Source organism: Zootoca vivipara, chromosome 6 (genome assembly GCF_965207765.1).
Source record: "Zootoca vivipara chromosome 6, rZooViv2.hap1.1, whole genome shotgun sequence".
Lineage (NCBI taxonomy): Eukaryota > Metazoa > Chordata > Lepidosauria > Squamata > Lacertidae > Zootoca > Zootoca vivipara.
The window spans coordinates 61973648-62045276 of NC_142589.1; the positions used below are offsets into that span (position 1 = coordinate 61973648).

At 44.7% G+C, this 71629-nt stretch overlaps 1 protein-coding gene across 1 annotated transcript; it reads right to left on the bottom strand.

Moving 5' to 3' along the window:
* Nucleotides 1-23517: 23517 nt before the first annotated feature.
* TENT5B (terminal nucleotidyltransferase 5B) lies at nucleotides 23518-41133 on the bottom strand. The gene is made up of 2 exons (XM_035118434.3): nucleotides 40596-41133; nucleotides 23518-26949 (listed from the first exon to the last, which is right to left on the bottom strand). Exons 1-2 carry the CDS (start codon nucleotides 40815-40817, stop codon nucleotides 25930-25932), a joined length of 1242 nt encoding a protein of 413 aa, XP_034974325.1. The 5' UTR covers nucleotides 40818-41133; the 3' UTR covers nucleotides 23518-25929.
* Nucleotides 41134-71629: the final 30496 nt, after the last annotated feature.

Below are 71629 nucleotides of genomic sequence, written 5' to 3' on the forward strand. Positions count from 1 at the left end.
GAGGATCACATGTCGGTTTACAAACAGGCAAAAAACGAAGACATTATACCGGGGGAAAAAAACTAAACAAAGCTCACTCAGATGGGAAAGAGATGCCTCCCTTCTCCCCAGCCAATCAAAAGCCAGGAATCGCATGGCCATTTGGTTGCGATAACCACTGATTTGCCATTTAACCCAAGTTGTTTGCTTTGGTTGAGGCATTGGAATGGGACTGGTTGTTTGCACACCTGACAACTTTGGGTTGTCGGGCCCATTCATCTGGTGTCATAATTGCCCTGAATAAACTCAGGGCTTTTAAAATGGATATCACATAATGCTGATAACCTTCCCAGCTATGTAGATAAACGAAGCCTACACACAGCCCTTTCTCAAGCTTTGCACAAAGGTGGACCACGATCTTGAAATACGGGAAGAACAGGGTTCTTCCACGGTGGCTTTGAGTGATGCTAAAGAAGGCAAGGGAGCAGCACGTGGACCTCAGAGTCACAAAGCGTGTTAAATAGCTTAATGGTAGAGTCATTTTTTAAAAATTGTTTATAAAATCCGACTGCCATATGCTTGCATTCTGATGACTGCTGAAATATTTAGGGCTTGTTGGAGAGCACATTGAGCCCCTTTTGCTGCACAGACCTTCTTTCTATCATCTCTCAAAAGGGGTGCCTCACCGATAACAGGACTCCACCACTAATCTATTCCATGTTATGGGAGGCTTAAACACCACTCAGTAAGTAATGCTGGAATATTATTGGGCTGGTTCACAGATAATGTGGCTTAGCTTTATGTGTGAACCGAACCCAGCAGGGGCGGAGCAAGCGGGGGGTGGGGGGCAGTCCGCCCCAGGTACCGCCCTGGAGGGGGTGTCACTCGGGGCCGCGCCCCCACCCCTTGCCTCTGCACGACAGCCTTGAAAAAAAAACAAAAACAAAGCTGCAGGTGCACCGGCCGAGCAATTGGGCGTCGTGCGAGTGCCTGCTGGAGGGGGATGGCACTCAGGGCCGCGCCCCCGCCATCAGCACCTGAGCCTGGACGCTCCGTTTAGAAGTCCCGGGTGACGTGATTCCTCCTCTACCTAGCATGCATGTTCTAAATGGAGCCTAAACGGAGTGTCCAGGCTCCAGGTAGATAGCCCACTGGTGCGGTGGGCGCGCTGCGCCAGTGGGATGTCTATCTGGAGCCTGGACACTCCATTTAGGCTCCATTTTGAATTCACAGGGGGGTTGTGATCCCCCTCTACGTAGCAACGCATGCCTGGGGGCATGGCAATTTGCCACCCCAGGTGTAGTGGTGCCTCGCTATGTCCCTGCAACCCAGCAGCTTAACTATGGTTTATTACTGTGGTTAAAACTTGCCTGCTAACTGAGCTGTGAGTAAAGAGCGGCAAAAACTTCAAACTGCTCTCAAGACTACTCTCGATGGTGCTTGTGACTATTCTGTGACACAATAAACCAAGGTTTAAGTGATCATCTGCTAGATGCCTCATCTTTAGCTATGGTTTATTAACTATGGTCAGCTTCAATTATAGTTAATGGTATTCATGAATTAGCGTCATTTACAAACCACTGTTCTCTTAAACAAGGGCACCACAGACACAGTAAATGCCTCACCCTGCCCTCAGTCCCAGTTCAATTCAGCCTTTGCGTGTTCATTGGAATTTGTATTGGGCTATGTGTATGGACCCCTTACCATAATAAAGGACAAAAGTGGTAAGGACCTAACAGAAGCAGAAGACATCAAGAAGAGGTGGCAAGAATACACAGAGGAATTATACCAGAAAGATATGGAGGTCTCGTACACCCCAAGTAGTGTGGTTGCTGACCTTGAGCCAGACATCCTGCAGAGTGAAGTCAAATGGGCCTTAGAAAGCACTGCTAATAACAAGGCCAGTGGAAGTGATGGTATTCCAGCTGAACTATTTAAAAATTTAAAAGATGATGCTGTTAAGGTGCTACACTCAATATGCCAGCAAGTTTGGAAAACTCAGCAATGGCCAGAGGATTGGAGAAGAGCAGTCTACATCCCAACCCCAAAGAAGGGCAGTGCCAAAGAATGTTCCAACTACTGCACAATTGCGCTCATTTCACACGCTAGCAAGGTTATGCTTAAAATTCTACAAGGCAGGCTTAGGCAGTATGTGGACCAAGAACTCCCAGAAGTGCAAGCTGGATTTCGAAGGGGCAGAGGAACCAGAGACCAAATAGCAAACATGTGCTGGATTATGGAGAAAGCTAGAGAGTTCCAGAAAAACGTCTACTTCTGCTTCATTGACTATGCAAAAGCCTTTGACTGTGTTGACCACAGCAAACTACCGGTATGGCAAGTTCTTAAAGAAATGGGAGTGCCTGATCACCTCATCTGTCTCCTGAGAAATCTCTATGTGGGACAAGAAACTACAGTTAGAACTGGATATGGAACAACTGATTGGTTCAAAATTGGGAAAGGAGTACGACAAGGTTGTATATTGTCTCCCTGCTTATTTAACTTATATGCAGAATTCTTTATGCGAAAGGCTGGACTAGATGAATCCCAAACCGGAATTAAGATTGCCGGAAGAAATATCAACAACCTCAGATATGCAGATGACACAACCTTGATGGCAGAAAGTGAGGGGGAATTAAATAACCTTTTAATGAGGGTGAAAAAGGAGAGCGCAAAATATGGTCTGAAGCACAACATCAAAAAAACCAAGATCATGGCCACTGGTCCCATCACCTCCTGGCAAATAGAAGGGGAAGAAATGGAGGCAGTGAGAGATTTTACTTTCTTGGGCTCCTTGATCACTGGAGATGGTGACGGCAGTCACAAAATTAAAAGATGTCTGCTTCTTGGGAGAAAAGCAATGACAAACCTAAACAGCATTTAAAAAGCAGAGACATCATCTTGCCTACAAAGGTCCGTATAGTTAAAGCTATGGTTTTTCCAGTAGTGATGTATGGAAGTGAGAGCTGGACCATAAAGAAGGCTGATCGCCGAAGAATTGATGCTTTTGAATTATGGTACTGGAGGAGACTCTTGAGAGTCCCATGGACTGCAAGAAGATCAAACCTATCCATTCTGAAGGAAATAAGCCCTGAGTGCTCAGTGGAAGGACAGATCCTGAAGCTGAGGCTCCAATACTTTGGCCATCTCATGAGAAGAGAAGACTCCCTGGAAAAGACCCTGATTTTGGGAAAGATGGAGGGCACTAGGAGAAGGGGACAGCAGAGGACGAGATGGTTGGACAGTGTTCTCGAAGCTACGAACATGAGTTTGACCAAACTGCGGGAGGCAGTGGAAGACAGGAATGCCTGGTGTCACAAAGAGTCGGACACGACTAAGCGACTAAACAACAACAACGTGTATGGATGCAGGTGGCGCTGTGGGTTAAACCACAGAGCCTAGGGCTTGCTGATCAGAAGGTCAGCAGTTTGAATCCCTGCAATGGAGTGAGCTCCTGTTGCTCGGTCCCAGCTCCTGCCAACCTAGCAGTTTGAAAGCACGTCAAAGTGCAAGTAAATACGGTAGGTACCACTCCGGCGGAAAGGTGAATGGCATTTCTGTGCATTGCTCTGGTTCGCCAGAAGCAGCTTAGTCATGCTGGCCACATGACCTGGAAGCTGTACACCGGCTCCCTCAGCCAGTAAAGCGAGATGAGTGCCGCAACCCCAGATTCGTCTGCGATTGGTCAGGGGTCCCTTTACCTTTACCTATACCTATGTGTAGCTTTAACAATGAGCTTGAGGAAGAACAGAGAAGGGGCACCATTTGACTGCAGCTAAAGTACTTCAGAGAACTTGAAAGCTTGCACAGTATTTTGTGACATTTTGGTTGGCTTAATATTGTTCTAAATGTGGATTTTGGAACTATCCACAAAGTTGCTGAAGAGGACTTTTCATCCTGGGCTCCATGGTTTTGCTTCTATTTCCTCTTGCTAGACCTGCAGGAAATTGAGGTCACTCACACTTCCCTGCTTCTATCTAATGCTCCTCCTCCTCAGGAAGGCAATTGCCTGGCCCCTCCCCAGCGAAGTTCCTGCTAAGGTTGCCTTGGGAGAAAATTCTTTCCCAGCGCATTCCATTCCTTGATTGATCCAGCCCAAGACATATGAGCAATAGGAGAAATACTTTGGGCTTCCACTTTACATGTCTTTGCCTTTGGCTGGTATGAAGCAATTGGGCTCCCCCGTTGGGATCAAATGGATAGCAAAGGGGCATTGCCAACCAGCTGGCGGGGGCATGCTCTTCCATTGTATTTCACATAGAACAGGAGTGGGGAGCCTGTGGCCCTCCAGGTGTCATTAAACTCCAATTCCCATCAGCCCCAGCCAGCATGGTCAAATTGTCAGGGACCATGGGAATTTGTTTATTTTTAATTCATAAAATTTATATACCGCTTGATTGTAGCGGGGGTGGGCACCTCAAAGTGGTTTACAAAAAGGTAAAACAATAAGATTGTCACTAAATATTTAAAACCACAATTTAAAACATATGGAGAATTAAAACCATAATACAGTAGACTAGGATTGCCATATATTCAGAGGTAAAAATACAGATAAAAAAAGTTGAGCTTAAAATTTGCTTAAAATTGTTTTTTTAAAAAAAAAAAAAGCTGATGGGCATGTAGCCCCCCCCCCCAAGAGGACATGTCCAGGGTTTTCTGGACGTATGGCAACCCTAGCTAAATGAAAATAAAACTCATATAAACTTTCCAAAGATCTGGGTAGGTTTGTCTAAATAATAATGCAGTGGAGGTACCTGCAGTGGAGGTAAATAGACAGGGAGTTCCAAAGTGTCTGCGCCGCCACACCAAACAATTGGATTCTTACAGACGTGGTGTGGGCATCATGGGGCACCTGTAAAAGTGATAGTCCAAAGCCGTTTGGAGGGTCACAGGTTTCCCCCCCCCCCCTGATATGGATGGAAAATTTCAACTGAACACCATTGAACTTCCTAGCAGTATGGAAAGAGCTATGTCACTGGATTTAAACGGTTTCTTAAAGAGCCATTCCCTCTCCACCCTGGTATCCTGGCAAACATAGTTCTGCAAGGAAGTGAGTGGGCTAGGGACCTCTAATACAGAATTCTTATCCAAAAAAAGCAAGCGTGTGGTTGACTGCCATTAATCGTTGAATAAAACAGAGATGTGGACCCCAGTTGCCATCAACCAACAGCACTTGGAGGGTCATAGTTTGCTTAGCCCCAAATAAAGTGTTGCACTTGATGACGCTGTTGCAGCTGACCAAACTATGCTGCCAGCAACCCCACAGGGCCTGAAGAGAAGTCTCTCAGTAGAGGAAGAAGACACCCACGTGTACACAACTCTCCGTTTGCTTGTTGCCTGCACTGGAATGTCACGCTGAGGATTCCCTCCTAGGTTATTGCTGTTATTATCGTTTGTGCAGACGCGACACACGCCCTTTGGACAATTACACACTCTCTGACTTCCCCAGCGTACCTACCTGTGCACTGTCTCATCACAAAAGGAATGTTGTAGCACCAAGGTAGGTGAAGCACCCAGGCCCAGAAGCAGGAATTAGAAACTGCATTGGAATCTTGGAAAACCCCAGGCTCCTAATTTAGAACCCTGGGGCTGATGCCTTCCCCCAGGCTTCCATACCCTCCAACATTTCTCTGATGAAAATAGGGACATAAATAAATAATAATAATAATAATAATAATAATAATAATAATAATACCCTGCCCATCTGACTGGGTTGCCCCAGCCACACTGGGCAGCTTCCAACATGTACAAAAACATTATAAAACATTAAACATTTAAAGAAAACTGATTTCAGATGGCTCAGGGGGTATCGGATAACCATAGCTGCCAAGTCTCCCGTATTCCCCGGGAAATCCCTGTTTTTCCAGCTGTTCCTAGCTGAAAAAACTGATTTTTTTGTTTTCCCCTGGTTTATTCTGCCGTGGTGGCCATTTTGGAACTGGGCGGAGCATGCTCAGAAGCGACTTTTGATGCTGCTCTGCCCAGTTCCAAAATGGCTGCAGTGTGACTTCTGGCGCGGCAGCCATTTTGGAACTGGGTAAAGCAGCATCAAAAGTCACTTCTGAGCATGCTCCGCCCAGTTCCAAAATGGTGGCAGCGCTACTTCCGGTCTGCTACTTCCACCCGGTCCCTTATTTCTCCGACAGCAACTTGGCAGGTATGCGGATAACTCCATACCCTCTAACATTTCTCCGATGAAATAGGGGCATCCTAAGGAAAAGCGGGACATTCTGGGCTCAAATCGAAAACTGGGACGGCTTCTGTAAATCCAGGACCGTCCCTAGAAAACACTTGGAGAGTGTGGGCTTTGCAGGCCCCATTGATCACTTCTTCTTTTAATATTCATTCAAATGGTGGCATCTTGAGCACGTTCCTTGAGAGATGTGCTGGGCCCCGAGGAAGATGGGAGTGATCAGCCCTCAGCATATTTCTCTTTGTCGGAGCATGTGTGTTTATGAGTCAACACTTGCAAAGCCAAATGCAATTAACTCTAAACGGAGATCTCAATTAAATGGTGATCATCTGCTGAAGCACCTTGGATGTCTGTTTTAGGTCTCCCATTGTGAGCAGCACGAGCAGAATTACTAAAGGTCTGTGACGCATTTCCCAGCTAGGAGTGAGTCTCTGCTACATTTGGGCACGTTTTATGCGAAGAGTGGCAATCACGAGAGACCGTGGAAACAACAAGTGGCTCGTAAGAGGGGTTGCTTTGCTATACTGTGGCCCTTGGGTCTGAACAAATTACCCAATTCTGACACATTTCAAACCAGCCAGGATGAACACAGCGGGGCAACAAAAAAAAACCAACAACAACACTCTTGATGAAAATACCAGAGCTCTTCTTTCCACCTTCTGGAAATGCTTCCTGTCACGCATTTGCTTGTTTTCTACCCCAAGCACCTGCACCTGCCATGAAAAGCCTCAGCTGAGAAGAATAAGAAGTAAAAGAGACCCTGTCACCCAAAGCCCTCTTTCTTACTCTTCCCCTTTCTCCCTTGCTGCCCCCTTGAATGCCTCTGGGGCGCCACCTCCTTTCTTTCCTTCAACACCCCCTTCTAAATCCACCTTTTTTTTAAAGGCTTTGGGACACCCCCTAACTCCAGATAGCTGTACAGTGGTGAGAGCCAGTGTGGTGTAGTGGTTAAGAGCAGTAATCTGGTGAACCGGGTTCGATTTCCCGCTCCTCCACATGCAGCTGCTGGGTGACCTTGGGCTAGTCACACTTCTCTGAAGTTTCTCAGCCCCACTCACCTCACAGAGTGTTTGTTGTGGGGGAGGAGGGGAAAGGAGAATGTTAGCCGCTTTGAGACTCCTTAGAGTAGTGATAAAGCGGGATATCAAATCCAAACTCCTACTCCTACTCCTCTTCTTCTACTACTACCTTGGTTTACAACCATAATCCGTTCCAGAGGTCCGGTTGTAAACCAAAACAGGTTGTAACCCAAAGTGCACTTTCGCCAATGGGGCCTCCCCCCTCCAAAAAATGGGTTGTAATCCAAAAAAAGGGACACACACTTCTGGGTTTGACATGGTTGTAGTCCAAAACAGTTGCAAACCAAGGTACGTACCCATAGCTGCCAAGTCCCCCGTTTTCCCCAGGAAAACCCCTTTTTTACTTACCTTTCCCCGGTGGTCCCCCGTATCACTTCATCTCCCGTTTTTCTCCGTTATTTTCTCCTGCTGGCGGCCATTTTTTTCTTTCCGATTTGCCCTTCTATGGGCACCAAAAATGGCCGCCGCCAGCTTCAAAAGCCGCATGTACGCATGTCCGGAATTGCATAGACGTCACTTCCGGTGTTGACGGCGGCCATTTTGGTGCCCATAGATGGGCGGAGCGTCACCGGAAGTTGCGTCGGAGCACTTCCTGACATGCGCACAAGCGATTTTCGAAGCCGGCGGCAGCCATTTTGGGTGCCCATAGAAGGGCAAAGCGACACCGGAAGTTACATCGACGCAACTTCCGGTGTCAAATGGCTGCCGGTCCCGGATTCTGCAGTCCGGAACTTGGAAGGTAAGCGTACCACTGTATGGTAACCAAATTAAGCATTGTAATTCAACTTCCCACATTATCTACCCTGCCTCTTTTTCCTTTGTCATTTTCATGTGTCAAATTTTAGGTTGTACGCCTGTGAAGGATGTTATTTGCAGAGCGTCATGTACTGTACATCTGGGGTGTGGAGTTTCCCCCAAATCACACCCACCAGCCCCACACCTGATGTGGGCCCGGTCTTCCTTGGGACTTCCTGTGTGGCTAGTTCCTACACAGATGGAACGTGCCATCCCGACTCTCCTGTGAAACTGCAAGCAGAAGAAATTGTTGATTGCTCTTCATTCATGGAAGTAGCCGGCCATACCGACAGCAGCATGAAGGATTAGATTTTGATGCTGCTTATGACAAAGTGAGTACCCCAGTTTTATGTTTTGCTGCTCTAGGCAGAGGCCTTACACCATCTATGTATGATAGCGCCAGCCCTACCTGGACAACCACAGCCCCAAAGAGATGGCCTAAGGAACATACTTTTTGTTCTTCACTAGATATTTATCCATTCATCCGTCCTATTTTTTCAAATAGTGTCTAGAAGGGGTGTGTGTGTGTGTGTGTGTGTGTGTGTTTTCACACTTATATAAATTTACATATACAGTACAGTACAATCATCAATGGCAAAATCACTCAATTACAATCCAAATGTCTGAATCATATATATATCCATTTACAACCCTTACTTTAAATTAACTACAATTATCTTGTCTTCTAACAATGAAATAATTTAGGATGCAATCCTAAAAGCAGGGTGTGGAGGAAGAACTAGTGGTGAGTGAACTACCACAGTGAGGAGGCTCTTTTGCACAGATGTCTTCACTGATCCACCTACTTTGCTGTCTGTTAGTGTTAAAGTTCAGGCATTGGTGAGGCTAAGGCTGCAGAGGTTTCTGCAGTGGCAATACAGGGGCCTATGGCAAGGTCAGGTCTCTCTCTCTCCCCCTCCCTTCAAATAAGAAGATTCACTTGATCAGGGCTCCCCCCCCCCCAAGCTGGAACACACCAGAACTCAGTTCCAGCACCTCTCAGGTGGGCACCATTGCCATTCTAAGAGAACGAGGGAGGTGTTCGTGGTGCGTTCCAGCACCTCTTTTTCTAGAAAAATAGCCCTGCCCTTGACCCTATGGCTTTGGGGGAGCCCTTCTGGGGCCAAAGGATGGTGGGATCCAATAATTAAAAAATGAAACTTTCTAAAGAAAGGGCGATCAAAGAAAGAAGCATACCTTCTAATTTAGAACCTGGGATAGTGTGGTCTATTGTTTTTTAGGTGGTGGGTCAAGACCCACTCCTGGGTTGCGTCTTGATCCAAGGTGGGTCACTGCCACCATCCATGTGCCCCAAAGAGCTACTGCAAAGATCTTGTCATCATGGTTCACCCAGTGAGACCCGGTGAGTGTATGCATTTTTGTACGCATTGCTTGACTGGAGAACTGCACTGCAAAACTCACAAATTTTGAAGGGTGGCTGCATCTTAGTTCACAAAGTCTGAATTAGGTAGGTTCACCTTTAAGTGTGAACCTGAATCAAATTTCTCCCTCATCCCTAACTAGGGACAAGGAGGTCTTCCTTCAAGCCCTAGGAATTTATCATATGAGGAAACGGTAACTGGCTGGTTACTGAAGGCTTCAATAGTCAAACATTAAACCTGACAAGTTGGCACTTCTCTCCAAAAGTAAACAAGGGGATCACAAACAGTTCGAGAGCAGCTGCCTAGTGCCATGTTATTCCCTGCTCCCTTTGTCCACTGTGGATGACCCCAGATGCTCTCCCCGAAGGCCCGCAGCGACCAGTGCCCCAGTGTTCCTGTCAAACGAAGAACAAGAAGAAATTGCCAGGTCACCTCCCCTGGTTTGTGTTCACTGAGACAAACCAAACTGTGATTGTTTTGGTCTCTGCATTCAGAACTTCTTGAGATTCACTAGAAGTCCTGGGTTAAGGCAGGAAGTTATAGGAGGTGCACAGATCAGAGATGAAACAGGGTGTCCAGCCTGAAATTTTCACAGTGGCAAACAGCATTGAAAGCAAGAGCCTGCTGGATCGGGCCAATGGCCCACTTAGAGCCCAGCTTCCTGTTCTCACAGTGGCTGACCAGATGCCTGTGGGAAGCCCACAAGCAGGAACCAAGCACGAGACCACTCTCCCCTCCTGTGCTTTCCATCAACTGGCATTTAGCACAGCCTCTGTCTGTGGAGGCAGAGCATAGCCATCATGGCTAGTAGCCAACGAGAGCCAAACACGATATGTAACTGCCCAGATAAAATCATGAACATAAATAATCTTGAATGCACAGTAATAAAGGCTGTCTAGCCTTAAGTTCTACTCAGACCCACTTAAATGAATGAACTCAAGGGAGTCATTAATTTCAGAGGGTTGTCTCCAAAGTAAGTCCTATTTAGAGTTTATTCTCTGAAATAATGGGCACAACTAACTTAGGTCCATTGATTTCAATGGATCTACTCTGAGTAGGGCTATCATTGGCTGATCATACAGGGAGAGTGCAGGGCTCCTTGCCCAGTCCAAATGTGGCACCTTTTGGGAGTGTCTGTCTCAGATATTTAGATTTTTGAATCTTCGGATCAGCATGGGTTGGGATTCATTTGTTCATCTCAATTCTTAAAAGTATTAAAAATTATGTCTTTATATTAATACTTCTAGACCCTCTCTCTACCCATAGACACCCCTCCCCCAGAGTTTGCAAAGTTTGACCAGCCCAAAGTTTAAAAGAAAGTCAAAAGCTTAAAAATATATAACCTAACAACAGAACTATGAACTCATGGGTGGGGGACATAAGGCCCAGGAGCCAATGCAGCTCTCCAGCGATAGCAAATTGGCCCTTGAGACTCTCTCAAGGCCATTCCCTTCCCCAGGCTGCACCCCTCACTGGCACTCTCCTCCAGAACTTTTGCCTGGCTGGAAGATTTCCTAAACTCCTGTAATGACTCTTGCTTACTCGGATGGAGAATAGAGAAGGGTGTGAAAATCTAGCCTACTGTACAAAGAGAAATTCTCTCTCTCCACTCAGCATTGGCCCCCAGAAGGGAATGCACTCCCCCCCCCCCGCAAGGGCTAATATGATAATCAATCCATTGTGGAAGGAAGCAAAGAGGGAGGAAGAAATAATGGTTTTTTTTTCTTTTAATAGAGTCCTCTGCTTCCTCCCAGTTAATTGTGGCCTGTCTCTTGTTTTATCTAATTGTGTGCATAGGGGTGGGATAAATTTGATGGAAGTGGTGAAGAATGCACCTCCAAAACCCACACCAGTCCTTTTCAAAGATTATGAAATGCCCCTTAACTTTCTAATTCTGCAAATGAGGGTGCTGGAACTGTCACCTGATGGCCTCTGCTTTTGTCTCATTCTTGGCCGTGCAAGCTTTAGAGTTGGCCTCTCTCCATTTCTCATTACCGGCAATACATGAGGAAGGAGCAGCCCAGGGGAGTCATAGGAGGCGATAGTCCTAGGCAAAACCAGCAGCGCCTGCAAACGCAGCTCCTGCTCTCTTTGCTGACCCTTCATGGCTCGTTCCGGTGCAACCGCTATGCTGGCTGCTGGCGATGGGCAGAACCCCAGCTCCAAATCCCAGCTGTGTGGGACGATGACGTCTCTTTTCATGGATCATTTGTCAAAGGGCTTAGCAGCACTTTGTAGGGCTGGAGGGATCCAGTTTCCTGCTGCTGGGGCTTCAGGCCCTGCCTGAGACTGGTTAACTGAGCATGGAGGTGGGGGTGGAAGGAACTTTCCAGTCGAGCCTTAAATTCAGTTCCCCACATTTCTTCAGCAATTTGTGACTTTTTTTTAATCCTCATGAGAATTCATCAGCAGTTTAGTGCAAATTTCCCCTAACAGAACACATTTTTGCATGCACTTTTGATTGATGTACACATTTTTTGCAAGCATTTTCTCCTAACAGGATGCATTTTTGTATGTTAATTTCACTGATACATTGATTTTTATGCATGCTTTCCCCCAATATATGCATTTTTGTAAACATTGGTTGGAGAACAGCATCGCAAAATTAGGATAAGTGTGAATTTCAAAGGATAGCTGCAGTTTTGGTTTGCATATTGTTTCAGAAAGTGTGGATTGGATCAATTTGCCTTTAAATGAGAACTGAATCCAATTCCCCCCTCATCTGTAGCTGGGTGTCTGCTCACAGCAGTCACAGAAAGGCTAAAAGGCTGTACAGATGACAGGAGGGTTGGTCAGACAGCTGGATTAAAGGTCATGGAATAAAGGACACTAAGCTTGAATGAATGGTGGGGAGTCTTTTTTGACCTGGACTCAACCGAGCAGAGAAGCAGTTGCAGAGCATTTCCTAGTTTTGAAAAAAGAAACCATTATGTGCAAGACAGTATGATAAGGAATGAATGATTTACTTCTATAGGAGCCAGGCATTTGTGATGGTAATAATCATTCTAACCAATGTAGGTTTTTATGTCCTTTTACTAACCTTTAAAAAACCCAAACCTTCATTTTTAAACATACTCTTCTACAGCATCTATTATACCACCTTGAAAGCAGGCACACCTGTAAAAGCTGGATGATTCTGGCAACACAAGTCTGAACGTAGGCAGACAGAAGATCAGCTGGAGCAGATCAGTGGTTCCTCAGTGGTCCAGCATCCTTTTCCCTAGAGTATTCTTACCAGATGCCTTTAGGAAGGCCAAAGGCAGGGCACAAAGGCAACAGCCCTCTCCTATTGTTGCTTCCAGGAGTTTCTATTTAGCTATCATAGTTGTTAATGCCTGTTGATGGATCTGTCCTCCATACATTTGTCTAATCCAGTGGTGTCCAAAATTTTTTCAAAGAGGGCCAGATTTGATGAAGTGAACATGCATGAGGGCTGGCCAAAGTTGTTGAGCTTCTTCTAGGATTAAAGGCAGGTGGCCGGAAGAGCGAGACAAACGGGAGAGTGAGCCGCACACTGAGCGCACAGCGGCCACGATAGAGAGCTGCACACAAGGTGCCTGCACGAGCCGGCGGGTGGGTGGTTCCAAGGGTCGATGCTGGAGAGCTGCAGCTCTCAGTCAATGTGTTGGCTCCTGGGCAGAACAAGCCGAGCAGCAGGCACTCGGGGGCCGCAACAGATTCATTTCTCAGAATTGCTTGGTGGATTAAATCTACCAGGGGGCCGGATTTGGCACCCGGGCCAGACTTTGGACATGCCTGGTCTAATCCCTATCTAACAAGATTGTGATGGCCAGAAATGATGGGAGTTGTAGTCCAAAAACATTTGTAGAACACCACATTGCCTACCTCTGGTCTAAGCCCATTTTAACCAACTATGCCAGTGGCCTGGACGCGGGTGTCACTGTGGGTTAAACCACAGAGCCTAGGGCTTGCCGATCAGAAGGTCAGCGATTCGAATCCCCGTGATGGGGTGAGCTCCTGTTGCTCGGTCCCAGCTCCTGCCAAACTAGCAGTTCGAAAGCACGTCAAAGTGCAAGTAGATAAATAGGTACCGCTACAGCGGGAAGGTAAACGGCGTTTCTGTGTGCTGCTCTGGTTTGCCAAAAGCGGCTTTGTCATGCTGGCCACATGACCTGGAAGCTGTACGCCGGCTCCCTCGGCCAATAACGCAAGATGAGTGCCGCAACCCCAGAGTCGGTCACGACTGGACCTAATGGTCGGGGTCCCTTTACCTTTACCTTTTAACAGTAAATTACAAGGTTTTCTTTCTCCCCCCCCCCCGCCCTTGCATTTTGTGCTTACAACATCTCTGTGAGGTAGGCCTAGCTAACTAGCCCATTACTAGTCACCCAGTGAACATCATGGCTGAGTGGGGAATGTCTTGTTTTTCTTGGTCTTTTGCAAGTCACACTGGAAGCATTTTGGGCTAAAGAGTGGAGTAAAAATACTTCCAACCAATACTTCTAGTATTAATAACCATGATAAATACATGGCATTGTAGGAACCTCAGGGGAAACTCTGCCTCAGCTTCGCCGCAGGATGAACAAGACACTTGGCAGTCGGGAAGGAGGAAACTCCTTTGCTGAGACTTAATTATACCCTTTGCGATGCAGTTTACGATTTCTGGGTTAGTAGTATATGGGAATTTTTGCTGTATGAACCATCGATTGCTGTTGATATGGAAAAACTGGCTCAGCTTGTAGATTAGAAGAAGAGAGTGGAGAGATGAATGCATGTTAACATTCTGTCCAGCTGCTAATGAATTTAGTCCACATTCGTTAGCAGAGCAGTAGTTACATGAATCACCCTATAGCCTTGCAGAGTGAGCACCTAATTCAAACAACCTCTAATTGTGTACCGAGCAGGGAGAGATGCTTTAAAGTAATCAGATGTTCCAAACTTCCACCGCCTTTGAGTGTAAAGGAAGGAGAGATGGCTGACTCCTCCTCGCATTTGGGAGCCAAATGTAGGACAAGCTATAAACATCCCTCAGAACGAACTGAAGTTGCTTGCCTTTGCTTTGAAGGCATGGTGACATTGTTCTCACTGAAACTGCCTTTTGATAGTGGGCAGAGATAAGGAGGGTAAATATGCATTGGTGCCAGCATGGAAGCAAGGATCAATGTCTGATTTGGGGTCAGAGGGACCCTGCCAGGAACATCACGGAGGTGAATTCCCTATCAGTGGCTTGAAAAGGGATTGATTTTGATGAAACAGCTGTAGTTTGAGGTAGAAAGAAAGGCTGGACACAACAGACTCTTTTGTAAAGAATCCAGGACTTTGGTCACAACACCACCACCACCACCCCACCGCATACTTTTAAGTCACACAGATTCCCCCAAAGAATCCTGGGAACTGTAGTTTATCCCTCACAAAGCTTCAGTTCCCAGTAACCTCATCAAGCTACAGTTCCCAGGATTCTTTGATGGAAGCCATGCATTTTAAATGGGCTTCAAGCGTTATGGTCTGGGTATAGCCATAATTTAATGTTCCACAAGCAGAATATATAGGAACAAAATGTTATGGAATCCTCTGACATGCAGGTGTTGTGCAGGTAGAATAAGACATTCCCTTTCTCCCTGGAAAACACACCACCACCACTTTCACCTGCCACATCTCTCGCCTCACCTCTGCACAGAAAGCCTTCACCAGTTTGATAGGTCAAAGCCGAGCCATCAATCTCTGTGGCATGTCAGAAAAGTCCTGTTGTTTCATTACGACTGTGGCTCCTTTTGGGGACGCGAGAGAGATGGAAGAAAGGGAGATCCCAGTTGTTTCCAGGGCGTCAATATTTTGTGGTAGGTCTTCCACTGCACACTGGCAAATGTAGGAAGGATAGTAACAGGGAAAACCACTAGAAAGTGTGGGGTCCATTCGAAGGAAGTTGCCCAACCTCTGCTCAAACCAGTCAGGATAGATGCTCATTAAACAGGCGAGCTCTGTGAAAGAGAGGAATCTAGGGCTTTGGATAGGGTCTGCCCCAGTGTAGAGACAAAGGGATGTGGAGGTAATGTCCTTGGGAGTGAGGTGAGGGGACGAGCCGTGATAGCCAGTGTGGTGTGGAGCGTTGGACTAGGACCTAGGAGACCCAAGTTCAAATCCACAACCCATCATTAAGCTTACTGGGTGACTTTGGGCCAACCACACTATCCCAACCTGCCTACCTTGCAGGGTTGTTGTGAGGATAAAACGGAGAGGAAGAGAACTATGTGTAGCTCCTTGCAGGAAGGTGGGATAAAAATGCAGTAATTAGAACAGAACCAACAGAACAGATAGCTATGGTCTACTTCCACTGCTGGAGTCAGCATGCCTTTTCTGGGAATTGCAGGTGGCCAGAGTGCTTGCTGGCTTCCCATGGGTATCTGGTTGAGTACAGAGTGCCAGACTAGATGGGTCTTTGACCTGATCTGGCAGAGCTCTTCTTCTGTTCTAATAACTGGAAGGGAAGATCAGTCTTGGGTAGTTTCTACAGGTTTTTTGTTTGTTTGGGGGGGTGGTCTTATTGATTTGCACTTTGTAAAACTGTGAAGCATGGTAAATGCTTCATGTCGGCAGGATGGAATGGGGAGAACTGTTGTCAAAGTGTAAACTGTCCTCAGTCTTTGGAACAGGGTGGAACTTATTAAAAAAATAAAAATCTAAGTAGAATATTATAGTAGAGGCGAGCCTCAAGCACCCTCATTACAGACAGTAGTTCACTAACCCACATCAGAACCTCAAAGATAAGTAAAAAGCTTCCAGGGTTCCTAGCAAGCTCTCTTCACACCCCCTCACATGCCCCTCTGATTTTCTTTCTTTTTATGCACAGACTTTAAAGGCCCAACCTTAGTTTGGGGGATGGGGATCTTTCCCAAATGGTTCTCTCATTCCAGGGATGATCTATGCATCTAGAAACCATATTTTTTAAAAAAAATCAGCTCCCATGAAAGGGCACCCACTGAACATCCCTGGGCCATTGACATGAAATTTGCCCTAACATAGGATATAGCTGGCAAATAAACAGTGGGTATGTGTTTGCAGCACAAAGAGAGTTTGGGGATATTGGCTTTTAGCCCTCCAGAGCAGGGCCAGATTTAAGTTTGATGAGGCCCTAAGCTCCTGAAGGTAATGGGGCCCTTTATATGTCCAGCTGTCCTTTGTCAACAACAAATTGTCACTGTTTTTTGTGTTGAATATATGCTATATGGTAATTTATGGACCTAATAGGTATCTAAAGCCATAATGGGATCAAAATAAATAAATTATGTATCACATGAAATCAATCAGTAGGCATAAGACTCATACCCTTAGTCTACACTGCCTGATCATCAATCTACAAGCACTCTTTAATATTAGAAAACAGGCACAACAGCTTGACCTACATTCAACTGTGCTGCACTGCAGTCTGCAGCTGCATGCTGCCCTGCAACCGGTCCATGCAGAATGTAGGCACCCTATATATAGAAATGAGCAAACCAGTGATATTTTAGGGAGCAGGCTAGCAGGTGGGGCCCATTACTTACATCATAGGAGCCTACACAACACAAAACACTGTTGCTGTATGTAGGCTTTATTTTATTTGTTTTTTTATCTTATATTTTGCAAATGTACATCTTTTCTTTTTGTACACAGTTTTTTCTTTCTTTTCTTCATCTTTTCTTTTCTTTTCTTCTTTGTTTCTGCTGTAAATGATCTTTTATGTTTATGTTTGTATCTTAAACCAATAAAGATTATTTTTTTAAAAAAGGAACTGTACATCCAGTTGTTTTTTTCATTAATCCCCCCCCCCAAGAGAGTGGGGCCCTAAGCTATAGCTTGTTTAGCTTATACGTAAATCCGGCACTGCTCCAGAGATCTGCATAGCCTGAGATGGCCGTATATCCTACTAAAAAGAGGACAGTCCTTTATTTGAAGGGTTGTCAAAGGACAGTTCTCTGTTTCAAGGATAGGGAACCTCTGGCCCCCGAGGGGCGAAATAGACCTCCTCATTCAGCTGGCTGTGCCATTTCCTCCAAACCACATCCACCTGCTCCATACCTCACATCATATGTGATGTCAGGTATGGGGCAGGTAGAGAAGTACCAGTAGTTGGATTGGCTGCTGGGGAGTCCCCAAGCAGGATTAAACTCCCCACTCATCAGCTGTTGGGTGGGGAGTCATTATCCTCACCCTCACTGGCCAGCTGCAACAAGGGGGCAGCACTATCGACCTGCCAATCACTTAAACTCCCTATGATACCAGATGATTGACAGGTGGGTTGTCCCACTCACCCATCAAAGTTTAAACAAAGGGATAGGTAAAGATCTGGCCTGCTAGGCCAAAAAGCTTTCCCGCTCATGCTCTGTTTGAAGGAGTTCGCTATTTGAAAGACTGTCTGATCCAAGTCTGATTTGAAGGCAAAGAATATTAACAAGGAACAGAGCAGAAGGGATCTTAAAATTGCCAATCAACAGTTAACAGCAAATAGGCAGCAGACATAGGGACACGGGTGGCGCTGTGGGTTAAACCACTGAGCCTAGGGCTTGCCGATGGAAGGTTGGCGGTTCGAATCCCTGAGATGGGGTGAGCTCCCGTTGCTCGGTCCCAGCTCCTGCCAACCTAGCAGTTCAAAGCACATCAAAGTCCAAGTAGATAAATAGGTACTGCTCCGGCGGGAAGGTAAATGGCGTTCCATGACCTGGAAGCCGTACGCCGGCTCCCTTGGCCAATAAAGCGAGATGAATGCCACAACCCCAGAGTCGTCCGTGACTGGACCTAATGGTCAGGGGTCCCATTACCTTTTAGGCAGCAGACAGAGCAGGCACATGCAGCTCACCTGGGGACAGTCTTCCTCGCTATTGTGACATGGATTGCATTTCAATTTAAATTATAGCAATTATTTCCCAAAATTTATACCTATCTGTATAAATTTGCACATGCATTCTTAATGCAAATCTGTAACTTTGTCCTTTTTGGGGTGATGTTTAAACAGCCATCCTAGTGTCCCTTGCCAAGCAAGTCAAATTGCCAAAAAAATTCCATCTGTAGGGAAATAATTAGGGTTTTGTTTTTGTTTTGTTTTGAAATGGATCTCCCCTCCCCATGTGTTTGCATGCTTTTGTCATTGGGGTATTAAAATATTGGTTCAATATCCACCCTACCCCACACCCCCAAAAAGGTATTTTAGATGGGGTTGTTTTCCCCTCAAAAGTTCCAGACTCTGCAAAGGAAGCAGAGAAATGATGAGCGTTAATAAGATAACAAAGACATTTCAGCAAAGCAGGAAAACACATAATGAGATTTTATCTAACTGCTGACTGGAGCTATTTGGCTGGGACAAGCCTATTTAACAAGGAAAGTGGATCTCTCAGATTTCACTGGTGCCCTGACATTTGAAAATCACCTTGTGAATGTTTTAAGAGCAAGTCCTTTTAAAGCATTGCAGCTGGATGACACACCAGGCAAGCACAATGGGGCTGTTGCTCACTGGGTGTGGGTCCACTAGGCAGTGACTTGTCTCATTGCCATTTGTGGCGTCCCACCCTCTCCACTCCTGTCTGCATAACAGACTGGCACGATGGCAGCAGTGGCGGGAGTTGCATTGTCAGCACCAGCTCTACCCACACTGCACTGGTCTCGGCTTGAGGTGCTGCAATCTGTCTCGCAGCCGTTTCGCCCACGTGGGGCCCATCGGAATCGATAGTGGAAACCCTGCCCAAGCTATGGTTTTCGAGTGAGCATCACATGTGACTCGTCTGATCACCCATGTGCCCCGCCCTCTCCGCCTGTCATGACAGCAGCAGCCGTGATTGCATTGTGAGAAGGAACGGTGTCAACAGAGGCCAGTGTTTCCCTCCAGGTAGCATTGAACTACAGCCCCCACATTATCCCTGGCCATTGGCTGTGCTAACTGGGGTGGGATGGGAGTTGGGAGTCCAACATCAACAGGAGAGCCGCAGGCCTGCTATATTTGCTGCAGCTTTGTGGGTTTTATTCCTTGGCAATGTTGTTATTTAAAGCTGTCTTGACATGTATTGATTAAACATGGACAGCTGCTTTTAAATGGATGGGGAAAATAAGATTGAAAATGTGCCACCTGTAGGTTGACATATTTTGAAGAACAAAAAAAGAGGACTCGTTTGCTGACTTCTACTTTTAACTTTGGATCGCTGGGACGCATGAAAAAGAGAACGTGCCCCAGAAAAGGAGGACATATGGCAACCCTAATTATTTGACTATGATCCTCAGGGTCCCTTCCAACTCAAAAATTCTATGATTCTATGGCGAGCATGATGAATTATTTTTCTTTTCTGGACTCTAGGTCCCTACAAAATTGTATTAACTACCGTAGTACAAAACCTTTGCTCACTTTATTAAGTTGCACTTTGCATCGAGCCTGAAAATGATTGGGCAACCGACACCACTGGACAGAACTGGTGCAACATGATCTGAATGCCAGGCCTCCTCGAGCAACCTGCCAGCTACATGCTGTGCCGGCTGAAGCACCTCGGCTCTTTAAGGGAGCGCATTACAGCAGCCTAGTTTAACACTTGAGAGCATGTTACAAGAGCCCTTGTTTGGAGTATATCTGGTCCTTGCAGCCCAGTCCACACTGCTTCTCTCACCCTGGCGGCACACAAAGTGATGGATGGGGGTGACTACAGGATGGGTCCAGCTTGTTCAGTCTGTATGCAGTCCCCATGGGCCCCAGAAGGAAGAGCTGTGGCTCAGTGGCAGAACACCTGCTTCCCCTGTGAAATGTTTTGCGTTCAGCCTGGGTAGGGCAGAGAAAGAGTCAGACACCCCTGTCTGAAATGTGGGAGAGCCACAGCCAGACAATGTAGACCAGGTCTTCTTGCTGGACTCCGATTCCCATCAGCATCAGCCAATATGGCCACTGGTAAAAGATGGCATGAGTTGTAGTCCATGAGCATTTGGTGGGCTACAGGTTCCCCATTCTCAGTGTAAATAAAACTGAGCTAGATTTATACCGAGTCAAAGCAAGCCTCCAATAAGAGCTAAGTGTTCTTACAGAGTAGTGGGGTACCTGCCATTCCCAGGCCAGAACTTGTGATCCAAAAATGCCAAGAGGTATGGGCAGAACTAGCCTTTTTGCTGCCACAGGCCAAGTCACGCTGCCTATGTCATAGTGCTCCAGACCAACCTCCCTATGAACCATGTCCTCAGTGACCCTGCCTAATATATCATCCTGGAGGAATTTTCTGCTCTGCTGTTACTGTGCCCATCAAGAAAGGGTAGAGCCAGGGAAGTTTAAATCCCCAGGGCTTTCTATTTTGGCAGGGACAGATCCCATCTCTGTGTCATTAAGATCAGCAGAAGTCCTCATGAGAAAGACGAATTATAAATGTAGTTGAATCTCTCTCCTGACAGTCCATGATCCTCCAGATATTCATGGTTTCCCAACCCCTGGTACCGTAGCTCCAGGCAGCATGGCCGAGCCAAGGGAGCTGTAGTCTAACTACATCTGAAGATGCAGAGATTCCACATTCCTTTAAAAAAAGGGGGGAGAACCAAGCCGAGAGACTTGAGAGGGGGAAATAGGTACTGTTTTATTCAATTCTATGTTAATGCATTATAATTCTCCTTTCTTCCAGGGAGCTCAGAGTGACACACATCATAGAATCTTAGAGCTGGAAGGTACCCAAGGGTCATCTAGTCCAACCCCCTGCAATGCAGGAATCCCTGTTAAAACATCCATGACAGATGGCCATCCAATCTCCAAGGAAGGTTTGCCCTTGCCTTTTACTCCCACAACACCCCTGTGTGGTAGGCTGAGCTGAGAAGTCCAAAGGTAAGCTTCAATGAAGTAAACCAGCTCAAACATAGCTATTCCTGCTCCAAGTCCACATCCTGGCTCACATGAAGATAGCTTCACAGCAGGCAGGCCAAACAATTTTGTTTATGAACCACTTCTGGAAGCAGATACTAGGAAACCCTGAATTGCCAATTGTGATATCAACCCTGACCTGAAATTCCAAGTGGATAGCAGCAGGCAATGAGCTGCTACATATCAAAGGGCAAAATATGGGGCTTATCCATACTTACTTTTCCTCTGCTCTGACCATGCAGAGTTCATGCTTTAAAGTTCTGTGTATGAGCACCGTTTTTTCCCCTCCAGAGCTTTCCCCACAAAACCCACTCTTTAATGTTGCAATGGAGCAAATGGCAACCCACAGGAAACCCAAATTGCTGTTTGCTCTGATTGAGAGCTAAAGAACAGGTTTTCATGAGGGCAAAAAAGGGTGTTCAGACAGTTTTGAAACGTGGACAAAAGGTAAGTGTGGATAAATCCAAAGTTGTGTTTGTCCAAAAGTCCTACTTAAGATGCACTTTGCCCAACAGACTTATTTATTCATTGCATTTATATCCCACATTTTCCCCTAAAAGGAGCTTAAGGTGGCACACATGGTTCGCCTCCCCCCCTCATTTAATCCCCACAACAACCCTATGAGGTAGGTTAGGCTGAGGCAGTGACTAACCCAAGGTCTCCCAGAGAGCTCCATGGCCGAGTGGGGATTCGAACCCTGGTCTTCCAGGTCTTAGTCCAAAGCTAAGTGCTACCTTACACTGGCTCTCTACTGAAAGCAGAAAGTCTAAAAAAAACCTCATCTGACTCCCCATTCCCCAAGGATGTATGTACTGTATGTATTAAAAACAGTGCTATCAACTCAAGAGTTCATTGCTTCTCTGAAATATGTTGCCATTATATTTGCTGGAGATCTAGTGAGGTATCTCAGCTTTGATTGTTAAGAAGACAAACCGACAGGCCAGTAATGAGCTTATAGGGCATAGGCGTTGATAAACCATTGCCTTTTAGCATTTTTGTATTCTGCTTATCCAAGAAATGACAGACCACCTTCTGAGAAAATATATATTTTTATTTCTTTTCTTTTTTTTTAAAGATCAGACACTAAAAATAATTGAAAGCCTCTTTTCAGATCAAACCTAGTGTTTTCTACCAGCATCCTTTTGTTCAAACAGATCAGGCTAAACAATGGAAAAAGCCAACCAGGTCAGGTGTTTTGTGCTGCTCTAGTCAGATTGAAAGAGACAACTGCCAACTGCAGAAAATAATGGACAGGAAAGATCATGCAACTGGAATAGCAAAAGAGAAAAACTTGGTAGGGAGAAACCGAAGGCACACTATGCATAAGGGTAATGTGTCCTAACACAAGGAAGTCTTAGTTCTGCCTTGAATTCTCCCAGTGAGATGCACATTGATTGCTGACAGAGAACTAGGGCAGTACATGAAGGTTGCTTAATTTGACGTTGCCTGCGCCCATGTATCCACCCCCCTCTAATTCTGGGATTAGACTGCAATTTCCAGCCAAAGAAACATTTTTTTCCTTATAATCCAGCTGTTTTCATTAACCTGGTTCCTTACAGTATTTGACAATGCTCATATACTCCTGACCATATATTGCTCAGCTACAACTCTCATGATCCCAGCAATCAGCTATGGTTGCTGGGGCTGATGGGAGCTGTAGTTCAACACCACTAGGTGGGACAACGGTTCCTAAATCCAGCTGAGTTTAATGGCTTGCTTATGCAACGCTTAGCCTCAAGCTAATTTGGCCTTCATCTCGTGGATCAAGGTTTCTCAATGAATTGCTCCTGCCACAATTAAGTCCGCTTTCTCCAGCTTGTTGCCCTCCAGATGATGCAGAACATCTATCCTCAGAGGCTGATGGGAGTTGGAGCCTGACAGCCTTCAGAGGGACCCAGGCTGGGGGAAAAGCTCCTTTAAACTCTGCTTCCACCCTGACCAATCACTCTCTCCAGGAACAGACTTTAAAAAGCCTTCATTACAAGCAGTATGCCTGGCAGTTAACAGAGCATAGGTAGAAGCATTCATTCCAACTTTAGTTAAAAGGCGGGGGGCTATATGTGCACTGAGTGCTTGTAATTACTCTCTGCCTTCTTCGTTAAGGTGGCTGGGAAGATATTTGGAAGGAGAGGGGGTAGCAATTTGAAAGCTCAGGGGACAGGACTGCTCACAACCTCTTTTCCCCCAATTCCGCCTTGTTTCAGATGAGTCATCTCAAAGGGCAGAAGGGTGGCAAGTAGTCATGGCACCATTGTGCAATCAAGTAAGAAGAATAACCCAAAAGAGTTCAATACATTGTATTTATTTATGGTGACAGATTCTAAAGAATCTAGCAAGTTACGTCAGGCCTACTGCATGACAGGTTTGGTAGCTGCAGAACACATTCAAACGCAAGACTGGAAGTGCCAAAGTGTTACACTCTTCGAATCTTTCAGATACCCCCATGCATACAAAGAAACAGCAGGATCACAGCATTTGTCTGATGCAGCCATTTGTGAGAATTTCACCACGCATCCACCCGCACGCCACAATAAGTGCAATTTTCTTTAAATTTCTCCAGCAAGCCCTTGGATTGGAGGGGAAAGTTCGTTTGCTGAAACGAGGCAGGTCTATCACTTAGGCTTCTCATTCACAATTCTGCCACAAAGTGCTGCTAGTCAGCTGTGCTCCTTTAGTGCGAAACCACTTCTCCCCTTTTAAATGTGAAGTACTGAAAGCTGTCAAAAAGGAGATAATCAAGAAGAAGCCTTTTCCTCAAGTGAAAGAGGAATAACCTGGCTAAGCCGGTTTCATTAGACACTGCAGCCACACACATCTTGGAGCATGGAAGGATTTACTGTACATAAAGGAAATGTCTTTGAGAGCCGTTTATTTTTCATGGGAACTCTTCACTTACATAGTATTGGACCTCTTAAAAGATGAGCAATTGTGCCTTCTCAGTCAGTAAGAGCTGTGACAAGACAGAAGCAAACAACATGGCAGCAGACCTTTAAAACAAACAGCCCAGCTTGGTCTTGCCAGACTAGCTCATGTTTCCCAGGAAGAGGCAGAATTTTACCTAGACACAATCCAAGTATGTTATTTTATTTCAATTTTTTCCAGCCTGCCCAAATGTGGTACAGCTTTACTGCAAAGAAACAGATTAGTAAGCCAGTCGACCTTCAAGGATACACCATGAAGCATCTTCTTGTAGCCCTTTAAAACAAAACAAAACAGGTCTACCCAAAAAGCTAGCATTCTTTGCCTCAGCTTCCTAAAAAAGCATAAAAGAAAACCAACCTGAACTGACACATTGCACAAGGAACTGGCAGGCAAGCCAAAAAAGTCAGTAAAAAGAACTATTGTGCTGTGCAAGTAACTACTTCAAAAGCTTGTGTATTTCAGGTGTAGGCAACACGGTGCTTTCTAGATGTTGCTGGACCAACTCCCATCATTACTCTGTCGATAAGCCATGCTAGCTGGAGCTAATGGGAGTTGTGGTCCAACATCTGGGGGCCTCCGTATCAACTCTTCCTATTGCATTTGAACAAGACACCAAGAGCCTCTTGGGTTCAGAAATTTGGCTACCAACAGCTCTCTCCCACCTCCTTTCCACTGTTAACACCAAAGTACCAGAACTTGGGAATCTTTTCCACATGGCCTCCAGAAGAGCAGCTTTCAGAGCCTATGGATGATGTTGGCAGCTGCTGTCCTTCATTAAGAGGACCAGGGCATCTGGATCAAGACTGAACCTTAGCTCTGCAACTACTAAAATGAACAGACTTCTCTGCCCATGTCGGCGCACTGTGTGCAGCTCATTTAAACTCCTAATAAAAGTTAGCCAGCCATTTTAATATCACACTGAACTCCCACACCTGCTCATTCCCCTGATGTTACTGATACAGCAAACACTAATCTAGATCCTTTCCTTCAGGAAGTCACATCTTAGGGTTTTTTTGGCACGGCACATTTAGTAAGAGTAATACTCAGGGGGCAGGTTCTCATTCTTTTAGTGTTCATGATCATCTGTCAAAACATCTGCTGCTGTGAATCCAACCCCATTCTCTTGCCCCACCCCCCACCCCACCCCACAACTCTCCTCTGAGAATAAATACAGCTGGTCCATCGGGGCAGCAAGCCATGGTACACTGGCTCCTTCTACAAGCCCCCGGCCCACTTCGGTTCCCTCAACAGAAATGATCAAGCGACTCCAAACTCCCCCAAAATTCATCGCAGACACACATCCCAAACTGAACTACCAACAGGGAGTTCTACCCCCTACAAAAAAAATAAAATAAGGTACAGTGCTCTTTTTTTTTGGCTTTTTTCTTTTTTCTTTTTTTGGTTGCAGGCACTTGAATAGGATTTCTTTGGTCCCCTAAAAGGAATTGGCCACTCTGGCATATCTTCAAAAACAGAGTCTGCACAGCCCTTAATGCTTCGTGTACTAAAGAAAGAAAGAAAATCAGCTTGCATCTCAGGTAGTGCAGCTCTGCTTCTTAACCTAATCCTATCCATCCACCTCATACATAAACTCAATCATTTTCTTACTGTAAACATTTCTGGTAACTACTCATAACACTGCACAATTGCCCACAATATACAGCAGACTTTTGTTCCTATGTAGGAGGAAGACACTTTTGAGCAAGAGACCCATTTTTCTTCTGAATTGTACAGCCTCTGCTTCCCAGAGAACAAGGACTGGAGCGGTGTCAGTGGTTAGTTGCAGGGAAGCCAAGTTGGATAGGAGTGACTGCAAGGCAGCAGAGGCTGCATGTGGGTTACATAGTAGTTTACGTTTACTTCGCTGGCGTAAGGGGCTGGCTGATAATAGCAGGTCACGTTCGTGACAGTCGGAATTATGTTCTGCTCAGCCAGGACCCTCACAGCCAACATGGCAATGAGGTTCAGGGTCTGCCTCCTCTCGTGTCCCATCAGGCACACCGTACTCTCATTCACCACCCTGTGAAGGGTCATCAGGCAATCGTACCGCTTGCTCTCCATCCCAACAAAGTGGCTCTGAAGGTAAGACTCCAGCTTCCGCTGCTGCTCCCCAATGTCAGGAAAGTCTATAAAAAACCTGGAGCACATGTATCTCTGTAGCGCCTTCATGTCTACTTCCGATCTGGGCTTAAATCCCCTCACCAGGAGGTTGCAGTACTTCAGAAGCCCACCACCTCTGATCTCCTCCGGATTCCTGGTGGCAATGATCCGGTTCCTCAGGTGGTCCAGTGCCTCCTCAAAGTCCCCGTACATGCTCTCCCCGGTGACTGTAGGGTGGAAGTTTGCAGACATCGGGTTCTCTGAGCACTCTCCAAAAAGCAACAGTGAGTCCAATATTATCTGGAAAGAATCTACACTGAACTCAAACTGCCGCCGGAGAGTGTCTACAAATTTGAGCTCCACATTCTTCCCACTGTTGTTTGAAAGTGAAATAAGGCTCCAGCGGTCTGTTTCATTGCACACTTTCACTAGCTTCTGCACATAGGCCTCCTTTAGCGTCATGGGAGTGATCTTATCTTTGTTTACCCCTTCCGGGAGGAAGTCCAACAGACAGTCCATCACTACATCTTTCACTAGCTGGAAGACGTCCTCACTCTTCAAGTCTACACCAAAAATGAGGTCCAGATCTTTATATCCCAGACCGCTGTCCTGATGGAGCACGTGGCTTGCGGCCGAGCCATTCAACCTCACGTTGTGGACCGCAATTCCTTGCTTCTCCAGACGGCTACGGACCACCTACAACACGGGGGGAAAGCACATTGCTGTAAGTAAGGGAGGAAACTTTAAATGGCCTAAGCAAACATCAGCTGGTGTGTTTAAATAGGTGACCTGTGTGAGTATCTTAACACACTCATAAGGGCTAAATGCAAGACTTGGGGCATATCCAACACATCCCATCAGTACAAGAATTTCTGCTCATGCAATGCAAGTTCCTTCCTCTCAGCCCTCTGCACATGGACCAACATACTCCCCAAATCTTCCCAAAGGGTGGCCGTGGTGGGGAACTCCTAAAACACATTCAAGGGGCACTGGGGGGGGGGGGAAGGCATCCATCGTGCAAGGAGAAATCCATGTACTGATTAAATGAGTTGCTTAATGCTACTTAGGATACAACCTTTAGTTTCCATGGATGCAACTAGATCAGGAGATCAGCGATCAGATCTTTTGGTTTTAAAAGTAGTCCACCAGCAACAGCAGGGGCCACAGGTCTGATGGTAACCATGCTGCTTCTACTAGCCATTCGGCCTTTTCTAATGTGCCAGCACCTCCACAAAACTGCTATGTGACTCAGAGGCATAGCTGCCAAGTTTTCCCTTTTCTCGCGAGGAAGCCTATTCAGCATAAGGGAATTTCCCTTTAAAAAGGGGATAACTTGGCAGCTATGCTCAGAGGGGAACCATAGGTACCTGTATGTTTCCAGGGGCGAGTTGCTTTGGCAGAGCAATTTCAAACTGGGGAGTGACATGGGAAGGGTTTACACCTACCCAAGTGACTATTCCATTGAACAAAAAAAACTAGAAGATCACCTATCTGCTGACATCGCATCTCGTTTGACCTCAAATAGGCTTCGGAGCACAAATGGGCTTACATGAGCACTGCTGTTCAGGCATTCCGTGTTGGGAGCTGGAGATCTGTTGCTGATCCCCACCCTAAAGCAGCAGCTGCCTGGACAAGTTCAATGCAGGAAACCATGCCTCCTCCTACAGCCTTTATTCGTAAGCCAAGAGTATCCTAGAACTTTCATCTGGCGTGCAAAATGGCAAGATTAAGAGCCAAGGGAGGAGCCTACAGCACCAAACACGTCCAACTGGCACAAGGTGCCTGAAAACATTGGTGGTGCTTTTGTCCATTTCTGGAGCTGCTCTTACCCGGGCTCTATAGCAAAAGAACCACCATATGAACCTAACCAGAGTCTTGGGTTTCCAGGCTGTGTAATTTCTGAGCACCTGTGGGGAACCTTTGGCCTCTCCAGATGCTGCTGAACTACAACTCCCATCAGCGCCAGCAAGAGTGGCCGGGGATGATGAGAGTTGTAGTTCAACATCTGGAGAGCCAAAGGTTCCCCACTCCTATTTTAAAGATTTAACTTGCGAACATGAAGCCAATCCAAGGGGCAGCTGCAAGGGTGAACCCAAATTTTAAAAGCTAATTGTAAGAATCACGGTAGGTTAAAATATACCAAAGGGGAAAGAAACCACACCCCCGGTCTGTTAGTGGATCTTCCAGAGTAAGTCACCGTAACTTCAATATACCTGCACCAAACATGTAAACCAAGTACGACCAGGTATTTGCAAGTATTAAAAAGGTAGCTGAACCATACAAAGTGTACCCTTCAACATCTGGACAAAGGCCAAAGGCAAATATAATTCGTCTTGGAGGCATTTATATGTTGAAAAGATGCATTTTTATTTTTAAACCCAGCTAGAATAATAACACAGGATTCATAAACCTAGCAGCAGAATTTAGCCTATGAGTACAGCTTAGTCAAACCTTCAAAAATGCAGCAGGAAAGAGAGGACTTTGCTTTCAGGTATATTAGGAAAGAAACTATCTTAATTGTGTATAAGAAGGGGAGCTTTAATATTAAGGAATTTAGTGAATTTTAATATTAAGGAAGTCAGTAACTTTATGTACTTTTTAAATTTTAAAAACATCTTTATTTCTTCTTTTAAAAAAGAAAATCCATATAAATACAAAAAATAACAGAAACAGTACCGTACATAAGATAACAAAAACAAAAACTGAACGTAAAATACAAAACACACAAACTACAAAAAAGTGTTACAGTAAAAAGACAGTACAATAAAATAAAAAGAACTTCCAGAAAATGAAATCGGTTCCCTATCACTTCCTTATTATATTCCTTCACTATTTTTAGATATTCCTCGGATATGTTAATATATATATGTATTAGCATCTATCTTCCTTGATTTTAATTATCTGTCTAATAACTTGTTGGTGCTAATCTAGACAAATCACCCATCTTGAACTCACTCCTTTATGAAAATAATCTAGCACATAATTCCATTCCGTTTTTACTTTCTGTTTGGGTGTTTTCCTAATTATTGCTGTTATTCTAGCTAAATTCATATACTCTACCAATTTTAGGTGCCAATCTTGGACTGATGGAACTTTGTCTCCTTTCCAGTTTTTTGCTAGCACCATTCTGGCCGCTGCACATGCGTACAGGAGGATGTTTCTCCTATCCTTAGGGGTGTTCTCCGGTATTAAACTTAGAAGGAAGATCTCCGGTTTGTTTTCAAATGTCCACTTTAACATTCTTTTCATTTTCTCATATACCTCATTCCAAAATATGCTCACTTTATTACAACTCCACCAGCAGTGGAAATAATCTCCTGTTCTTACATTGCACTTCCAAGCATGTATCCGCCTCCTTTTTATATATTTTAGCTAATTTGGCCGGTGTTAAGTGCCACCTGAATACCATTTTCCACATGTTTTCTCTTATGCCCATGCAGGCTGTAAAATTTAGGTCCTCCCCCCACAATTTGTCCCACTGAATGCTATAGATCGTTCTTCCAACATCTTGTGCCCATCTGATCATGACGTGCTTAACCACCTCGTCTTTCATATCCCATTCGAGTAAGAATTTATAGATTTTGGCCAAAGATTTCCTGGGATTGTCTAATAATAATTCTTGTAATTTTGATCTATTTTCTACGAAGCCAACCGCTTTATGTTTACTAAAAATACTTTGAACCTGACAATAATGAAACCAGCTCAAACAAAATTGCTCTATTTGGTGATATGGTTTTAATACGTACTGGTCATTCACTTTGTCTACCAATTCTTTATATGTTACCCACCTCCCACCTTTAGGTTCCTTGCTCATTGAAGACATCTCCAAAGGTGAGGCCCACCACGGGACTTTTGGTTCTAATAATTCCTTATATTCATTCCATGTATTATACAAAGATTTTTTGAAAATGTGATCGGAGAAGGTATTATAATCTCCTGTTTTTTCTTTTAACAGATATGTACTTTTATTTTATTTTAACTTTATGTACTTTTATTCCTGACAGATGTGCCCCCAGTGGTTGTAAAATAGGAAAAAGGAAAAAAAGGGGGGGGGATGAACAGGCACACTTCAGTTTGGATGATGAAAAGAAGCAAGCTGTGTGGTAGGCAAACTCTCATTTATCTAGCAACAATTTGGGCCGCTTGTTGGCAGAAACTAACAGAAGAGGGCTGCTTGCCTTCTTTTTGGGAACATGGGTCCGTATATAGAGCTTCTGTGTTGCCACCTACCCACTTGGTAGGCCAGACACAGCAGCTTATTCAGCTGCCTTTTCATCCAGTGTTCCTTACCTCTTTTGGTTTAGAGGCAACACACATCAAGCATTTACAAGACTGCCTGCCTTTTTAGGTTACTTGCTCAAGACTGGCAAGCTCTGCATTTGGGACTGACTAATGTTTATCTGGTCAGAGTCATTCGCCTTTCTGTTTACAGAAAACTGCCAGGAGCTGCTTGAGTGTGCTGCTAGGGTTTTGTTTTGTTTTGTTTTTTAAAAGCACTGGCTTGCCTTTAAAAACATCATCCCTTTAATGCTAAAGTAGCATTGCTGAAAGCTACATGGGTGTGATGTTTCTTAAAACAGAAAAAGATGTGTGGGCAGACACATGCCATCTATAATAATAATAATAATAATACAGTAATAATTTATTTAGTAATAATAAAATAAAATAAAATAAAATAAAATAATAATAATAATAATAATAATAATAATAATATGGTGCTGGAGAGTCCCATGGACTGCAAGAAGATCAAACCTATCCATTCTGAAGGAAATCAGCCCTGAGTGCTCACTGGAAGGACAGATCCTGGAGCTGAGGCTCCAATACTTTGGCCACCTCATGAGAAGAGAAGATTCCCTGGAAAAGACCCTGATGTTGGGAAAGATTGAGGGCACAAGGAGAAGGGGACGGCAGAGGATGAGATGGTTGGACAGTGTTCTCGAAGCTACGAACATGAGTCTGACCAAACTGCAGGAGGCAGTGGAAGACAGGAGTGCCTGGCGTGCTCTGGTCCATGAGGTCACAAAGAGTCAGACACAACTAAACAACAAATAATTTATTGCTTATACCCCACCCATCTGACTGAGTTGCCCCAACCACTCTGGTTGTTTGTGGATGGGCAACAAAAGGCCCTTATTAAAACCTGTGCTTTGGCACAGTCAAATCTATGAGGCATGTAGGCTCCTCTGGATCTATTTGTCACACTGCAATGCAGGCTATAATTAACATCTAACAAGGGATGAAGCCAAACAGAGGTATGTCTACTCCGAAGAGTACCCCAGTGCTGCCAATTTTGACGAGTTCACTTTCTAGAGTTAAATGAAACTGATTGGATCAAATTGGCCCTGTTTGCACATTGTAGTAAACCATAAAGACGTCTCTAGCTTCAGTCTTCCCTTAACCTGAGCATCAAACCAAGGTCCTGGGGTTAAGATTCTTGCGTTGCTGAGGCCATCCATGATTGACAAAGCCAACAAACTTTGGTTTCAGAATGTGGCTTCTTTAGAGCAAAACAACACTTTTCTGTTGGATGCCAGAACTGTGGTTTGTTGCCTTTTCAAGGAGCGGAGCAAGAACCACCTGCACATTCAGAGTAGACCAATGGTTTAGCACAGTGTGCAAGTTCAGCCACAGAAAAGTGCTATGCTGCCCTTTCTGCTAGATGGAAGTGCTGGGACAGATGCAGTTGTTTAGTGACATGTCTTCCAAATGACCTTGGCAACATCTTTTGTAAAATACGTAAATGCCATGCAAATTCTATGGAGTGGTTAAGTAGGTTATATACTTATTGGAAGCGTGTGCAAAAGCTTTTACAAAATTGGCTCTGACCTGCCTAAAACAGGGTGCTTTGCCCCGACCCATCTGCCTAAATAAGAGCTTGAACAACTCAGGCTTGCAGTTTCTTTCTAGCCAATCAATAGATTAACTTAAACTGCAGCACATTATACACAATCAGATACCACCACCAGCAGCCTCTATTTGTATTCAATAGAAACTGCACTGTTGCATTTGGTTCAGCGCTCTATTTCTACTTGTGTTCCTCCCCACTCTCAAATGATAGCTACTTTGAATCACACTGCAGCCTGGCATATTTCTGCTAACAAGCATTATATTTAGATTTCATAGGTATGTGTCCACCAGTTACATGGTGTGTTTAGCATGTCATCCAATTGCAACCAGTTCTGTGCCCCAAGATTTCTGAGCATTTCATAGCCAAGGCAAATGGCTCCCTTTTGACTACTACAAAGTAGTAGTAAGTTTAGGAAGTTACTACTACAAAGGAGGAAGTTACTTTGAGGAGGCAAATCTCTATTACTCTGTATCATCTTGGAATTCTGCAAAGAAAGTGGATTTGCTTGTATGTTTCATCATTCCACAGAACTGGAGAGTGTGTGCTGTGTTCTTGCTTCCTGTGCTTGTATAAGGAAACCAGTCAGATACAGGGCATGGGTAGTTGCTGCCAGGACCATTTACTGCCTGTGCTACAATTTCACATACCAATCATTATGCTCCCTCAAGGCATCAAACCCAAAATGGATTATAAAGGCAATCTGCCTACCCAGAGGCCATACCATCCGTTTATTCAAAAAAAGCTGTTTTCGTTTTCAGTGAGGGAGTGGGGCCAGTTAGTACTACTGATCTAAACCCAGGTGTCTCCATCCAGTTCTAGCATGCCAGCCTTCTACATCTAGTCTGCTAAAATCCCATCATCAGCATTACTGCTATCTCCCAACTGCTATCCCTAAGCCAATAAATTTGGACTCATCAAGCAAGCCCATTTCTACATGCCAGCGCTTGCCTTCCAAATCTTTAGCATGCTGGATTAGCACTTCTTTATCCCGTGCCAGCAGAATCTTCTCCACTAGCTGCCACATCATTTGTGCCGTCCCGCAAAGAAAAACTTTGCAGGCGCCACACTGCAGCTGCTTTGCCTCTGTGCAACCATTCCTTGTTGTCCTTGACAACTGGCGTTGCTAACTTAGAAACAGCACAGACCAATCATCCATGGGACATGTACATGGGCACCACACCCTGGGAACACACGCCTAGTCCATATAAAAGCTATTCACAATATGTTCTCTTCCTGCGTATACACTTTATTGTCCACCTAGGCAAGTGCAGTTCTACCTTAAGTTTTATAGTTTGGGGGTACGAGAAGTACACAATTCAAAAGCTCAGAATGAAATGCAGTATTCTGCTTAGGAGTTACTATTTATTTCAAACAGTTAAAATCCAGACAGAAAAGTTGTTTAGCTTTTTTTAGAAAAAGAAAAGACATTTCTGAGCTATTTTTAAGGAAATTCTTGACACTGCTGACAAAATTTAACAGCATTTTGAACTTGCACATAATTCATTTAATGAGTGCATGCATGCACCTCATGAAGACCTTTAACTCCTGATAACTGATGTTGTAAAAGACAGCCAGCTTTATAACAATGCTTAAAAAAAAAACCAGAAACCAATGTGCCTTATTTTACATTAGTGAGTCATTGCAGAGGAATGAAGCCACCTCCCATACAAAATGAATATGCAGCAGCTTATTGGTGCAATGTTAATGCCTACTAAGCACACTGTTGCTACTTCACTGACAAACAAATCCCTAGTAATTTGTGGCAATTATGGCACACAGCAGAGCAGGCCATTTCAGGGCAAATGGACTGTACTGGAAACAACCTTCAATGCTACCTAGCTTCATTGGGAGAGTCAAGCATCGGACAGCTTTGTGGCTGTTGGAGATTTTAGTTCTACACAGATGTTCACTTACCAAGTATACCAAGAAGATCTTGCTCTCATGTACATGTTAGCACCAACACATGCCCCTCCCCGCCAAATGAATATAATCACTATGTAAAGAAATATAATGTGTTACGGCCAGTGTGGTTCAGGGAGATCCAGGTTCAAAGCCCGACTTAGGCAATTGTTTGCGGTGTGACTTTGGGCTGGTCAATTTCTCTCAGCCTAACTTACATCACAAAACAGTTCGGATGAAATTAGGGTGGAGGGGAAACCTTTGACTACTTGGGATAAAGAGGATAATAATTTATAAAATATCAAAGCAAACTACAGCCGCCTGTAGTTAAATTACACATATCAGTTTCATTCACTTTCGGTACATACAAACCAGGGGCGCCGAGTTCTGTGGCAGCTCCAGCCCTGTGCATGCAACTGACTTTTGCTTTGACATGCAGAAACTGCCCTGGAGAGAAAGGAAATGCACTTCCATATCAGACCTGCCTGTCTTACTGCATATATATTTAGAGGCCAAGTAAAAACGAAGTCCAATTTCCACTCAGAAGTGTTACAATGTGCTAAGATTCACTATCTGTAGATTGGAAGTGGTTGGCAGCCAAGTGCCAAGATTGTAAACAGTTATGCTTTGGGAGTGTAAGGTTCAGCTAAACGGTGACTGCATATGGTGACCTGTCTAAGGTTGTCCCCATTTCAGCTACAGGTCAGTCTACTGTGTTGTGCTTAGATGTCTACTTTAAGGGCACTGTGTTCCAGTTAGAATGTTAAAAATCCACCTTGATATTTAGACATAGAGTTGTACAGTTTTACCTTTCCAGGAAGTCCAAGCTAGTAGGTAAAGCTGGGCACAACAAGTTCCTTTGTGCCTGTTAAACCTGTAGGGTTAATCTGTCATTAACCCAGAAGGCACAAAAGCAAGTCAAAGTGTGCTGGAGATAAAAAAACAAACCAGCAATATCAGCTGATGCTAAACTGCTATAAGCATAGCTGCCAAGTCTCCCGTTTTCCCTGGGAAATCCCCATTTTCCCAGCTGTTCCTAGCTGAAAAAATGAATTTTTTTGTTTTCCCCCGGTTTATTCTGGTGCGGCGGCCATTTTGGAACTGGGCGGAGCATGCTCAGAAGCGACTTTTGATGCTGCTCTGCCCAGTTCCAAAATGGCTGCAGTGCGACTTCTGGCATGGCGGCCATTTTGGAACTGGGCAAAGCAGCATCAAAAGTCACTTCTGAGCATGCTCCGCCCAGTTCCAAAATGGCGGCAGCGCTACTTCCGGTCTGCTATTTCCGGCCCGGTCCCTTATTTCTCTGACAGCAACTTGGCAGGTATGTATAAGTCAGGTTTGTATCTATGAATCTAGAACATGTTGGTCTACCATATTATTAAACCTTTGCCATCAAGATAATATCCAAGAATAAAGGCCATTAATAACCATCTATTGTCAATAAAATAGCAAAAGAAAAAGAAAAAAATCTGTCCATTTGGCACGAGCATTGTCGTCATTACTACCTTCCCCATATGTGATAGCCTATCATCAGGTTTTTGTCTTGTAGGTCAGTTTTACAGCAATTCTCAGTTAACCTGGTCAGGTAGAAACAGATATGAACAAATAGAGATCTGAACCCATGGTGCTCAGCAAAGTGGCACTGGGCAAGTCAGCATTATCTCATCTCAGTCTATCTCACAGTATTTACCATCAAAAGTAAAATGTTATTCACACCCCTTGGAAGAAGTTCGAAATATTTTAACGGCCCCAACTCCTGCAATCAGATGCCCCACCACATCTCCCAACCATAGGGACTAGGAAACCTGCACAGATTTTTCCATTCCTGCTACAGCTAGAGACTCCCAAGCCCTGATGGCACAGAGCCAAGCCCAAGAGACCAGATATCACTACCTCAGCAGATTTATTTTCTGCTAGCAGATTCCAAGCTCCATATAAGCTGACAGAGGAGTGCCAAATGAAGGGCCAGCCAGCATGCAAGCTCATCAGAGCAGGGTCCAAACATTTGACATGAACTGCTTTAGTCAGACTAGTCAATGGTGGCATCTAATGCTGAGTGACCTTGGGCGATTGCTTGCTTGCTTACACACACCAACTGTTCTGATAAAATGACATGTACTCTTGTTTCCTAAGGAATCCAGATAATCACTCTGCCAAACTGTCACATTCTAATGTTTTTCCTCTTCTCCTGTCTTATACAGGGCTTGTGGAGATTTCTGATTTGCACCACAACTGCAGCACCAGTCAACACATGTGGACTTGCAAAGTACTACTGAGTCACCTGGCGTGGAGGAGGACTCTCTGGGGAAGACCCACCTTCCTACATGGCTTGGCTTTCCCCACTGTGCTCCCGTGAGTCTGTTTTCAAAGATGTTACAAGTCTCTTTGCTGGGAAGCAGCTGCTTGGTAGGATTTCAACCTGCATTGGCTGCTTGTACTCATCATAGCAGGAGTACAAGTCGATTCTCCATTAGCTTCAAAAGATGGCACTTACCTCCATTTCTGCACTAATACGCTAAAATATAAGCAGACTTGCACAGCAATTTTATTTATTCTATTTCTTAGCCGCTCTCAGGCTACGTTCCAACAATGCACTGTGTGCTTTTGCTATGGTGGGGAGGAACACTGGATAATTTTAATGGGGAATCTAGCACACCATTCAATGCCACATGGAACCACATTGGAAGACTCATTTCCAGCCAATTGTGAGGAAGCAATGCATCAGGTGTGCTAAAGACCTAGTGTGAAAGGGGCCCTCGTTTCACTGAGGAAGGCAGCCACTCACCTTTGAAAAAGGCTGATGCCACGCTACAGAAGCAAACCAGACACAGGGGCAACAATTCCTATTGCTTCTATAAGCCTCCCGTGCTTTATGAGAAAGCTAAACGAAAGCCTCCTCCAGTACAGGGAGCCACCCTTGGCAGATACTAAGTGCCTTTTACATCTTGGTTTCTTCCCTCCCCAAAGGATATTGAGTAAGAGCTGTTCAAACACAGCTTGGCATAAGAGGCCTCTCAGCCAATTGTGGCCTTTCGGTTCTGTTTCCTTATAAATCTTGTGGTTTTACACTTTGTATATGGATGCCTGCTTTTTAACCCCATTCTGCCAAGCATTCTTACCAAACAGTCTGTCAAGGCAACGCTGTTTCGAGGATTCCAAAAACACCCTTTCTCCCAAAGGAACCCCGAAGAGTCATATACAACACCTCCGTTTAACACAATACCGAATTTAATACAATTTAGAATCGACCTCAGACACACCAGTTCTGTTTCAAGTGCCAGTTGGCAACAGCAGTAGACATCAATTTGTAAATATTGGAAAGATCAGGCGTTGTACAGACCAACTTCAGCTCCGAAGCAGTAGCCCCCCTTTCCTAGACAAATATACTGTTCTTTCACTAACCCTCAGTTTTTGCAGTATTTACCAGTAGAAAGAATACTCCCTTAATAAAACAAACTCAGACCCTTTGGGAAGGGCCACAGCTGAGTGACAGAACACCTTCTTTACCTACAGAAGGTTCCAGGTTTGATCACTGGCATCTTCAGGTAGGGCTGGGAGAGAACCCTGCCTGGAATCCTGGAGAGCTGCTGCCAGTCAGTGCAAACAGTATGGAGCCAGCTCGACCAGTGGCCTAATTCAGTATAAGGCAGCTTCCTATATAGGAATCTGTCCATTCCTTCCACATCTTTATCTAAGAGGATCTTTGAATAGGTCCCAGAGGTCCCTGCGAAGGGGAATTGTTTGTTCAACCACTCTGAGAACTGCTCTGTGAGGGGAATAAAGGCTGCCTAACAATTCAGCACCCTTAACTACAGCTCCCAGAATTATTCAGAGGAAGCCATGACTGTTCAAAACGGCACCACAGTGCTTTAAATGTGTGGTGTGAAGGTGGCCCTGGACCACAGCAGAATGTTCTAATGGAATGGGATTTTGCTGTAACCAACTCTGCTCAAGGAATCATTTCTTTTTCTGCAATATTATCTGGATAGACTTAAGCGTACTTCGCTAGAGCAAGTTTTCCTCACCCCTGACGATCAACTCTAGGGACCGACCATTGCCATATGGTACTAGGGAAGGGACTGGGAAATGAGGAGCAGGGGGTTATTTCTGCCCAACTCCCAGCTCTCTGTGCTCACCCTATCCACTCTCTTGCTCACCAGCCTGAGGTTGCCTCTCCAACAACCCACTGCAGTCACACACCCATGACTGACACCACCTTCCTATACTCCCAACCCTATTTAACCTAATTACTGCTCTTCTTGGGACAGGGTTGCCTTCAAAATAGGGCACCTGAGCCTAGTATACAATACTGTAGTGGGTTTCTACTATGGAAGGTATAGTCTTCCATAGTAGACTTCTATAGTCTTCCACAGCAAGACTATGGAACGTCTCAAGAGCTGCTGCAATATGGAAGGACATTGCCAACTTCTTTCTATTAGGATCTGGGGGTGGCACTGTGCGGCACTCCCCAGCTCCCTTCCTCTAGGTCCCACAAAGAGTTCAACATAATTGTGCATAGAAACTCCCTTCATTTCAGGCAGCCCCCCCCCAGTTCATTATTTCCCTCCTTACAACCAATTCACAGCCAGAAGACGTCTTTGCCCTCCTTGTCTCTCTAGCCACTTTTGTTAACGGGCTGCAGCCCTACTGCCACTGTGATCCAAGAATTCCCACCTGCACACCAACCCATCTTCTCTAGTACAGGCCAACGAACAGTTGTCAGCATACAATCCTATGTTAAAATGAGTTGCCTCACAGCTGATAACTCAAATGTCTTCCCCAGGCAGCAACACCTATTCCACAGCGATGGCACCCTAAAGACTTGGATTACTATGACAAAAGATGTTGTGGATTAAAGCTAGTTTTGATATTCTATAAACTTCTGTGGACTAACAAATCTTAGGATGTCACTCTTGTTTTTGCTGCAACAGACTAATATGGTTACCCCTATCGGAGTTTTAGATAGAGAGTCTTCCATCCCCTTCTGCTCCAGGGACAGAGCCTTTTCCTAATCCACAGGATCAAAGGGAAAGCTACCCTAAAACACAGACTGCCTACACTTGTCTTTGTATTACATTAATGTAGTAAACAATCCTGTGGTGTTTTGACAGAGGGCAATGTATAAATTTCTTAATACCATCACCCACTACATCACAGCACTTTTCAGTATCCTACCAATCACAGCTAACATTCCTCATTTCTAAGATTTCACTTAGACTACTAGTCTCAACTCAGTTAAGAACTTAGAAATGGTATTTCATTAAAGGAACTACAGGTCTGGTGCAACATTGCAGCAATCTACCATTCTTCCCTCCCACCTGTAATTGGGGGCATCAATATCAAAGTTGTTGCAATTACTAACTCCACATATGTATACAGTACAATACTCTGAACTATTCTCTGCCAAATAAGTTTTTGTCAAACCTACAGCTAGCCAAGGTCTGAGCTGTCAATTAAGGCACCCAAATTTTGGCTTCAGTATAAGCCTGGCCTACTCTCCACTGTGAAGTTAATGCTCATTTAGTTTAACAAGGGGTTATGAGAAGGATTAGCACAATTACCAGTACTCAAAAAGCTTTACATTCTCAGAATATACTGTATAAGGTTAAGTACTCATGGCCAATATTGCTGCCTTGGCTTTTCCAGTAGGAGCCACAAAAGCTAAACTGGCTACAAATTTATGCTTTACAAACACCTATTCATTCCAATCAAGAACAATGGCTACATAGAAGAGCCTTTTAGTATATCAATAATGTCACCCAAGATAGGCTCTTCTGCTAGTCCCTCTCCTAATTGACAGGCTGAGTACACACTGTACATTTTAAGCAGCCTCCCAAAGAATCCAAGGAACTGTAGTTTGTTAAGGGTACTTGGAATTGTAGCTCTGTTAGAGGTAAACCACAGTTCCCAGGATTCAGGGGGGTGGGGAGAGAATGTGCTTTAAATGGTATGTATGCAGCCTCTCACATACAGGCTTTATACCAGATATTCTAGTTCAGAATGAGTCAAATAAGTTAACACTGTATAAATAGCTAGAGAAGGCTGCACGGACCTAATGACAGTTGACAACTATGTTGCTTATTAAGGCTGCATCACTAGGGAGACTTCCTGGGAGTATGACCCGCTGAACTCAATAAGGCTTATATTCAAGTAAACATGACTAAGAGCAGGTGACAAGATTTGTCTGAGTTCTTTGTCAGGAGGGAAACCCGTGGACTTTTATCACATGCAAGAAGCAGCCTGGCGAATGGGTGCAATCTTGGGCATGTGCTGCTGCAAAGTAATCGATGCTTTACCGCTGCTCTTTTAAAAGCCACGTTTTATTGTTAAATTGCAGTGCGTTCTCTTTGCTGTTAGGAACTTATGGCTGTTGTCGGCAGACGGGGCAAGGTTAAATAGCTTAATAAATAAGAAGAGCCCAAAGATGTGCCTTTAGGGCTATCCCCAGAGTTTTCATTCCTGAAAGAGTGAGAACCATAGAAGGCAGGTCCATTGAAGGCAACGGGGATTACTCCCGTGTAAACGTGCCGATTCTTAATGCCTTTTTTGGGGGGGGGGAGATTAAGTACACGGCCACCCCGGTCCCGCCACTCACCTGCACGATCCTGCGCGGCCGCACCGATAAGGTGGGGAAGTTGCCGCGGCCGTGGATGGGGACGGCCTCCTCGAGGATGTGGTCCAACCGCTTCACCTGCTCCCAGCCGAGGACGCTGAAGCGCCCGTCCCTGCCGCTGCTGGGCGGCTGCTTCTCCGAGCTCGCAGCAACGCCCGAGGGCCCGGCGCCCGTCACTGCAGCCGCCGACCCCGCCGCGCGCATGGTGAGAAGAGGAGAAGAAACGCTGAGGCTGGAGGAGAAAATTAAAACGGGCCGGACTCGTCGAGGAAACCAACCCGGGTTGATTTTAAATTTTTAATTTTTTTTAAAAAAAAGAAAAGCCGAAAGATAATTCCAGGCAGGGCAGAAAAACAGCAGCAACTACTACACTGCAGAACTGAGAGAAGCAAGTCTATATCTGAAGGGACCGGAGGGGGCGGGGGAAAGGGAGGCGTAACCGCGCCGCGTGCAACTGCCAAGTCCCTATTTCCACCCGTCCCCTCCTTCCAACCGCGCCTGCAACACGAGCACTGCGGATGCCTATAAGTGTGCAGCTGTCTTATATATCCCTGCGGCGACGCGTTGCGATTGGCTCGGCTCGACCAACCAATCCACGACGTACTTTGGCAGCTCCGGACGTTCTAATTGGAAACAAGCCCCACCCCACTTTCGATAGCGTCCTGCCCCCTTAAGCAATAAAAATGAAAATATGAGGGGAGGGGGCGGTGATGAAGTATTGGAAGAGGGCAGCTGAGTCTCGGCTCGGACGTCGAAGGGAATCCTGTCTCTGATTGGTCAGCGTACGGAAGGCTGTGTTTAAAGAGACAGAAGTGCTGTTCAAAGCAACTTGACTAAAAAGGTAAAACAGAAATTAGAGCAGTCGGTGACAAGCCGGGGCTCGGAGCCGGTCTGGAATTCACTGCCATCGTCTTTAAAAGCACAGATGAGCCTGGCTGGTGGTGGTTATTCAGAGGGGTCGTGGAGAGAAGAAGGGGGACGGTACTTTGCACATACTGTACTTAGAAGTACTCTCGCCTTCTTCATGTTTCTCACGATCCAGCCCCAAGTCTAACATTGGAAAGGGGAGATAGTGTGGAATAGAAGACAGGATATTCAAACTGACTGGCCTTTATGAAGATTGGATGTGAGAAGTGTGAGGGAAGATATATGGAATGGTGAGGTATGGGGAGTTTCTAGAGATGTATTTAAAAGAGTTTTGTTTTGTCTTCAAATGGAAGGGAGGAGGATTTGGGGTGCAGTAGAAGAAGGGAAGTGATTGGGTGCTGCAGGAATTTTGTGCTGATGGAGCCTTTCAACCGGGTACATGCAAGGTGGGTTAGTTTAAGAAAACAACAAATTAAAAAAGCCTAAATTTAAGCCCTTTACTATGTCTGCAGTTAAGTAATTTGTTAAATGTGCTTAATAAAATAAGTGGTAGCTGTTAATCATTTTTCTTACCTTTGGGGTCTGAACTGACTGAACAAAATCCAGCACAGAGTTAAACCCCCTGATTTCAATGGGTTTAAGATTTCCTAAAACTGTGTTGGATTACAGTGGTTGACCAGAACACTGTAGGCAGATTTAGTGCGCAGCTGATGGAATCTTGTTAGCACGTTTTTTTGTTTTGTCTCTGTATGTTGAAAGAGTAGGAATGTGACATTTTCAAAAAACAAAACAAAACCCTCTGTAAATTTAGTTAAGGGGCCTTGGGCATCTTGGAGGTGACCAGACTCACTCATCCCTGCCATAGCTGTCAAGTTCTCCCTTTTTTAAAAGGGAAATTCCCTTATTCTGAATAGGCTTTCTCGCTAGAAAAGGGAAAACTTGACAGCTATGATGATCCCTGCCCCCCCCCCCCTTGGCTATGATCACATTGAAGTGATGGAAAAGCTTGAAGGTGAAAGACATTGCTTTGGGAAATCATTTTGGGAGATGGCTGAGATGGTGGGACAACTTGATGGATTAAAATGCAGCATAAGTAAAATTCGTAAGCAGTTCTTCCTGTCTTCATATGGAAAGGAGCATGCACATCCATTTATATCCTGATATTCCTCCATGGAATATCCTGATTTATTCCATTTATATCCTGATATTCCTCCATGGAAACCAAGGCAGCATAGGTCACATCCACACCATACATTTAAAGGGCATAGTCCCCACCCCACCCCCGAATCATGAGCTACAATGAGCCACCCACCACAGAGCTACAATTCCCAGCACCATTGATCAAGTGCAGTTCCTATGATTCTTTGGGAGAGGCTATGGGCTCTAAATGTATGGTGTGGATGTGAACATACATGGTTCTCTCTCACACACACTCATGGCTCCATTTAATTTTCTGTGAGGAAGCTTAAGCTGAGAGGGAATGACTGGTGCAAAGTCACCCAGGAATGTCGTGGCTGAGTGGAGAGTGGAACATTGGTCTCTCCAGTCCTGCTTCTGCACACAAGCTACTACACCACAGTGGCGTCTAACACATCACGCCAATTGTACTTCTGCCTATAGCATACCAGGTACAAAAATGTATTTTTGTTTTAAGTGTTTTGCTCCAGCCAACCTTCCTTTAAAGCAAGGAAGAGCAACCTTTGGTCTGCTGAAGCCACATTATTCACATGTGGGTAATTTGTCAGGAGCTGGAACCAAAGGTGGACAGAGTTACCCCTCCTACCCCTTTCTCTGTGACTTGTTTCTCTCTTTCTGTCACTCCCTTTTCTTTCTCTCTTTGTCTCTGCCACCCACTTTTGTCCATTGCCTCCTCCAGTGATGGGCAAGCTTTTGAGCTTGGTGTGTCAAAATTCACCCAAAAAAACGAGCATAACTCGGGTGGTGTGTCACTTTGAGAAAAAAACCCACAATTTTGCGATATTTATAGTTTAAATAACAAAAATGTATAATTGTAATATATAACTGTATTTAATAAACCAAAAACGAATTATTTAACCAAACCAAAAAACCCTTATTTATCACAAAGTGCCCAGAGTTGTTGAGCTTTTTGGGGGAACTGCTGACCAAAGTTTTGGAGGTTTTTTTGGGGGGGGTGCAAAAGTTGCTTTGCTTTTGGGGGAATGCCCCAAAGCTGCTGTGCTTTTGGGGGGGAGAGAACAGAAATAAATGGCGAATAATACCTTCGCTGGAACTAACACACAGCACCGACATAGTCTGCCAAAGCGCCAAAGAAAAAACCCCAGCACAGAACGGGTTAAAAAACGAACGCTGTTACACCCAATCATCGTCTGCCAAAGTGCCAGGAAAAAAAAACACAGAAAGGGTTAAAAAACCACTCTCTGGCTACCAGCAACAACAAAAACAACAAAAAGGGACTTGGGTTTTAACAGCGGAGACTAGCGTGAAGAGGAGCGGGAGAACAAATGGGGGGGAACCAACAACAACAGTGCGAATGGGCTGATGGGGCACCCTGTGTGAGGCCAAAATCTGATACCCCTCCCTGCCATTGCACCACCTTCCCAAAACTGGAAATACAAGGACTCTGGCAGGCTCCTAGAGCAGACATCCCCAAACTGCGGCCCTCCAGATGTTTTGGCCTACAACTCCCATGATCCCTAGCTAAGAGGACCAGTGGTCAGTGATGATGGGAATTGTAGTCCAAAACATCTGGAGGGCCGAAGTTTGGGGATGCTTGTCCTAGAGTCTTCCCACCTCCTTCGCAATGCTGGGAAAGTGCCAACTAGGCTTTGGGAAGGAGGTGGGAAATTAGGCTAAGGGCTGCATGCAGCCATAAGTTGCCTACCCCTGCTTTAAAAAGTGCCTAATCAGAAAACACTTGCTCATGTACATTACCAGGAGCTTTGAAAAGAGGCATTGCTGGTTCTCTTGTAATGTACCTTCTCCTCCCTATCTTTCAAAATTGTGACTTAATTGGATTTGATGTAGGGTCATCGTACTCTATTGTGTTGTGACATGTAATGTGCCCAGAGCGCCAGTCAGCCACTCTCTCTCTCTCTCTCTCTCTCTCTCTCTCTCTCTCTCTCTCTCTCTCTCTCTCTCTCTGTGTGTGTGTGTGTGTGTGTGTGTGTGTGTGTGTGTGTGTGTGTGTTTATGCCTTTCCTTTCCTTGAGGGGCCTCTGCTGATGCAGTGCTTTGACAAGCTATTTATATCTCATTTTTTTGATACTAATTCTTACAGGACCGGTTTCCAAATGGATACCTACTCCTTGATTCTAACAAACTGTACACAAGTTAACACCGCCGGTTCCAACAGACCTGATTCACACATTGATTTAATTTTGCCAGCACCATATGCTTCCATAGGGCCCACTTGTCTTAAGACCCACAAACTCCTGGTAAACTTTGGAGATCTTGTTGGGCAATGCTGGGCTGGTGTCATGAGTCCCTTGTGCCAGTAATTTGATTCAGCAAAACGTTTGTGGCAATGAAGCAGCCCTCTGGGAAGTGAGCTCCAGCACCACCATCACCATCGTGAAGCAACCTCATACCACAGGTGCTCACCAAACACAGGAGGCTGCCTTATATCATGTCATAGAACCATAGAATTGTAGAGTTGGAAGAGACCACCAGGGTCACCTAGTCCAGCGCCCTGCAATGCAGAAATCTTTTGCCCAATGTGGAGCTTGAACCCACATTCCTGTGATTTAGAGTCTTGTGCTCTACCGACTGAGCTATCCACAATCATGCCATTAGTTTTTTCTAGCTCAGTGCTGTTGACAGTGATTGGCAGTGGCTCTCAAGGAGGTGGACAAGGTGCCATCTAACCATCTTAGGGACTCCACTCCAGATTTGTGAAGGGTTTACTTCTTAGCCTTTTCTTCTCCCAAAGATGTCCCACAAGGCAGTAGGTATGGATTTTTCCTCAGGGTTTACTCCCAAAGCCTTTCTCATGAATGAGTGTAGCTGCAAGGCAGCAGAAGTTTAGGATTAGAGTTTTCCTTCTCCTAGATGGGCTACCTTCCCAGGTTGGTGAGCGTCGAGCCCTATCTACCCCTCATTGCCCTGTTAAGCCATTGTTTTTGCCATCACTTTCCTAACCGCAAAATGCTTGATTTTTTAAAAAATTGATATATTTGGGGGATTACATTTCCAATAAGCAATTGACTCCCTCCTGCAAAATGCTGAGACGACCTTGGTTTTTGTTTAACTTTTTTGTTGTTAGCTGTTTCTGAATCTCTTCGCTGGAAGAGAGGCAGGATATGAGAAGTCCTTGAATGGAGAAAAGAAATGAGGTTGAAGAAGTTCAGAGAGGTGGCCATGTAGTTAATTAACTAGCATTTAAGGGGTGTGAGTACTGTTCACAGAGGCTTACTAATTCTGCGGAAAAGCTTGCGTAGGCAAGTCTTTGTAGTAGGGTGATTTATTTGTAAGGAAACATGGTGAAACCTTGCTCGTTTGCTCCTTGGCTGTAAACATTCAACAGTCCAGGAAGTGTCTTTTTTTTAACCCATGGCTTCCATTATTGTCATAATGATACCTTGCGCTTGAGCGGAATGTTCTAAATACATTGTGGCATACTGTTTACTACAGCTGCTCTTTGCATAACTTAGAAAACCTTCGTGTTATTGTGTCTCTTGCCTGTCTGCTTACCTGTCTGTCTTAGTGCTATGCACTTCCATTTCCCGGAGCGAAAGAGGAAGGGGCAGTAGGAAAAGGTTTTGCTGTACTTCTTTTACAGCTCACTCAGCCTTCCCCAACCTGGTACCCTCCAAATGGCTGGGATTTATGGGGGCTGGAGCCCAATAACTTCTGGGAAGGCACCAGGTTGGGGAAGGGATACAAATACAGTATGTTTCCGAGCACAATTCAAAGTGTTGGTGCTGACCTTTAAAGCCCTAAATGGCCTCAGTCCAGTATACCTGAAGGAGCGTCTCCACCCCCATCATTCTGCCCAGACACTGAGGTCCAGTGCTGACCTTGTTGCGAGAAGCCAAGTTGCAGGGAACCAGGCAGAGGGCCTTCTCAGTAGTGGCACCCGCCCTGTGGAACGCCCTCCCACCAGATGTCAAAGAGAAAAACAACTACCAGACTTTTAGAAGACATCTGAAGGCAGCCCTGTTTAGGGAGGCTTTTAATGTTTAATAGATTATTGTATTTTATTTTTCTGTTGGAAGCCGCCCAGAGTGGCTGGGGAAGCCCAGACAGATGGGCAGGGTATAAATAAATTATTATTATTATTATTATTATTATTTATTTATTTATTTATTTAGACCGTTTTGGGGGAGAAGACTCCAACAGTCAATAGCATGCCTGCTAATCATGCATCATGCTTCCAAAGGGAAGCAAGTGGAGCAGTTCAAGGTAATTCACCTTTAGGCAGCTCACATCTCTTTCAGCTTCTTTGTTCGAAAGCTGCTCAACACTGCTGAAGGGGGTCACCTTCCAAAGGCAGGGAGGAGAGATTCCCAGCTATTAGGAAGGACCCATTCCTGTAACCGTTACTCATTCAGCTCTACCTTCCTTGGGTATGTATGTATGCATGTATTTCTTTTCTATCCCATCCTTCCTCCTGAAGGAGCTCAGGGAGGGAAAAACAGCAATGGTGAAATATTTTTAAAGCAACCACCTCCACCAGTTGTTTTTTTTAAAGAAAATTCTAAAAATAGTTGTTAAATACTTCCTAGAAAGACTTAAAACATTCACAACCAGTAATAAAAGTAATAATAATAATAATATTTTAAAAAATAATTATACCCCACCCATCTGAATGGATTGCCCCAGCCATTCTGAGGGTTGCCATCAATAGTGTCTTTCAACCACCAAATGCCTGGGCAAACAGGAATTTTTTAAAATTTATTCTGAAATTCAATAATGAGGGAGGCAGACCTAACACATTAGGGAGGGCTTTCTATAAATGAGGAATTGCCACTGAAAAAGCCCTGTCATAGGTCACCATCATAGGAAACAGAAAGTGAGGCCACACTATCCCAAAGCCTTGGCGCTGAGCAATAATCTCCTAGTACTACTTTCTGGTAGTGATCCTGCAGGTAGGAGCAGCAGGTAGGAGCAGCAACATGGTAGTACAGTACTTCCAATTCCCAACTCCCACCTTTTTGAGTCACTCTGGAAGAACACTGACAATGGAGGAGAACATGTAGGGTTGCTGGTAGTAAGGTTAAAGCTTACTGGGAAATGATATATAATGAATTGAAAAGGATGTTTAAGGTAACGTTTGTAAAAACAACAACCCCAGAAGCTTTTCTTTTGGGAATTATAGGGACAGAACTACCTAAACTGTATAGAAACTTATTCATGTATGCTACTACAGCGGCAAGAATGTTACTCACCCTAAAATGGAAAGAAGCAGAAGTCCCAGCAAAGGAAGAATGGATACAAAAACTTATATGGAATATGCAGAAATGTCAAAACTTACTGGAAGAATAAGAAATCAAGATAACAAACTTTTTTAAAATAAAAGAATGGAAATGGTTTATTGAATGTTTACAGATAAATTGTAGATAAGAACATTGGCAGGATTATTGTAATAACCTGCAGTTTTATAAGCGTATATATTTGAAGTAGATGAATAAATGAGTAAATTAAGTTAATTTGGATATGCAGAAGGTATTAAAAATAAATTTAAGGAACCACAGAAAGAGGGGGAAGGAAGTCAAGTTTTGAAGTGTAAAAATGATTGTAAAATTAGTGAAATGTATAAACTTGAAAAGTATATATATATATATATATATATATATATATATATATATATATATATATGATAGCGGTCATCATTCAAGACCACCAAGGCTTTTCCAGTACCCAAAGCAAGCCTTAAATCAGACAGGAATGGATCTAGATAATCTGCTTCCTCCAGGCATATCTGCAGCTGGATAGCCACCACCCACTTGATCACTTTGCCCCGAAAGGAGATGTTAGAGATTGGAAGATAGTTTTCTAAAACCTTTGGATCCAGGAAGGACCTCTTCAGGAGGTTTTGCACCACTGTCTCTTTCAAGGTGGCTGCCATAGCTCCCTCCATAGTGAGGTATTGACCACCCCCTGGACCTACCCAGACAACCCCTTCTACTAGATTTTACCATGCTACTCTAAACAGCTCTGCTGGACAATTCACTGAGGATGTAATAATAATAATAATAATAGTAGTAGTAGTAGTAGTAGTATAGTAGTAGTAGTAATTGTTGTTGTTTAGTCGTTTAGTCGTGTCTGACTCTTCATGACTCCATGGGCTATAGCACACCAGGCACTCCTGTCTTCCACTGCCTCCCGCAGTTTGGTCAGACTCATGTTCATAGCTTCGAGAACACTGTCCAACCATCTCATCCTCGTAGTAGTAATAATAATAATAATAGTAATAATAATACCTTGCCCATCTGACTGAGTTGCACCGGCAGCCACTCTGGGTGGCTTCCAACAAATGTAAAAGCATCATAAGAAACACCAAACATTAAAAACTTCCCTAGTTCCCTAGTTGCTAAAGGTCTCCTGCTCCTTGAAACAACTCTTCATTTCCCACTGCTCCCATTTCCCACTGCTCCCTTGAGCCTGGAACTGTTTGTTGTTTTGCCTCAGTGTAACCATTTCCCTTATTTCCTTTTAATTGCTCATCAAAATTACCTTTCCCAGAAAGCCTTTGGATCATCCACCCAGCCTGTAGTGTAACCAAGTTAAAGTATGTGTAAATGAAATTCTCTTTCCTTAGCTACCTGTGCTTCCATTTGCTTCCCTCTCTCTTGGAATAGGGACCAGTCCTACCTGTTCTTCAGAAAGCACCATGCAAACCAATTGGTCTATATTAAATAAATGAAATTGCTCCCCTTTAGGGAACATCAATTGATCACCCTGAGTATTAGCAAGCGATCATCTTAAGATAGGGTGGTCCCCGCCCCCAGCAACCGTCATAGCATCAAACCCATTTTTGACATTCTGCTAGCCTTTGGTGTGACCAAGGAACAGAATCCACAATGCAGTGATGCACATAGAAGCAGGCTTGATTCTTCATGGCAATAATAGCTGGTTATATAAAGCAGGCTTGGCCCTCCACTCCCATGATATGGGAATAAAGTCCACAATGATACTATGCTTATGGTAATGAGATTTGAGTTCGACTAAATGCGTTTTGGAGCCCCACCCAACCCTGTGACTCTGGTTGTAAAAAGAGGCTGCTAATGAGGTCAGGCCAGATGGACAAGTGTAGCCTAGCAGGTTCCCTTCTGTTGGGAGAATGGTGGGCTTTTGCAAAACTAGAGAGGCCAAGTACAGGTGATACACGTTGCTACGGAGACAAACTTATGGCAGGGGAATGCCTTTCTTTCTTGGCTGGAGGTTATCTCATCAAGGTGTCTATGTTTGAAAGAGAACAAAAGACCAGCAGTCTTGAAGCTGGAGCCGAAAGAGACACAGAGGTATGGCTACCCCTCTGCATTGGGAGCCCTCTAGAAGACTAATGGGGGAGCAGGATCTGTTGGAGTGTTGGTGCTTCCTTCTTATGCCCAATAAGTGTGTGTGTTGGTGTCTGTAAATAAATCTTTATATCACAGGAACCATCTTTAGTCTCCAGCGATCTTGCTTCTAAGGTGCATGCTGGGAACCTCTGAAATCTCTCACCTTGGGCTGCACATAACAATACTTATCTGGGAATAAGTTCTCACTGGACTGCCTTCTGAGTAGACATATGTGGAATTGTGCTGAGGCTAAACTCTATTTCCATGTTCTGACTTAATGTGGGACAATCACAAAAGTTGCTATGTTAGGATGCAGGACTATACTGCTCTGCTGAAGGGAAAGCCCCATCATCCAATACTGTTAAGTGCAACTCTGTTCTTTAAATTTAGGTTTTGCGCCTTGTTTTTTGGGAATGTTCTATCTTCCTGTGTAATTCACACATCACATCAAACTGTGTATCAACAGCTACACCATGGGTTAGCTGTATGAAGATGGGTTCACACCTTTCATCATCCGCTTTTCTCCTTTAGCTGCAGAGAGGCTAATCTAGATTAACCAACATTTAGTGTTACATCCAAACTGTAAAATATGTTTGACCTTAAACATAGTTTGTTGAAACAAGTCATCTTGCTCAACTGTGGTTTGAAGATGATTTGTTTCAACAAACCATAAAGATTAACCACAGCTTATCTGGTTTGGATGACCAGGCAAGTTACAGTTAATAGCCAAGTGGGGATTTGAACAACTCTGGTCTCCCAGGCTCTTGTCCAGAACGCTAACCACTACACCACATTGGCTAGAAATAATTGCTATAATTTAAATAGGAATACAATCAGGTGATCTGAGTGCATGCTCAGCCTGCTCCTTGGGTGCTGTTGATGGGCCCATAATAATAATAATAATAATAATAATAATAATAATAATAATAATAATAAATTTATTATTTCTACACCGCTCATCTGGCTGGGTTTCCCCAGCCACTCTGGGCGCCTTTCAACAGAACATTAAAAACAGAATAAAACTTCAAACATTAAAAACTTCCCTAAACAGGGCTGCCTTCAGATGTCTTCTAAAAGTCGGATAGTTGTTTATCTTCAGAATGTTATCTTCAGATAGTCGGAAAGTTGATCTCTCTTCATTTGGTTCATAATCTTTAAAGCAGACTTGGACTGGACAGCGCTTCAGAAAGGGAAGAGGGAAGGCAGCCTTCAAATATGAGGACTGTTCTCTACAAAGTAGGGCGCAGTGCCAGCTTCTTTGAGAATGTGCAAAATCATGCCAGGACCCATAATCCCCACTATCACCCTTGGAATATGACAGTCCCCAAGCAGTTCCACTGCATCAAGGAATTTGAAAGCGCAGCTGGGAGCACAAACTCAGCAACATGGGGAGGGAGGAGGAGGGAAGAGAGGGAGAATGACACATGCACTATCAGCTTACAAGTATGTGGTTGTTTAAATCATAGATGCTGGAGCTCTGATGACATCAAAAGAGGCCTGGCTTGAACACGCCAGCTGTTGGTTGTATGTGACACCTGACAGCACAGAGTATTCCAGCTATGTGGCTTATCAGACAGAAGCCAATTAAGAGATACACTGACCACACTCTATAATTTTGCTACAAAGGGAAGATTGGGAGCAGCGAAGATGGAGAAGCACAAAGGATGTAAATTAAGCCTAGGTAGGCCATTTCTGTGTCACCAGCAAATTCCAGATCCAGGTCTATCAAGCCATCACTCCACTTTTCCTTGATCAAGTCTCTAGGGCAGCCTCTGTCTTTCTCCCTCCACTGTCAGAGGCGTTATGCCTCTGAATACCAGTTGCTGGGATTCACAAGTGGGAAAGAGTTGTTGCTGCTCACCACACTGAGACCCTCCTTGCAGTCTTCTCATCTGGTGGACCACTGTGAGAACCGGTTGCTGGACTAGATAGATGGCCTTTGGGAATCGCAGATTTATAGCAAGAGGGATGTAGACAAATTGCAGCAGGTTCCAGAAAGGGCTACAGAGATGATCAGCCATATGGATTAGTTACCCACAACCGCTCAGGAATGAGTTGTCCCCATTTCAGCCTTTCAAGTTGGCCGGGAAGAAAGTGGCAGCCCACTGTGCTGCAATGTTGAGAGAGGATTGGAATCCAGCACTTCTCGGCTGAAGTTCAGGACTACCCACTGCCCTAGTGTTATTCAACCTCGGGTCCCAAAATGTTATTGGACCACAACTCCCATCTTTCCTGACCCTTGACTAAGATGGCTGGGGATTATAGGAATTGCAGTCCAACCGTGTATTGGGATCCAAGGTTGAAGCACACTGCACTACACCACATTGATGCTACTTGCACAACAGAATGTTTTAATATATTGCACATCATGCTTGTTGGAGAAGACATGGCAACTCTCTTCAAATACCACAAAGGCTGTCACAGAGAAGAAGGCAAATATTTTTTTTTTCTTTGCTGCCCCAGAGAGCAGGACTAAATCTAATGGGTTTAAGTTTCAATCTGGAGGGTAGATCCTGGTTGAATGTGATGGGCTCTTCCTCTCTGGAGGACTTCTAGCAGAGACTGGACAACCACTTGTTGAAGAGGATCTTCTCTGAGTTTCCTGCATCAAACAGAGGGTTGGCCTACAAGACCACCTCCTACCCTTATGATTCTATGGCACCATCAGCACTGTGCATTTAAAGCAGTATCATACTGTTTTAAATAGTAATGTCTTCCCCAGAGAATCCTGCGAACTGTAGTTTGTTAAGGGTGCTGCGGGAACCCCATTCCTTACACGGAGCTACAATTCCCAGAGTTCCCTGGGAAGAGAGATTGACTGTTGAACTGCTCTGGGAATTGCATCTCTGTGAGGGGGCAGATGGATCCTAAGTCTCTCCGCTGAGTAGATGGAGACTGAGATCAGCTCTCCCCACACAAAGAGGGATAGCACCTCACATGGGAATTTCAAATGTACCATTTTAAATGTTCCTGTATTGTCTACTGCAGCCTCATTTTGAAGATATGGATTGGGGTTAAGAAGTGATGCAATTTTTGGATAAACCTCACATTCCTACTTTTCTAAACAATGATCCTCCGGTGGATAATTTGTATCTGGGCTCTTGGATTGTCCAATATATCAATTATTTGCCTAGTTTGAAAACCATAGTTCAGAACAAACTAACCATAAAAGGCACAGAGAAGAATTCAATACAAGAATTGTCCCAATGCTCCAAACGATTATTGCAGATTATTTTACTCATGCAGTGCAATGATATCCTACCTTCCCTCCAGACAGCTCACCTGGTGAGCTTCTTGCCGATGAAGACAAATTCACGAAGACAAATTTATGGAGGATAAAGCTCTCTGTGGTTATGCTCTGCCTCCATAGTCCAGCTGCTGGAAACCACAGGAAGGGAAAGTGCTCCTGTGCTCACCTCCTGCTGGCAGGCTTCCCACAGGCATTTGATTGGCCTCTGTGAGAACAGGCTGCTGGACTGCATGGGTCACTAGCCTGATCCAGCAGACTCTTCTGATGTTCTTATGGTTGAGTGGAGGATCTTATCCCATGTCTCTTCAGTCCCTGAGTTCCTCCAGAGAGCCTGTTTATTCAGCATTCATGCTGATACTGCTTGGACATTGCGTGTACTCTGATTACACGAGACCCAGTCTTTATTAAGCAATTTATTTACAAGGAGGTTATATGACAATGAGCTTTCATTCTGCATTCATCCAGATTTGTTTGTAGGATGTTTGCATTTCTTCCCATTAATCATGCATTCATCCCACACTTTTCAATGCATTTCCTTATCATTTTCCAAAACGTCAGTGGGTTTGTTTAAGTGGATTTGTTGCAATGGGGGTGACAGTGTGTTTTAATCCACTTTAACTGTGTAGACTTGGGGCTCGTCTACACTTGTCCCATGCGTAGAAAGCAAAGTTCTGAGCGGTTTACTCCTTGCTCTGTTACTTTCCCAGAGAAAGCCTCCTGTATAGTGCCAAGTCAGAGCAGACGCCAATCCAGAGAAAACCCAAATTGCCATTTGCTCCGACTGAGTGCTAAAGAGTAGCTTTCCCTGGAGGAAAGCAGCGGGACAAGAGGAAGTATGGCTAAGACCTTAATTCCTCCCAGACAACATTGACAGTCTGAAGACACCCCTAGTCTGACATGCCAACCATTACATCACACTGGCTCTTGGCTCCAATTCATGGCAATAGGATTTCAATTATCTTCTATCCCTTCTTGCCAACTTTATCAACATCCACATTTAAAACACTGTGATATCACTCTAATAGCCGTGGTTTGCCTTAAACCATCCTGGGAGCTGTCAAGGGTGCTGAGAGCTGTTAGGAGACCCCATCCTGCTCACAGAGCTACAATAACCAAACTTGCTGAGAAAAGGGATCGATTGTTACCCCACTCTGAGAAATGTAGCTTTGCGTGGGGAAGAAGGGGTCTCCTAACAACTCTCAGTACCCTAAACAAACTACAGCTCCCAGGATCCTTTGGGGGGGAGAGCCACCCTATTTATTTAAAAGAGATACCATAGTGCTTTAAATGCACAGTGTGGATGCAGCCCTTGTCTGGATTTAGGGTTTTATAGGACATGACTCAGCAAAGAGCCCTCCTGCATAAGTGCCATGAACAGGAGGAGGAGCACAAGATATTCAGGTTCCCTTTATTTCAGCGTGGCACTTGCATCATAGATCTTGCTGCTGGATGGGGCCCTTAATTAGTTGCATTAAGGAATGTAAGCCATTTATATAATCACCATGCATTAACGACAGACTACAACAATACCCGGCTACTCGTTGCCTACTGCAATAAAGCCGGTGCGTGTGGCAACACAAAGGGAGGCACGTTCAAGGCCTTGCTGAACACGCAGCCCAAAAGCCCACATTGTGCATACGCTGCAATTTCGGCCACGTTAGGGAACTCGCTTGCGTGGCACAACTCTCCTTCTGAGGTGCTACCTACCGGTAAGTAAGCAAGTGCTGAGCCACATATGTAGGGAGCAGTGAAGGCTACTTCATTGCGGCAAATGGGGCACTGCCCCACCAACCTCATTCTGCCCACCGCTAGCTCCAGCCTGCCTTCTTACTGACAACCAGCCCAAGAGGCAACCCACCTGTCAACCTCTCCCTCCTCCTCCTCCTCCATCTCTCAGTGTTGCCCTTGTAGAACTTAGCAAGAAGCTTACCCTCCAATATGGCGTGGCCCAAATCCAAAGCACCATCTTCCAGGTCTGAAATCATGTGATCGTCCAGGTCTGAAATCATGTGATCTGTGCAAGATCACTGACCTGGAAAAGGTGCTGTTTTCCGGCACGGCACCCCAAAAGCACATGTTTTGGGGCACCGCACGAGATCACAGACCCGAAAAATGTGTGAGAACAAGTCACCCAAAACAGCCCCCATACTCTCACAGGGGGAAGCAGGATGTCCCAGTTTGATTCTCAGAAGTTAAGTGTGGCAATTACAGACAACTCCCCATTTGCACGCATTCAATATGTGTGCGACCACACATACATGCATCACGAAAAACCCATAAGTGACCTGAAAACGTCACAAAAATATCACAAAATGGGGCAGAATGGGGTGGGGCTGGGGCAAGGTGGGGATAGAACGGGGTGTTTGCAAGCTTTGTCAATGGTGTTTCAAATATACACAATTTCACTGTCACACATCATGTCTCGGAACATAACCCCAGGTAAATTGGGGGGGGGGTTGCCTGTACACTGATGGCATGATTTCTCACAACAACCCTGTGAGGTTGGTTGGACTGAGAGATAGTGAGTGGTATGTGCCAGATGACAAGCAAGAGAGGGGAATAAGGAATGGGTGGGAGATACAGTTGCTATTTGACTTGTGGGAGAAATTTAATTAAGTTTGCATTTAAGAACAAAAGAACCTAAACGATGCTTTCCAATACAATATGTGAACCAAAATATGGTCATGGTTCAAATTTTGCACTTCTCTGAATTTTGCAATGCAGTTCTCCAGCCAAGTAATATTTACAAAAATGCATATGCTGGTGAAAATGGCATGCCAAAATGCATGGCATCAGGGGAAGTGTACAATAGGCCAGACTGCATACGAAGATATGTATATTAGGAGAGGGTTGCAGTAACATGCTGCTGAATTTTCAAGCTGGCTTTTTTTTTTAATGCAAACTGCTGTGGAGACTTGGAGAATTGAATTTAAAATGGAAGAAACAAGACTTCAGAATTGACTGATTCTCAATTAATTAATTAATTAAGGAACTATGGATGGTGTTTGAGGTAAGCAATGACACAACCATAGCCTGAACGTTAACCTCCTCCATCTCAGCTCAGAGCCCATCGGCAGGGGTGGAGGAAGGGTGTGTGGTGGCGGCGGGTCACCCCGGGTGTCACCACTGGGGGGGTGACAAAATTCCAGGCCGGTACTCACAGCGGGGCCTGCAACGCGCCCGAGCCACGCGTCTCTCCTGGAAGTGACACAGTGGCTTGGGTGCCTGCAGGCTCCACGCTGCCCGAAACGGTCAGCCCACCGCCTTCCCCTCAGCTGTAGGGCGGCTGAGTGGGAGGAGGCAGGCAGACTCCTCAGAGGCCCCGCAGAGCATCCTGCCCCAGCTGACCCCACCCCCACGGGTGACTGGCCCCCACCCCTGGGCTCAGGGCACGCGCACCGCCCCAGGTGCTTGATTGGCTGGCTCTGCCGCTGCCCATCGGTGGGAATCTAGGTATGCAAGTTCCCAAACAGATGCTATGAGCCAGAGCCACTTCACTGGACACAGGTCTAGCGATTGGCCATTACTCTAGGAAAGAACCGGTCGGTGTTGGAAGTTTACTTTGGATATCTTTTTTTCCTGACAGTTTCTTGGAAGATGAAGCAGACATCTGGTAGCAAGGAGGAGGGGAGGGGGAAAAAACAGATCAGAGAGGAAAGCAGGGAGGTGCAAATTCCCAGAGGGGAAGGCAGTGTCTGTCTGCTTCTTACATAAGATATATAGGTCGCAATCTGCTTTGGAGAAGGGCAAGGCACTCTGAATGCCAAAGCAAACAGGCTTGTCTTATGGAAAACCACTCTGTGGTTAATATTTATCAAAAGTCATTATTTAAGACCCAGTGATAAGAAGATGAACAGACAAGGAAATAGATCAGTTTTCAGTTCCCCTCTTGAGTTAATTGCAATCTTGAGGAGGCAATAGCTATGTGGCTCAAACAAATTAGGCTGCACACACATTATACCTTTAAAGCACACTTGCCCCTCAAAGATTTCTGGGCACTGTAGTTTGTTAAGGTTGGCTAGGAATTGTAATTCTGCCAGGGGCAAACTATCGTGCCCAGAATTCTTTGAGGGAAGAAATGTACTTTGAATGTGCTTTAAATGCATACTAAGTACACAGCCTCTGTAGAAGGCCTGTGATTTGTTGTATCCACTGTGAAAAGCGAGCATACTGACAGCCATCCACAAGTTTTTAAGCTGAAATGGGTTCCTATGACACTTTGAAAGTCTAACAATTTTATTATGGCCTTCACTTTCAAACATTAAGGGTCCCTCCCCTTCAACAGGCACATCTATTTAAGGTTGCCACCCTATATTCAACTTATCTGGGCATAAGCCCCCTTGAACTCAGTGGGACCTACTTCTGAGTAAACAAGCCTAGGCTTGCACTGTTGGTCCCACTGAAAGAAGCAGGATTTACTTCTGAGTGATCATGTATAGGAATTGCACTGTGATTCAGTTAACACCCTGATTCTAAGGCTGAAGTCATCCTCTAATGTACACTTACTTGGAAGTAAATCCAGTTGAGCCTGGCACTTACTTCTGAGTAAACATGTATCGGTAGGAATGAGTATACACTCTGAATTCCCTCTCAGGATAAGTCAAGCCAAGAGCTACACTAGTAAAATGTTTCAAAACCCGTCACAGGGGTCATCTTCACCATACTTTAAAAGCATCATCATACCTTGTTAAGGGTGCTGAGAGTTGTTAGGGAACTGTTCCCTGCATAGAACTATAGTTCCCGGGGTTGCCAGGGAAGAGGGATTGATTGTCAAACCATTCTGAAAACTGTAGCTCTGTGAAGGGAATAGGGGTCTCTTAACAATTCCCAGCACCCTTAACAAACTATAGTTCCCAGGACTTTTGGGGGGAAGCCATGACTGTTTAAAGGGACATACCAGGAATAGTGCTTTAGATGTATAATGTGGATGGGGCCGTGGTGGTGTTTTTTTCTGACTGATGCCCTGCTGTAAATGTTAGAATTGAGAAGCCTAATTTTGGGGGGGGGGGCGAGGCTAAACTGACTTTAATGAGAGGAATGCTGAATATTCTCTAATGTCGACGTTCAGCTCAAAATTAGCATATTTAATGTGGCCCAAATACTCACCACACCAAACGTTCCCATTGTTTCTTGGCATCATTTCCTTCGCCCTCCCTGCCTTGGCATCATTTGGCCACTGCACCACTTAACAAGATTGACTGTGGGCACTCATATGATTTTCTTTACAGGCATCTGCGACATCCTTGTCAAAATTGCACAAGCCACTTAAATTGTAGCATGGGCAAATGAGGCCACTGACAGTGAGGGCAAAGGAGAAGGACGGAAAAGGCACAGAGCAGAATGGCAACAAACAAACAAACAAACAAACAAATAAACAAATAATTGATGATGACCTGGTACCAAAAGCATAACCATTTAGCTGAAACTATATGCAAACTCAACCATCCTCAGTGTATCTGAAGAAGTGTGCATGCACACGGAAGCTCATACCAAAATATAAACTTAGTTGGTCTTTAAGGTGCTACTGAAGGAATTTTTTTATTTTGCTTCGACTCAGACCAACACGGCTACCTACCTGTAACTCAACCATCCTTTGATATGCACACTTCTCCCAATTTTGCAATGCAGTTTTGTAATGTGTGCAAAAATGTGTAAACTGGGGTAAGGTGTACATATATCTGTGAAAATAACACACACTAGAACATTGTGTTAGAGGAAATCCCTTTGAAAAAATATGAATATGAAGCAAAATCGCATACAAAATGTGCATATGAGAATAAATTTGCACTAAAATGGTGATGAATTTTCACTATGATATTTTATTTTATTTTAAAAAAAAACATAAACTGATGTGGAAAAGTGGGTCACCAAATTTGAGATTGGAAAAATGAGAAACAGAAATTGACATGTTTGCCTCTATCCCTAGATATTTGTGTCATTTTGAAGGAACAGCTCTCAGGCCAGCCCACGGTGTTTATCTAAGCTGTTTTTAAATAATGGCTTTGACTATTTTTGTACATTGCTTTCAGTATTTTTTTGTTTTGTTTTCAAAACTCACACACACACACACACTAGCAGTATAAAAAAGAATTTGATATTTCAAAAGGCATCCTAGTGACTATTTTTCATGGGAAAAATCAGAACTTTGTGAGACTTCCTTACCCTGCACTCCACACTCTTCTTCTTCCATTTCTCTGTTCTTTTTATTATTCATCCCCACGTTAAACTGAGGGGCATCCTGCTAACAAGCCTCGTTGAGTCAGCTTTGATGAATTTATCCAGAATTTCGCAATCAGAAAATCTAGGAAGATGCTATTTTAATCACGGCGTACATGTAAGTTTTGTGTCATTTCAAAAAATCAAAAAATATTTTGCTTGTTAGGGGGCACACACAGAGATGGGCGTGGCTTGGGGGAAATGGCCCTGCTGACCAAATTTGACCACCTGGTGAGCTAGTTTTGGTCCATGGGCCATAGGGTCCTCACCCCTGCACTAAAAGAAAACTGTCTCAATTGCAAGAATAGCTCCATTGGCTTTCCCGCCCCTTCTGGCTTTGTGCATCCTCCAGTTTTGTGAACGTCAAGAAAAAGGCTCACCGCTCCTTTTCAGCACCCACAGGTGTTCCCCATGTGCTCAGCTAGGAGTGGTCAGCCAAGGCAACATAAATACAGCTGCCTCCGGGCCAGCAAATGTGGATCAAGGAGGTGGGGCGCTCTTGCGTCCGAAAGCCACCCTTCACAAACTGATCTCACTGAGGCTGCATTTGCAGATTCCTGATAAGCACGTAATGTATTTCCATTGCACCAGCTTCATTCCAAACATGGGCTGCGACTCTCTGGGACGCCGGCTCGAATGTTTTCACAGATGCACTGCAGATGCTTTCAAGGCATCCCACTAGAATGGATATTGTGTCTATAGGCCAGTGAGCATGGGCAGTCAATGCTCATCTGGCGCTACAAATAACACTTCCCCATTTTACCGTTTTGTGAACATGGATGTGCTTGAATGGACGTGTCCAGAACTGCTTGTGTGTATGAGAGAGAGAGATTTAAAAAAGAAAAACCCTCAAAGCAACATACAAAATATTTGCATCTCATCTTTCAATCAAATAAGAGCCTTTCCCCCGCAAGCAACCTAAAGACAGTTATATCAAACAATGTAAGGCAATATTAAAAATATTTTGCCGTGGCACCCACTACGTGGAATGTTCTGCTCACTGAAATTTGGTAGGCTCACTGGGAAGGAGAGGAACAAAGCACTGGGAAGGTTGGCACTATCCTGGCACACCGGGAGAAGCACCATGTTGGCTGTGCCAGTGTGTTGGAACAATATTTACCTGCCACTGCCTTGCTTCTCCCCCAGGATGCTAGATGCATGGCGTCTCCCCTCCCCACAACCTGCTCCTGCTTGATATTGGGATGTTCTACTGATAATTTTTGTTTTATTGCGTTGGAAAAGCAGTATCAAAGTATTTTCTTTTAAAGACGTTAAATGACAACAGAGAGAAGTCTGATCAATAATCAGCAGCAGCTTCAAACATTATTTCAGTTCAGCTTCCTCCCGGAGCTCTCTGGCATAGCCAGAGTAGGGTGATATAAACCAAGCAGGTGAGCCTTGTATGGGAGGCCATAGCCAAGCATTGGAGCCACCACAGAAAATGCCCTTTCATGTGAGACTATCTAACTGAACTTCAGGTGGAGGTCAGGGGTGGGGATGCAGAGTAGGGCCTGTGAAGCTCACCTGAATGACCAGGAGTCAATCTAGCTCCAAATCTGGTTCTTCTTCAGCCTCTGCTTCAAGATTAACGGTGGATTCAGAAGTCATGACAAATTATTATTATTAATCGTCATTACATTTATATTCCACTTTCCTCCATGGAGCTCAAGGTGGCATACATGGCTCTCCAACCACCTCTCCATTTTATCCTCACAACAATCCTGTGAGGTACTGTGACTGGCTGAAGGTCACACACCAAGCTTCAGGGCTGAATGGAGATTTGAGCCCTGGTCTTCCCAGGTCCTTTCCCAACATTCTGGTCCCTAGAAGCCTTATATGTGCGATCGGTTTAATTGCACTACAACAACCTTCCCACCTTTGCAAAGTGTTATGAACGCAGAGCTTCCTCTCTTTCCACCATGCATGTTTCCACAAGTGGCGGCTCTTTTGCTGCAGATGTTTTCTACCCTTGGGAACAGCAATGCCTCCAAGGCAAGTTGCTGTTGATTCGTTCCCTTTGATCTTTGATATCTCTCTCAGTGGAAATAAAATCTTGAAATAAGTTGTCAGTAGAACGTAAATCTATGTGTACATCCAGCTAAATGAAGTAGAGCTGTGCTGAATATTTCAGTGTTTCTTTTTTTTTTAACCATTTGTTGGATGTTGCTGGGGAGGGGACAGAAAAACGAACTCTCAAAAGATGGTGGCTGGCAGATGTTGGAAGTACAACAGTAGGGATCATTCCGTCAGTAACTTAAGGGTTAACCCTGTTGACAGTCAGCCAGGCAAGGTGTGTGTGTGTGTGTAGAGGTGTTGCCTAGCAACCAGTTGGAGTTCCATGATCGACACTGAAATGCCTGTGTAGGACTGAAGGGAGTGTATATGTTTAGTTGTGTGTCTCCCTGTTATGAACACGATGCAAGAAGGACAAAACCCCTCTGTTTATTTCTCCTTGAGTTATACAGGCCTTTTGTTGCTCTCCCTTCCTTATGACACTAGAAGTTGGGGGGCATCCAATAGAGCTGAACATGGGAAGATTTGAATAAAGTACTTCTTCACACAGCACACAGTTAAAACTATGGAATTTGCTCCTAACCCAAAGCCCCCAATTGGGATGACTTTAAAAGACGATGAGACAAAAACATAGAGGACAAGGCTATCAGATAAAGCTATTAATGGCTACTCTAGACCCATTGTTCCCAACGTGGGACACACGCCCCACAGGGGAGCAATTTGATTTTGGGGGGGGGGGCAATTCAAGAATGAGTTATTAACAGTGAATGGTCTTTAAGGCTTCCTCCACATGAATAGTTCACTTTTTGAATAATAAGAATTATATGCCGGGGGGAGGGAGTGCATCAGGTGCTTAGGTGGGGCATGGCCAATAAAAGGTTGGGAACCACTGCTCTAGACCCACTGCTAGAGGCAGTATGTCTCTAAATTCCATTTGCTGGGGAATCACAAGTGGGGAGAGCAATCATGTGTGCAGGTCCTCTTTTTGGGCTTCTCATGACACCTTTGTAGGCTACTGTGACCACAAGATGCTGAACTAGATGGGCCTTTGGCCTGATCCAGCATGGCTTTCCCTATGTCCTTATCTTCTATTGCCTCTTAATTATCTCTTCTCCAGCATACCGAACTCCTTCAACCTTCCTTCAAAGGACTTGGGTGACAGGTTTCAGATTTACAATGCAAATCTGATCCAGCAGGCTCTTCTTCTGTTCAAACAATGCAAACCACATGCTCTGCCCCTATGGTCCCTCCCCTAAATACTTACTTCAGAAAGCTACTGCAGGTAAAATTCTTCTTCTTCTTCTTCTTCTTCTTCTTCTTCTTCTTCTTCTTCTTCTTCTTCTTCTTCTTCAGCAATCACTCGTAGCCGAGTAAGATTGTCTTCCATAAACAAGGTTTTAACAATGAGTCTGTAAGTGACTGTGGAGGCCAATTCTGGATCCACACGTCCTTCCACAGTGGGGACATTTGTTTCCGGGTGGGAGTTGATCAACCAAATAAACCCAGCAACACTGGTACAGCAAGGAACAAAAAGGACTAGAAGCTTTATTGCCCAATCAGCTAGTTTCTTACGTCAAATTTAAAGAACAACACTACAAGAGTGGTACCAGTTTTAGCATTTCCCAATGTCATTCAGCTGCGTTTGTACACCCACTTCAAGCACAGTGAGAAAGACCAGGATTTATGTCACAGCACAGACTGGTATGGGCATAGGCAGGATTGGGGGGGGGGGGCAGAACCGACGTGATTGTCAGTTAAGTATTTCTATTGTTTTACTTGATCTTGGGGGGCAGCTGCCCCCCCCCCATGGCTACACCCATGCAGACAGGAGACCTGGCAGAAGTCATAGTGCGAAAGCCATGAAAAAGTCAGTGTTGGAGCGGGGCGGGGGACAGGAAGCCAGGAAAAGCCTGACTTACAGCCTCAGCTCCAGATTGTGCTGTCCCCTAAGAACCCTTTTTGAAATTCTGCTTCTATTTTTGGGTGCTGAACTCTTGAGGAATTTCACTTCAAGCTCCTCTGCAAAGCAGGCCAAAGCTCATGCCTAAAATGTCGTGCTGAGCTGGTATAAGAGAAGGATACTTGCCCTTCATTAGTGCTTAAAATGAATGGGGTTTATATGGCTGTGTACACACTATACATTTAAAGCACATGCCCCCCCCCAGAATCCTGGGAACTGTAGTTTGCCCCTCACAGAATTATAGTTCTCAACATCCTGAACTTACTACTGTTCACAGGATTCCATGAGCTTTAAAATGGTGCACAGGAAGCCTGTATCCTTTGCAAACCACGTTGAATATTCTGCCTTGTGTATATTCATACTTGTTGGAATGCACTGGATTTGAATAACTTGCTAAGGTCTATGTGTGTAGTGTCTATATTGCTCCTTAGCAAATGTTTCTAGGCAAATTTACCCCCTCACCCACCCCAGTAAAAGGTAGAAGTGCTAGTTTAACAAAATTTTATATACCGCTTACTCAAACAAAAAACCTGGAAGCGGTTTACAAAAGGCAATCTAAAATATTCATTGCAGAATACCGATAAAAGCAAACAAGTCACAAAAGCATTTTAAACTATTAAATGAAACCTGTAATTCTAAAACAAAGTTACCTACCGAAAACACATGCAAAAATTGCATGGGGAAATAACTATTTATTTAAATTTATTTAATTTGCTCGTTTTTGAGAAGGAGTGAAAGAGAAGTGTCTTTTCTGTGGTGGCACCCCAATTCTTGATCCCTTTTCCTAGACAGGTTCGGCTGGTGCCATCTTTGTTATCTTTTAGGCACCAGCTGAAATCCTGGTCCCGTTCTCTCATATGGACTTAATGGTATTTGAGATCCTTTTAATGGTTTTTTGCTGCTGCTGCCTCTGTTGGTTTTATTTTGTGGTTTTACTGCTGTTTAGTATTTTTTTTAAAAAAATGAATTTCATTATTCTATGATAGATGAAATCTGCCTCAAAGCTGCTTGCAGCAAAAGGCGGATTGCAAATTCTATAAATAAATCGAATGTGGCTCATGCATTTACAATTTGGTACTGGTGACCTGTTTTATAATGCCAAATGATAAGTCAGCAGAGGGGTGGATATCAGAGAATCTCCCACTGAACCGAGTGTATTCTCAAGTGTCTTTTAAGCCATAGGCTAATACAGAATAGCTACCTCAGACTAACTAACAAGATGCTCTGGTATATGCATTCTGAGTCTGCCTCAAGATAATGGCTGCATTTGGTTTACTATGGTTTATCATTACATGAACAAGCCCTAGGCTTACCACTTCCTCCCTCTTTTCTGCTTCTCTGGTGTGGCCATTAGGATATTAGAAGATTTCACTCCATTTTTAAACTAACCACTGTTAGCATTCTGTCTGGGTGTGAGGATTTATAAACCACTGTGTGGTTTATAAAGTTGGCTTGTTTCAGTAAACCACAGTTAAGATAAATCACCTTTTCAGGTTCAGATGTAACACTAAACTGCGGTTAACTAACAACAGACATCAAAGGTTCCAATCTTTTTACAGCTGTGCTGGAGAAGGAGAGAGAGGAAGAAATTTTCCCAAGACTCATTCATGTAATGATAAACAAGGAGCACCCTGGGCTCCTTGAAGAGGAAGGGATGGTTTTAATTCAATTAATAATAATAATTTACCATCAACGTGATACAAACACATAATATTGCTTGAATCTTTCTTCACTAAAATACCTGCCACAGACCGGAGCTCTTGAAATAGAGTGGGTTGTCAATTTGCAATATAATAGCTCAGTCAGTAGAGCATGTGACTTAATTTCAGGGTTGTGGGTTCAAGCCCCATGTTGGGCAAAAGATTCCTGCATTGCGGGGGGTTGGACTAGATGACCCTCATGGTCTCTTCCAACTCTACAGTTAAATGATTCTAGGATTTCCAGACGTTCTTGTTCAAAATGCCCTGCAATATAAAGCAGGTGTGGGGAATCCGTGAGGCCCCAGATGTTATTGGACTCCAACTAACATGCCCAATAGTCAGGGATGAAGGGAACTGTGGTCTAGCAACCTCCAGAAGGCTACAGGTCCCCCATGCCTGGACTAAACATTTTTGCCCGAGCAAGACAATGATAGTATCACCCGTTGAAAGATAAGTTCATCAAATGTACCATTCAGCTATATGGCATTAGAAAGACGAGGAGGCGAGGCTAGGGCAAACCATGAGACATCACGGAACAGACAAGTTTATTGCTTTGATGTGCATCATGCTGGTATTTATTGGAATGGTCAAAGCTAAAAAGGGAGGTGGTGATCCAGCAGTCGTAGGTTCTATTAATGGCTTTGTCACATACTTCCTCTGTGACTGCAGGCAAGTCGTCTGACCGCTCTGTGCCTCAGTTTCCCTCTGTGTACAATGCAGTTAATAACACTTAACACCTCCTTCACATTGGGTGTAGTGAGATTTAATGAGGGCTTAAAACACACACAAAATTCAAAGATGAAAGGAGCTGCAGCTGGGCAGGTTGTCATTACAGAAGGAGAGGCAAGTGATGCAGGACTGTGTGAACAAACAGCTGATGCCTCTGTGTGAGCTGTTTAGGAATCAACACAACCCCACAGGCAAGGATGACGGCAGTGACACCTACTGGAAATCCGGACTGGCAATGTGCCTCCACCCTAGAACAAATCAAATGAAGAATACAAATGTCCAGGGCTTCTGTGTGTGTATATGTGTATGCAGTCTTGCTTCCTTGTACTGTATATCACAACACTCAGTCTGGATTGCTTGGAGTCGACACCTTTTTGGAAATGACAAGAAAGCAAAGTTTCTAGCCTTCGCTGAGGCAAGGAGGAAAATGTGGGAAATATGCAGTCCGTTTCAGCTAAAGGCTCAAAATGCATAAGACAGCAGGTGGTGACTTATTCCCAAAGCCCCAGTTCTTCTTCATCATAATCATTATCATCATCATCATTATTATTGGTTACAGGTAGGTAGCCGTGTTGGTCTGGATCGAAGTAAAATAAAAAAATTCCTTCAGTAGCACCTTAAAGACCAACTAAGTTTTTATTTTGGTATGAGCTTTCGTGTGCATGCACACTTCTTCAGATACAGTGAAATGGAAGTTTCCAGGCACTTATGTAGAGAAGGGGTGGGGAGGGGTGGGGATGGGGAGGGGGGATCACTCAGAAGGGTGGTGGAAATGGGTGATTGACTGACTGATAGCTGTTGATGACCGGTCATCAACAGCTATCAGTCAGTCAATCACCCATTTCCACCACCCTTCTGAGTAATCCCCCCTCCCCATCCCCACCCCTCCCCACCCCTTCTCTACATAAGTGCCTGGAAACTTCCATTTCACTGTATCTGAAGAAGTGTGCATGCACACGAAAGCTCATACCAAAATAAAAACTTAGTTGGTCTTTAAGGTGCTACTGAAGGAATTTTTATCATTATTATTATTACAGTGGTACCTCGACTTACGAAGATGATCCGTTCTGCAGCCGTCTTCGTAAGTCGAGGTTTTCGGATGTTGAAGCACTGCTATGGCGCATGCGCGAAGCGTGATTTCACGCTTCTGCGCATGCGCCGACCCAGCGTGCTGCTGTGCGCATGTGCAGAACGCCGTGCGGCGAAAGGACTTCCGGGGGTTGTCAACTTCGGAAGTCAAAACCTTCGGAAGTCGAAGCATTTGGATGTCGAGGTATGGCTGTATTTTAAAAAGAGGAGGTATCAGGACTCCAAGATGAAAACTATTATGTAATCTCAGGTGTGTAGGTGCTGGTTGTGATTACACAGAAATGAGGCAAACACATGCTTCAGCAGCACTGTAGTGGTAAATTTAGAAGTTCAGGACCTTATTATGACAGCCTCCATAGCCACACCTCCAAGGTTAATCCAAAAATGCAGGCATCTATGTTGACATGATAGACAAATAGCTATATACAAAGATATACAAAATAGCTATCCACAAACAGCTGCAATATATACCATAATACCCAGTTTATTAGGAACAGCTAATAGTAATAGAAAAGTGAGCTGGCTGAATGTGGTGTGACAATCAGCATGTTGGAATTTGGCTGGATAGACCTGAGTTCACACCCCTGACCAACCATATGGCATGACTGTAGTCCTAAGTATTCAAGTAAGTGCCATTGAACTGAATGGTGTTTCTTTTCTGACTGCAATGGTTCAACATGTAAAACTCATCGAGGTGTTTTTCTTCTTCTTATAACAACAACAGATCTTCATTCAGCTGCAATGCAACTTTTAGCATTTAATTAGAAATGTAAACAATTTAAACAGGAAGTGTTGCCATTTAAACTGGCAGCATGAAGTAAGGATCCCATAAAAGAAAAAAGAAAGAAGTACCCAGCCTCTGCTTGATTCTTTTCCTCGTTCTGTGACCCTCCCCACTATGCTAATATGTCACAAATATACTTGAAAGGGCCATTATTACTCCATTCTCTTGCCAGAGCAAGGGGAATCTCTCTGTTGCCCTGACTCCTCCTACCTGTGCCTGGCCTTGGTTTGTTGAGAATACAGCGCACTTTCAACCCTGCTCTCTTGAGCAAGTGTTAAGTGATAAAAGGCTTAACCCACCTCTAACTTCCTGGAACATGACCAATGCAAGGCGGGATGAAGCCTCTGTCCCTCCCCCACAAGCCTGCATATGATTCCTTGTCCCCTATGGCTACTTGGCTAGTGCTTAAATTCATGGCTGCATCTAAGAGCTATGAAATGCAGCCTAGCAAAGCAACCTTAAGAAAATGATAGCAAGCTGCCAAGCAAGCAGATTCCTGGAGAATAATTATACTAATCGATCCGTTCCATTCCATGGTGTTATTATTAGATGGCCAAGCATTTCAAAGGCTGCGAAATAGAGGAATGCCCCCACCCCACCCCACCCCGAAAATGATCAGTCATTTGCTTCACGTTACATTTGTCTGTAGCAGCCACATCATGGTTACCAAATCACACAGGGTGTATTGCTTCTGCTTAGACATATAGTGGCAGAGATAGAAATCTCTTCAGATCCAGCCGCCTGGAGATGAGAAGGCAGATAGTGTCACCCCAACCCCTGGGTGTGTCTGAACAACCGGGGAGGGGAGTGGATTAGCCACTCATGTTTTCTGTGCCTTCCCTGAAGGGAAGAGATAAGTATATGGTTGCGTGCGGCTCTCTGGATGGGGGAGGAACCCCCCTAGAAGCAAGGCCTCATAGTTGCAACTTGTGCTGACAGTGGGTGTTGAGATTTATGCCTCCACACACTGTGTTTTAGGAGCATTGAGCACATGTGCTGAGCTCATCAAGCCAATATGGTGGGGTCTTGGGCCTCAGTGTCTGGGGAAAGTGTCCAGCAGCACCACGGAGTTCACTGTTTGAGGAGCACAGCTTAGAAGAAGGCAGAAGAAGTTCTGGATGAGACAGCAAAGGTGCTGGGTGCCTGTTTGAGAAGGCAAACACAACAAAAAGAGATGCACCAGCTTTTTGAAAGGCGCCCAGAGTTAACCAGTGTGCTTGGCTAGCTCATTTGACTCTGCCTTTCAAATATAGAGGCACTTGTTGTAACTGAGTCTAAATTAAACATCAGATCAAATATTGACCCATATTTTCCAGGCACTCCTTGGTTTTGTTTGTGTCTTTGCGTGTGTTGTTTCATCCACCAACACATCCAATGTTCATTTCAGCCAAAGGTAAACAGAGCCACCAGACACTGCTCCATCCCTGTCTTCTGGAATTAGCACAGGTGCTTCCTTCAGAATTTGTCTATAATTGCCCTGAATGGTGCCAAGCCTAGACCTTCAAGAGGTGCTTCCTGGCATTCAGCAGAGGTAAGAATTTGACAGGTGAGGACAAAGGATGGATTCCTAACCTGTCTGCAGAGGGTTCACTTCTAACTTCCTTTCTCATGGACCTCGTGCACTTTTCCCTTCACAGCTCAATATAACTTTTTTGGTCTAGATCCCGATCTACCTGTTGGCCATGCCTGGTCTAGAGGAAAGGCAAGTAAGGCATGAGATGCATGGTGTAAAGAAACGTGGACAGAGAAAGGGTCCCCCCCTTCCTCTCTTATGATCCTAGAACGAACCTGAATGATGGGAGATTCAAGACAGAAAAAAGGAAGTACTTCTTCACAAATTGATGGGTTGGCATCTGTCTGTCTCAGGCGACAATGGAAGAATGCACCTACCGGTAGTCTCACCTGAAAACTTCTTGCTCAGGGAGTGCCAGTGGTTTGCTTGGGTGGGCAGGATGAAACCAGAACCTGGGGAAGTCCACAGACCTCTCACTATTGATTCAGTATCCTGGGCAGAAGTGCAGAGGACCATGGTTTCCTGTGCCCAGAAGCTATAGCGTAGGCATATTGGACCATTGGTTCATGTGCCAAGACGAAAGGGATGTTCTGGAGTCAGAAAAAAGGTCTAATAGATTTCTGTCTAGAGATCAGACAAGGTCATAGACTGCAGAGAGCCCAGAGGACAAGGTTGGAGTAGCTAGTCAGATGTTTTTGGTGATGGTCTGGAGCAGACATCCCCAAACTTCAGCCCTCCAGATGTTTTGGACTACAATTCCCATCATCCCTGACCACTGGGCCTGTTAGCTAGGGATCATGGGAGTTGTAGGCCAAAATATCTGGAGGGCTGCAGTTTGGGGGTGCCTGGTCTGGAGAACAGGGCAGAATGACTACAAGCACACAGCAGTGCCACTCAAGATGTTTAGGGAGCCAATCACACTTTTGGAGGGAGGCACTCAGCCAATCAAAGGCACTAGCCTTGAGTGGTCCCAATACACATCCAGTTACACATTTATGAGCCAATTTGTGATTGGAAAGTCAATATATAATATCCCAGTGACCCCAGGATTCCAACGCCTTGGACAAATGGGCTCCTGCGCCTACAATTTGTGACTCTGCCTGCTCAGAAGTGGCCTCTGGTGCTCCCCCCATTGCTCTCATCCTCAACCTAGATGAGGAAAACAAGATTGTCAGCACCAGGTTGAGCCCGGCTAGGAGGGGCTGCCTAGGGCTTGCTTTCCTGATAACCCAATGCCCGTGGGTGTTTAACCTCACTCTTCATCTGACTGAAATGGTTAGACTTCTAAGCAAGCTTTGGAATGGGTGTGCACTTGTTTATGGGATGTGGTCCTAATTGATTCTGTTGGAAGGAGGATCAAGCTTCTTCCGAGCACTTCCTAGACTCCCAAAAGTTTAAGTATATGATGTTTGCCTCCAGTGAAGCTGGCCTTCTGGTTTTCCCAGTCATTTCCTGCTGTGCTTGTGTCTTTTCGGGTTACCTGGTTGTTGTGCAGACCATTTATTTCCTACTTGCTCTTTATGAGTAATTGAGCTTTGCTTGGAGTTCTTTAGGGCTCTCAACGCGAACATTGTGGAGTAGGCACCCTTTCTCTTGGAATAAACTTCTGTGGAACCAGTCATGAATAATGGAAGCTTTTTTCTTTCTTTCTTTTTTTGCGCTTCATGTTTTGAGTTGTTGGCCTCAGCTGGAGTCTCTCATTCTCAGCTGAAGTGATTAACCAGCAGCCCTTTTGTATCTGCCCAGAGAAATTGACTTGCGTGTTTATTATTTATTTCATCAATTTAATATGAGTTTCATGCTGGACCAGCCAACAATATACACTAATGGTATCAAAAGCATACCCAAAGAGATCATATTCCAAGCAGCCTAAGAACAATGCAATTACGTTGGCCATGTTTCCTATTTTACAAAGGTCAGTCCTCTACATAGGTGGCGGCTCCTAGGGGCCAAGGCAGTTTCAGATCCCCAGTTTGTTTTTTGAGGGGGCTGGACTCCCTCAATGTTCACAGGGTGTTTGGCTCCGCCCCCTGGCTCCTCGCGATGTCGCACCAGGCCCCCTAAATCAACTAGAGAACATGGCGCCTCTGGTCCGCTATTTGAAGAGCTGCTGGAGCCCAGCCTCTGAATGAGTTCTCTCTTTAAAGGGCTGTCTGGGTTAAAGATAAATAAGGCGGGAGAGTGAGGAAAGCTGAGGTTCTCCCAGCAATAGTTAGCACCTGGATAGCAGACTGAATAAGCACAGAATTCACCTGGTCACAATCTTCCTCGTTATGTAGAGATGCACTGTATTTCTACTGAAGTTGCAGTAATCATGTCTAAATCTGCATCTAGCCATAAAAATCTGCATATGCACATTTTAAGGCAATTTTTATTTTATTTTGTTGGTCCCCATCTGCACTATGTCTAAAG

Bases quoted from the DNA above. Each gene is read 5' to 3' on its own strand.
- TENT5B (XM_035118434.3), bottom strand. From the start codon at position 40,817: ATGCGCGCGGCGGGGTCGGCGGCTGCAGTGACGGGCGCCGGGCCCTCG. The intron at 26,950-40,595 runs GTGAGTGGCGGG...CCCGTGTTGTAG, and splicing joins GGCCGCGCAGGATCGTGCAG to GTGGTCCGTAGCCGTCTGGA.